Raw genomic sequence first — 72,089 nt, forward strand, 5'->3', positions numbered from 1 at the left:
ATTGATGCATTTCTGCACATTTAGCCATCCTTAGACTCCAGAGAGCCAAATACCCCTATTAAAAATGGGGTACAGAGCTAAACAAAGAATTATCACCTGAAGAATTTTGAATGGCTGAGAAGCACCTTAAGAAATGTTCAGCATCATTAGTCATTAGGGAAATGCAAATCAAAACAACCCTGAGATTTCACCTCACACCAGTCAGAAAGGCTGAGATTAAAATCTCAGGAGACAGCAGGTGTTGGTAAGGATGTAGAGGAAAGAGGAAGACTCTTCCACTGCTGGTGGGAATGCAAGCTGGTTCAACCACTCTGGAAATCAGTCGGGCGGTTCCTCAGAAAACTGGTCATGAAACTTCTGAAGGACCCTGTTATACCACTCCTGGGCTTATACCCAGAGAATTCCCCAGCATGCAATAAGGACAGATGCACCACTATGTTCATAGCAGCCTTATTTATAATATCCAGAAGTTGGAAAGTACCCAAATGTCCCTCAATGGATGAATGGATACAGAAAAGGTGGTATATTTACACAATGGAATACTACTCAGCAATTAAAAACAATGAATTCATGAAATTCTTAGGCAAATGTTTGTAACTGGAAAATATCATCCTAAGTGAGGTAACCCAATCACAAAAGAATACACATGGAATGCAGTCACTGATAAGTGGATATTAATTAGCCCAGAAGTTCTGAATACTCAAGACACAATTAACATATCAAATGATTCCCAAGAAGAAGGAAGGAGAGGGCCCTGGTTCTGGAAAGACTTGATCCAGCATTGTAGGGGAGTACCAGGACAGAGAAATGGGAGGGGGGTGATTGGGGAATGGGCGGAGGGAAGAGGGCTTATGGGACTTATGGAGAGGGGGGACACAGGAAAGGGGAAATCATTTGGAAAGCAAACTAAGAATATAGAAAATAAAAAATGCAGCATATACACTTAGGGGAGAGTCTTGATTCTTTAATATTTAAAGACTCACAACTCTATTAAAAAAGGTAGCTTATAAAAATAAAAACAAGTGGTATATTGTGGAAGGCAGGTTTCTTCTCAGTCATTGTGCTGTTTTGGAAGTTCATAGAATATAGTTTGGAGACTTGATTCCCTGTGCATTTGAAAAGATCTTAAGCTACATGAACTAAAGATATAACACCTTTCTAGAAGACAAATCTGCTTCAGGTCAAATATACTATTTACAATGATGAAAAGCTCAAAGTAATATGTATTTACTTACATTAGTCAAATATTGTGCACTTTTGCTCATAAATATTGCTAAAAAAAACAGACATCTTAGTGACACCCTTGCTAAGGGAGAGAAAATCTCATGCAGGAGGAGACAGAAGAAAAGTGAGAGGCTAGATGATAAGGAGGGGTGTAGGAGAGTGCTGTTTCCTGGATTATGTCATGGTAATTGCACTCATGACCTCATCACAGACATTCCAACTTGTGTCAGATCTAAGGAAGGTCAAGACAGATATATTTCCAGAAGGAGCTTCCAAGACCTTACTCATAACTGAGAGGTTATTGGAGTTTCCATGTGATGGAGGAAGGGAAATCATTCTTCTTTGGAGGCGTAGCCACTTGTAGTTTGCCCATGTTTCAGTAAATAGGCCCACGGTCATGTGCATGTGGATAACATAAGTTTCATTTAGTGGATAATATTTTTAAAAGATACAAATTTGGCAGGTTGTGTGTGGGCATCTAGGGAGAAAGGAGTGGAGAAATGTGAGATTGATATGATCATATTACACTGTATTCATGTGTGAAGTTCTCATAGATTAAACTAAAATGAATAAATATGCACAATGTGAATTCCACAGTATGCAAGATGGAAGAGTTTTACTGTTTTTAAGATGCATGGATAGCCATGAAGTTATGCACTCCTTATTGTTCTGTGAATTAGGAGTTTTAACCTCCTACTCTTTATCTAATTTGTGGATTAAATAGGCTAGTCAATCATCTCTGAAAGAAATAAGGTTTCATCTTCAAAAATTAGCATAATGAAATCCATCTTATAGCTACTATGAAGAAAATCAGTAACAGTTCTCTGAAGTACGTGTGGGCTTGCCTTTCTCACAGTCAAGTAGATTGCTACTTTCATCAATTACTAGGTACTGAAACGTAAGTTTAATTCCTATTAACATAAGCCCAGTGAAATATGTGCATGACTTTGTGCATGACTATGAGCCAAACACTTGACAGAAAATGAAGAGAATGAGACATTATTTTAGTTTGTGGATTCTGACGATTTGTGTGAAGGTCTGTCAGGGTGAGTCACCTCAGTATAGAAAATGGTTAGTCAGAAAGGAGTGAAGAGATTCTCCCTGACCATTGACTTATCTTCTTTTAGCTTGCATTTAATTGGCTTCCTGCTTCTTTCCTTATTCCTTCACAGTTGCTGTGGACATAACTCACATTCAGAGTGGGTCCTCTGTGGATTAATGCCCTCCCAGACACACTCTGATATGTGCCACAATATTCTAGGAGGTGAATGGAAAGTCCACTGAAGGAGAGAGTGAAGCTTAACCATCACAATAGCCTCCAGAAAAATTGACTTTCTTTTTCAATATGTTATAAAATTATAAACAAATTATAAAAAATTATAAAATTATATAGAAAATGATGTTAAAACTAACAATATTGAGTACAAATATTTTAGAAAGAGAAGTAAGGATAAAAATGTGCAAGCTATAACATGTTTTAAGACAAAAATTACAGGAGATAGTGATGTTGATGTGTTATATAATTGTGTGTGTAGCATGTATGTGTGTGTGTGTGTGTGTGTATGTATGTGTGTGTGTGTGTGTGTGTGTAAGATAGCAGTGAATGAATGCAGGACTTCCTGAATGAAAGGCAATTTCGCCTCGGAAAGAATATCTATTCCATATTTTATCCATATTTTGAATAACCTTGCAGGGTTTTTTTTGCACCATATTGGAACTGCTGAGGTACCCAAGCTTGAAGACAGAGCAACTACCACAGTCTTAGCATCCCCAGTGACAGACAGTTCTGGGGGATTGCTGTTCATACTTTTGAGGCACTTTGCCTCACTATGAAGTTATCAGCCTCTTAGATGCGAGACAATTATTGTTACTATCTTAAAGTAAGCTGATTTAATAAGCATTATAATATAAAAATATGAGGAAGAAAATTAGTAAAATTATATGAATTGTCTTCTATTTCCTTCTTTTATCCCGAAAATGGTATTTGTTCATTAGAATTATCTCCCTCTGTCTTCTGAGTTCAAAACCATTGCTATGAGCAATGGTACATTTGCCCCAAATGTTTGTATTATCTTTATGATCATGGTTGTTATTACTGTTGTCAATATCTGTTTTTCAAAGTCCTCTAAAAAAGAAAACACCTAAGTGAAAGGTAGATAAGTATATGATTTTTGCATATATAAACTGACACATAAGCCATTAAAAATGATACTTAGTAAAACAAAATACAATAGTTAAAACCATTAAGGTAAAGATAATCCTGGACTGAACCTGGAGAGAAATCTTTTGAAGGGTTCATAATTTAGTACTATAAAAGAGGGTAACTATAAAAACCAGTTAGTAAAAAGCCTATTTTGATGCTGTCACTTTAAATCCATTTTGACAATAGTAAAAAAATAAAAACTCCTGTTTGTTAAGAACGCCTATTACTTCAGTATCCGTGTAAATTGAATGTTGCCAGATTTAAAAGGAAAAAAAAAGCAGAAGTGTTTCAAGAAGTGAATAATTTGCATTCTTACATTTCAGGGAAAGCTGGTTTAAGCAAAATATTAATGTGACAAGTCTCTATGAGCTTGGAGGAAGAGGAGCATATTAATGCACCGATCTTGTTTCACTGAGGGAATATGACACTCTGGACAGCTCAGGAGATTGTCTGCATCATGCAGAAGAAATGAAAGGCACTCACTGAAGCCGCCCTACGCTGCTCATGATGCTCCGTCCTAGCAGACATTAATGAGTCACTATCTATTTTCACATGCTTGTCATAACCTTTGTGTCACCATTTCAGTGAAGAGAGAATAAAAGGCATGGAACTTCAGGGAGAGAAAGTTAAAACAGGCCTGTCAAGGGCTGGCAGCCCAATGTGATCTGCCTTGTGCTCTACCCACTACTCCCAGAGAGGTCCTGTCAATCCCACTTGGCCAAAGTTCTCAAACCCAGTACCTAATTTACAAAATGTCTGAACACAATCAAGTTGTCACCAGCCCATCTTGAGGTATTCAGTGTTTCAGGTAATGATACTAATTTAGGGAGCCAAATCTAAGTCACTGTGTTTTCATTGGGTGCTATGAAAGAAGATTTTGTTTCTGTCCTTTAAGGTGGTAAATATAATACATCTTCAAAATTATTTCCAAATTCATATGACACTTATAGTCACATCTCTTCCTAGGATTTATACATCCAGGTGAAACTTTGTGATATTCTGGTGGTAATTATGGATTGACCTAGACATTTCAATCAAGATTAATGATGAATAAAAGTTACTAAATATGGAAAAGTATGTGAATTCTGAGCATGATGCTTTATTTGGTCATGAGGATAATTCAGGTGAATAAATTTTGCTAGGAATGCCATTGAAAAATCTCCCCCCCCCCTCTCTCTCTCTCTCTCTCTCTCTCTTTTCTCTCTCTTTCTCTCTCTTGTCAAAGGGTAACATGCAGAGATAACAGAGATTTTTCTCCAAAAAGATAAAGAAAACAAGAGAATATGTCATATATGTTGCACTGTTAATATCACGTGGATTTGTCTTTGCAGATCTGCAGATACAGCTAAACTACAATCCATGTGACTGAAGCCATTCTCAAGCAGATATATAACCTTTACAATTTTAAATAAAATTTTATTCAGAGTGCAGAAGAAAAGAAAAGATAAATTTTCCAACACTAGTGTTGTGTCTGCCTTTCTGCACTTGAGTACTGTAGAGCTCTGAACAGAAAAAGACACAACCATTAAATCTTGTTAGTTCAGCAGTTTTAAAATATGTCTGTAATTTGTAAGGTAAAGTATCCTATATTCAAGTATTTTCCTCCGAAAAGGAAAATATGTAATTAGTTTTGGGGTTAAAAAGGACTCTACTCTCCTTAATCCCTACATATAGCCTTTTTCTATAACTCCAAAGATTATTTCCTGTCCTTAATTTGACACACAATAACCTATTCAAACTATGTGTGAATATATTTTAATATGCATATGTGTACACATTCATATAGGTGTCTGTTCTTGTGTATTTGTACTTCATTTGAGTTTTTAGAAAAAGCAAAACATCCTGAAGAAGTTGAAGAAACAAACTGTGGCCCTTAATTGAATCTCTTCTGTTTAATTCCCAGCTAAGATGATCAGTGGTCCCCACAGAGATCTGTGAATCAGACACTCTTCTAATTCTTCACTCTTCCTCTTATTTCTTCCCATCTGCCTGCTTGAAGCAAACTTTATCAACCACAAGAAAGAGAAACTGTAGAGAGGAAGTGGTGTCCATTTATGTCTTTGCCAAAGGACATCTCTGCGGTTGTTGCTTAATTCCTATTGATGAGAAATTCATCTCATACAAAAAATAAAGGCAAGCAGAGATAGGTTAGTTCCCAAAAATATTTCCACAAAGAATAAAACCTGTGTCTTACAACTGACAGAGAGATAACGGTGGTATACTTTCACAGTATTCAGCCAATGAATACGAGTTCATAAGAGATTGATACACAGATGTATATTGGCTAAGTCATAAGTTAATAAGTTTAGTATGTCCATATTGTTTCAATGTATACATATGATAGAATGACCAAATTAGTTTACCTCACATTCTATTCACATTTCCAGTTAGAACACATAAACACTATTATTTTTAACAACTTTTCAATGGTCAACACAAAATAACAATATTACCTCTTGAACTTAATCCTTGTAGCTAACTGAAGCCTTTTGTCCCTTTGATATACTTACCCCTGGCTTCCAACATCCACTGTTCTCTGATGTCTACAATTTGTCATTTCAACTCCTGAGATCTCCAGTTCCTATGGTGTGGCATTTCTCCATATGTCTTACTCATTTATCTAATACAACATCTCCCAGCCCAGGTGTATTCTCCTTGCCACAAAAAACGCAGGCTTTCATTTTATTAATGAATAGCATCCCATTGTATGTGTACATATTTTCTTCTTTCTCTCTCCAGATCAGTTGAAGGTTATTAGTCATGTTGCCATGAACATTTGGGGTCAATAAGGGATTCAAACTGCTGACTTTATTTCCTTTTGTTTTATATCCTATCAATATCACAATATGTCTAAAATAATCATGGATACAGAGGTTTGAGCTTTGGCCCTGCTGTCTGTGGCCTTTGGTGAAGCAGTATCTCGTGGCTAGAACATGTCGTAAAGGAAAGAATTTACTTCATGACATCCAGAATGTAAAAGAGAGAAACAAGAGTAGACAAGTTCCAATATTCTTGTCAAGGTCAGACTTCTTCCACTAGGCTAAAGTTCCTAAAAATCCACTTTTCCAGTAATGTCATTAGTTGGAAATAAGATTTGAATTGGTAAGCTTTTAGGGAACATTCAAGATCCAAACTACAGCAATCGTATGGCAGTGGTGCTGAACTGCAATAGCTACATTGTTAATTTGCAAAGGCTCCTTATATATACAGTTTCATTATACATACACATTTGTTTTATTATACATACAATATTATATGCATACATATAAAGCCTTAAAATATACAAATACATGTATATATATATATACATATTACAAATACTTACAAATATCACTTATCATTCCTTTCCTATAATTAAACAACTTTTACTACTATTATATATGTTTTTGATGTGGTATATAAATTAGAACTTTAACTTTATGTCTAAATTCTGTTTATATTAATCTGTACCTTCAGCTTCTAGGTCCATAAGAAGAAAACATAATTCCTTATTTAACTCAGAAATATCAATATCTCTAGAGATGGGTATAGACTTTGCAGATAAACTGCCTGTCATAGAACCAAGTATACTAAGAATGGGCTGAGGTACTTCATTATGATTTGACAAATAATGGCATAATACAGCAAAGGCCATCCAGAAAGAATTAAGCACCTGCTTTAATGCATGTATAGTAATGCAATGTTTGGATTATAAGTCGAATTAAGTCTCAGGTATCTAAAACCCACATATACTTTAGTAATGAAGTAAGAGATGAGGAAGATGGCTTCAAATGAGGGAAAGGGGAGCATCCCACAGTCTTCACTCTGACCCATAATTGTTTCTGTCTGAAAGAATTACAGGGATGGAAATAGAAAGGAACCCAAGGAAAAGAAGGTCCAGCAACAGGCTCAAAATGAGATACAGCACAAAGGAAGGTCCCAGGGTCTGACACTATTACTGAGGTTATGAAGCACTCACAAAAATGGACCTAGAATGACAGCCCTCTGGAAGACCCAGTGAGTGATCGAGTGATTGAAAGAGTCAGATGCAGATGTTTGTACTTAATCAGTAGACAGAAGCAGCTGACCCCTGCAGTTGAATTGGGGATGGCTGAATGAAGCTGAAGGTAACCCTGTAGAAAGACCAGCAGTCTCAATTAATCTGGACTCCCAGGTATCTCTCAAATATTGGACCACCAGTGTACACCAGCTGATATGAGCACACATGTAATAGAGGAGTACCAGGTCTGTTCATTCAGAGATGATGCATCTAACCCTCAAGAGACAGGAGCCTCCAGGGAGTTTAGAGGTCAGGTGGAGGGGGTTAGGGACATCCACATGGAGGCAGGGAGAGGGGAGGAGGTATAGAAAGTGGGTGGACAGGGTTTGGCAGGATGGGGAATAAAATATGGAGTGTATAAAAATAATTAATAAAAAAAGAGATGAACTTTAAGACATGAGTAAAGACAATGTTTTCCAAGGACTTGCTGTCCTTGTTAAGCACTAGGAACTCTTTAAATTGGTTGTACAAAACTGTTGAAAGGTTATCAGTGAAGATGTAATAAGTACTATTTGTAAGACATCTTTCTCAAAATAGATCAAGGAGTCCTGAGAGAAAGGCTGAATCTGGACTACAGAGAATAGGCAAAGGCTCTGTCTTCAATTCAGATGCTCTCTGACAAAAACTGCAGTGGAAATATAGCATGCTTTGCAGAATAAACAAGATTTGAATCAATAAAATTCTATAAATAAATAGCCTATACTTGTCATGGAAATAATATCAAAGCATATAAAGGAAGAAAGAAGAAAGGAAAGAAGGGAGAGAAGAAAGGAGGGAGGTAGGGAGGTAGGGAAGGAACAAGAAAGCAAGGAAAAGTAGGAAGAAGATAAAGTAAGGGTGAAGTTACATTTCTAACTATTATACTGGTGTATTTTGTCACAATTTCATGAAACTTAAAACACCAGGGGAGGATCTTGTCACTGTACTGGTAAAGGGCCTTATGAGAGCATCAGTTTACATTGTCTCAGAAAACATCAAAGATGAATGGCATAAGAAGTCTGGAGAAGTTTTAGATGGAGAAAGAAACTCAGACTCCCTGCAGTGTCTGGTATTTGACCTATAAGAGTAAATTACTTAGGGAGACTATTAGTGAAAAACAAGTAAAACTTAAGACAAGTTATTGAACACACAGCTAAAATGAATTTTTTTCTTTCCCTTTCCTTATCTTCTAAACTAACAGAATAATGAATCTTTCCATTTTTTTGATCATCATTGTAAGATCTAAAAGCAGGTCTGAATATCAGTGGTCTAAGCTCACCAACGAGAAGATACAAAGTGGCAGATTGAAAAGGCTACAATGTCCAGAGAGTTCAGATGATGTTTGAAATTCATTCCTGTAAGTAAAGGACATTATTATCTCATGGTCCAAAAGGAAGGATTCTATAACATATCAAGTCTGCTCCAGAGCATTTAAGTATCAAAGAGAAGGCCATAAGTCACAAGGTTGTAAGGAAATTCCTTAAAGACATTCATCAAAAAAAAGTAATACTCATGTCTCATTTTGACATTTCCCACAAAGAACAAGAACATAAAAGCCTGAATCATATAAAGACACAAAATTTGCATATCTTTAACAGACTATTCAAAGATAGAAAATGTCCTTGAAATATTGAAGCTCCTTTAAAATCCATTGCATACAAATAGTAGCATCTCATATAAAACTTGAGAACTTATCTCTCTGTTTATCTCTGTCTTTCTGTCTCTGCTTGTCTCTCTCTGTCTCTTTTTCTGTCCCTTTCTTTTTGTGTTTCTTTACATATCTCTATCTCTATGTCTCTCTGTGTCTCTGTCTGTGTCTCTCTTTCAGCTCTCTCCCAATTTCCTGCCACAAATATTAGAGATTAAGTCCAATTATACTCTTTTGCATGCAGTCTGTAACACAAATCTTCATTTTATCATTATGATATTTGAGACTAAATATTACAGTGTAACCCAGACTGTCTTCAACCTTTCAATCCTCCTGCCTCATCTTTCATAGATCAATGACATTCCTATACCCCACACCCATTTGAACAAAGTTTCTAAAAAGTTGGTGGCTATATTAGCCTTTAATTTTCATTAAATTTACAAATGAAATTGGATTCATTTTCTTGGCACATGATTTCACTATAATCACTAATATAATCAGATGTAATCACTAACATCTAAACAAATGTCCCTTACTTGATTTCAAACTGCTCATGGGAGCTTATAGTCTTTAAAGTCTACCTTTGACGCTCTCACATTAGCTGTCATGGACTTTTTAAGTATTCTAGAAACTTTTGTTATGATTTCACACTCAATATCTAACTCTCCATATCTGATAAGTAGTCTTACAAAGTTATAAGCAACTTGTGACAAGTGTCTGCAGTGAATGCGAACACAAGCAAAATTAGCTTTCACTTCTCAGAGTCATTAAATAGTAGATGTGAACAATATAAATTACTTCTTGTCATCTTTTTACATCAGAGCAGTTGAGAGATCCATTTGTAAAGTGAAGAGAAGTACTAAGATGTGACCTCTTTATGTTCAGTTTGAAGGTTTGTTCAATTTCATGTTCACATTTCTGCATTTCCTAGTGGTCTTTCATTCCGAAGTGGCATTCCTTTGATAGTAAGTCACCTTATATCTTATTTCTCCAGGCTATGATTTCTGTTTTCACTGCTTCTTTTTGAAAAATTAAAATTTGTCTTTAACATTATTAAGTAGAAATATCTATATATGTATGTGTGTATATGTATGTATAGATAGAGAGAAAGATAATTGATAGATGGTAGATAATTGATGGATGATAGATGATAGATAGATAGATAGATAGATAGATAGATAGATAGATAGATGTATAGCCTGACCAAAGCAAAACAAAGCAAAAAATCCCAAATACGTTAGCTGTGAAAACTGACAGGCATTTGTACTTCTGATGACTACAAAAGGTAGCAGAGTATCTATCATTAACAAACCTATTTTACTATAAAATATGACTCTATTAGTTTTGGGCTCCAGCCAAGTCTCTTCTCATAGTTTAAAAATGAGTTACAGTGAGAAGATTCGACTTAAATCACATGGTGATCTGTATTATGGACACTGAAAACCCCTTTATATAGTCATTGACAGTAAGAATCTGATTTATAATCCTACAGCAGTGAAACTCAGACTGAAATATTTCAAATGACTTAGCCCTTGTGCCAGAGTTGTTCTTTGGGCAAAGATACCATTCACATAGTAAATTCTATAGCAAGTATTGTGCCTATTCTGTCTGTACATCTGAATACTCAGACACTAGAATGTCTCTAGCTATGTGTTTTCATAGAAAGAATTTCAGACATATACTTAGAATCAAGACAATTACCTTGTCAGAACCATACTGAAATTTGTGGGTGTCCCTGGTTCCATAATGATCACAGGTTCTTCATATTTCATATTGCTTTGTTGTTATTATTAAAAGTAGACCTAGATTATAGACTTATGGCTACCTCGCCATCCTTATAACCTTAAATATTCTTAGAAAAGTTAATTCTAATAAACATAGAGAAATATACTACTTCATATTTTTGAAGCTCCATGTTAGTATGTTTATGTCAAAGAGAGCATGTCTACAAAAAAAATAAACATTTGCATACAAATGCACAAACAAAACAAACAATATCTATTCAGTATCATGAATCAACTTTACAAACAAATATTTGACACAATCCATGACATCATAGACCTTGAATTCAGAAAAATCTATCACACATATGGCAATTGCCTAATAGCTGCCTCTTGGGAAGGAGGCAGAGAAGATGTGGGAATGAAGAAGAGATTATCTGATAAGCCAAGACTTAATATTTGCCTATGCAAACATGTCAATAACAATGAGAAAAAGTGAGTGTTGAGATATGAAATAGATCCATTCTTGCTCAGAGTAGCATCTCACAGAAATAAAGTATTATCAATGTCCTATTGTTTTGTTTTGTTTTGTTTTTTTTTATTTCAGGTGAAACACCATGACCAAAGCAACATAGATAGGAAAGGGTTTATCTGGATAATTCTTGCAAATTACTCTTCTTTGTTGAAGGAAGTCAGGACAGGGCAGGAACTTGGAGGCAGGAACTGATGATGCAGAGACCATGGGGAAGTGCTTCTTACTGCCTTGCTTCTCCGTTAAGTTCAGACTACTTCCTTATAGAAATCAACACCACCAACCCAGGATGGCCCCATCCCAACTGAATGGGCCCTATCCCATTAATTATTATGTAATAAATTTTTTACAGGCTTACCTGCAAGATTACCTTATCAAAGAAATTTCTTAATCCGGGCTTCTTCCACTCAGGCAGTTTTAGCTTGTGCCCAGCTGACATAAGACTCCCCAGCATGGACTTAGAACCACAGTAATAGCAAAGCCTTCCCCATGGTATAAACTGAGCTCAGAGATATGGCAAAGCTTTCTTCTGGTCTTTTGATTTTATATGTGTATTCAAGTACAAAGGTTTATGAACAATTGATCAGTGTGTTCAAAACTACCAACTGAAGCTTCTTCCTGGATGTTGACATCCTGAGACTTCTTGCCCTCATAGATATGCTCCAGAGACTAGCTAATCCTCTATCCCCAGTGTTGTACATAATAAAGGTGCTGAGTCTCTGTTGTGGCATATTTGGTGCCACCCCACGAGAGTGCATGCAACTACCTGATCCCAGTTTTTCTGTATGTGTACTGTATTTTTATCCTTTATCTCCTCATTGTTATGCTCAGATCAATTCTAAAGCCCTGCAGGATATGGCTGACATAGATAACCATCTCTACAGAATGGTATATATATATATATATATATATATATATATATATATATATATATATATACCAATGGTATATATATATATATATACCTATGCATTTACATATACATGTACATAATATGCATGCATATACACATACACATATATATTCTTAAAATATATGTTCATTGATGCTCACATTTTATACATTCATGAACAACTAAATTTTACTTATTAATAAAATCATTGTATTTTTAAAAATTATTTTTAGGTAGAATGTTTTAGGTATATAGTTATGATTTCCTTACAAAATGTTTAGAAGATGATTTCTTCATCATTGTCCAACAACAAAGACTACTGTGGTTAAAAAGAGCTTAAATGATTACACACCAATTTAATATATCTTTTAAATTATTAAAACTGTTTCTATTCTTTGTTAAAATTAACACAATAATAGTTAATACTTGAATTAACCTCTTAACACTACTGTCTAAAACTATTGTAATTATTTACCTAAACTAAAACTCATGTAACATATTTGTTCCAAATGACTAAAACATATAAAATTGCTTATAATACTACTTCATCAAACTGAAATATTGAGCCTATATCACTGTAGTTCTGTTTTCATGTGTACATAATGACAATTTTAATGAAGAAATAAAAACTAGGCTAGCCACCCTTTATACTATTCTTACCAAGGAAATTGTAGATTTTAATTAACTTAGAAGAAAGGCACTAATTACTGCTGGACCCAAGTGTCTTTACAAGGACCAAGGCCGCTTTTGTTTTCCTTCTTTTTAAATAACAAAGGAAGCTCCCTTGCCAAAATTTCATGAAATCAATAAATTTTACTCAGACAAATGAGTCTAACATGAAAGAACACTTAATATAGAAGATAATTTTTAGACGAAACATCTTTCTGGAGTTTTCAAGAAGATAGTTTCCTACATTGAAAGCTTGAATACTCTCATAGTTATGAAGAACCAGAGCTGAACCCAGAGTCAGTTCTCAGTGGAAGCCCAGAGATCTGTCTACACTGCCCCAGGGGCAGAACCTGACACTGCATACATCAAATAAGAGACACAGAGAAACAATTTTAACATTTTTCCAGATCAGTATCCAAGACCTCAAGCAATACTACAGAGCAATAGTGTTAAAAACTGCATGGTATTGGCACAGTGACAGGCAAGTGGACCAATGGAATAGAGTTGAAGACCCAGAAATGAATCCACACACCTATGGTCACTTGATCTTCAACAAAGGAGCAGAAAACATCCAGTGGGGAAAGATAGCCTTTTTAACAAATGGTGCTGATTCAACTGGAGGTCAGCATGCAAAAGAATGCGAATTGATCCATTCTTATCTCCTTGTACTAAACTCAACTACAAGTGGATCAAGGACCTCTACATAAAGCCAGACACACTGAAACTAATAGAAAAGAAATTGGGGAAAATCCTTGAGGACATGGGTACAGGGGAAAAGTTCCTGAACAGAACTCCAATATCTTATGCTCTAAGATCAAGAATTGACATATGGGACCTCATAAAATTACAAAGTTTCTGTAAGGCAAAGGACACTGTTAAAAGGACAAAACGGCAACCATCAAATTGGGAAAGAATATTCATCAACCCTACATCTGATAGAGTGCTAATATCCAATATATACAAAGAACTCAAGAAGTTAGACTCCAGGGAAACAAATAACCCTATTAAAAATGGGGTACAGATCTAAACAAAGAATTTTCACATGAAGAAATTCGGATGGCCAAGAAGCACCTTGAGAAATGCTCAACACCATTAGTCATTAGGGAAAGGCAAATCAAAACAACCCTGAGATTTCACCTCACACCAGTCAGAATGGCTAAGGTTAAAAACTCAGGAGACAGCAGGTGTTGGTGAGGATGTAGAGAAAGAGAAAGAGGAACACTCCTCCACTGCTCGTCGTGTTGCAAGATGGTACAACCACTTTGGAAATCAGTCTGGCGGTTCCTCAGAAAACTGGACATGACACTTCTGGAGGACCCTGCTAAACCTCTCCTGGGTATATATCCAAAGGATTCCCCGTCATACAATAAAGACACATGCTCCATTTTGTTCATAGGAGCCTTATTTATAATAGCCAGAAGCTGGAAAGAACCCAGATGTCCCTCATTGTAGGAATAGATACAGAAAATGTGGTATATTTACACAATGGAATACTACTCAACAATTAAAAGCAATGAATTCATGAAATTTTTAGGCAAATGGTTGGATCTGGAAAATATCATCCTATGTGAGGTAACCCAATCACAAAAGAATACACATGGAATGCATCACTGATAAGTGGATATTAATTAGCCCAGAAGGTCTGAATACCCAAGTCACAATTAGCATAAGAAATGACTCCCTTAAAGAAGTAAGGAGAGGGTCCCTATCCTGGAAAGGCTTGATCTAGCATTGGAGGGGAGTACCAGGACAAAGAAAAAGGAGCGAGGTGATTGGAGAATGGGTGGAGAAAAGAAGGTTTATGGGACATATGGGAAGGGGGGAACTGAGAAAGGGGGAATCATTTGGAATGTAAACAAAGAATCTAGAAAATAAAAATATATAATAAAAAACATTTTCCCAGATGCAGATATTTTCATGTAACATCATGCAAAAGCCTGCTTTTATTGCATAATAAGAACTCAGATACCTATCAGATAAAGTCTAACCAGTATCAACCCAATTAAATTATTTCTCAAAATGGGAGGAGATAAATTAATGATTATATTAACCTGTATTTCACATAGAAAATCTCCAGTACAGTAAGGTACATTAAGGTTCTTCTGGCAACTCAAAAATGTATTTTCTAGTGACCTTACAATTGCTGCAGCAGGGTTTGAAAGGCATCAGCATAATTAATTAATAAGAAAGTGTGCATCAAATGCTTGAATCAATGTGGGAACTTGGCCTTGACTCCTGCACAATCAGTTGATTAAGGGCAAATATTAATTTTTCAAATAGATTCAGTGATTCACTGTTTATTAAGGAAAAATACATAATCCAAATATTTCTACTGGAGATAGTTTTAATACAATTGATTAGGATTATGGCTTCCCCTACTTCACCTCCTTCCAGATCCTCCCAATTGTCTACCTACTCAAGTGCATTCCATTTCTTTTCCATAAAGATTAAAAATATATGAAAAATAATAAAATAAATTTAGATTGTGAAAAATAAATTTAGATTAAAAAAGCAGATAAACCAGAATAGGGTAAAATAAGCAATAGGCAGAAGAGAAAGAGTCAAAGGCTCTAGAAATACACATAGATCCAGAGACTCACATTCATACCCAGAGAAATCCTATTATAAAAAAACACAACGGGCCTATTTGTTTGTTTGTTTTGTTTTGATTGATTTATTGGTTTTACTTAAAGCAATATAATATAACCTCCAAAAATACCTTTGAATTCATTTTGAGATAGCAGTCAACTACTGCAAGTCACTGAGCCTAGTTTTAAGAGTTGTTTATATATTCAGTGAGACTCCATGGGGAAAATTAATTTTTCATTAGCAAGTACTTATAAATTAGAGATAGCTTCTGTGTTAGAGATAAGGAATTGTGTCTACTTACTCTCTAATTTCTGGTACTACAATCAGGCCCAGACCCATACAATCTCTATGCATGCTGGCACAGTCTCTGAGTTTATATGTGTATTGGTCATGCTGTATTTAGAAGACCTTGTTCTAGTGGTATCCCCCATACCTTCTGGTGCTCACATTCCTTTTGTCCCTCATCTGCAGAGACTCCTGAGCTCTAAGAAGAGGGATTTGATGTATATCCCATTTGGGATTTACTGGGTCAAGGTCTCTCCCTCTCTGCACATCGTCTACTTCCAGGTCTTTATTTATTTCCATAGATTACAGGAACACAATTCTTCAGTGATGGCTGACCAAGACATTGATCTATAGTTATAGCAGAATGTATTAGGAGTCATTTACCATATTTCCTTAGTAGAAGAATGTTTTAGGTTTTCTTCAAGGCCTCTGTCCTGTCTACAGAGTTTCTTGGATATGGAGCAGTGTTATATATAAGTTCCTCTGCATGGTGTAGACATGAAATTCAATTAGATATTGATTGATTAGTCCTACAAACTTTTACCACTTTTTCCCTAGCACATCTTAAGTCAAATAATACTCTAAACTTTGCAGCTGGTTAGGTGTTTACCTGTCCCCTTTGGTAGCATGTGAAGTACTTTCCATACAATGAATACTTGTCAATAGGCATAATTGTTCTAAGTAGACACTAAACCAACTTCTTATTGTCCAATAAATTGTATAGGTATTATCTTAAGCAATAGGGTTTTGCCACTCAGGTTGACAGAGAACAGCCAATAGCCTTAGCAAGAGCCTATCTGTTGTCTGTGAGTTCAAGATTGCAACTTGATCAGCAGCAATCCATTCTCAGAACTGGAGGTTTCATTTGGAGATGAGAAATATCTAGTTGGGGCTCTATTTCTGCATTATTTTATGACTTTATTTATTCACCTGCATGTGTATATGTGTGTATGTGTGTGTGTGTGTGTATTTCTGTGTCTCTGTGTGTGTATGTGTGTGTGTAGGAAGTTACTGTTATATTAGATTTCTATGTGACCCCTCAAATGACCTTTACTTTTACCTGTTCTTCCCCCATATACCTTTCTTTTTTTTATTCGATATATTTTTTATTTATATTTCAAATGATTTCCCCTTTTCTAGCCCCACACTCCCTGAAAGTCCCGTAAGCCCCCTTCTCTCCCCTGTCCTACAACTCACCCCTTCCCAATTCCCCGTTCTGGTTTTGCAGAATACTGCTTCAGCGAGTCTTTCCAGAACAAGGGGCCACTCCTCCTTTCTTCTTGTACCTCATTTGATGTGTGGATTATGTTTTGGGAATTCCAGTTTTCTAGGTTAATATCCACTTATTAGTGAGTGCATACTATGATTCACCTTTTGAGTCTGGGTTATCTCACTTAGTATGATGTTCTCTAGCTCCATCCATTTGCCTAAGAATTTCATAAATTCATTGTTTCTAATGGCTGAATAGTACTCCATTGTGTAGATATACCACAATTTTTGCATCCACCTTCTGTTGAGGGATACCTGGGTTCTTTCCAGCATACGGCAATTATAAATAGGGCTGCTATGAACATAGTAGAGCATGTATCCTTATTACATGGTAGGGAATCCTCTGGTATATGCCCAGGAGTGGTATAGCAGGATCTTCTGGAAGTGAGGTGCCCAGTTTTCTGAGGAACCGCCAGACTGATTTCCAGAGTGGTTGTACCAATATGCAGCCCCACCAGCAGTGGAGGATTGTTCCTCTTTCTCCACACCCTCTCCAACGCCTGCTGTCTCCTGAATTTTTAATCTTAGCCATTCTGACTGGTGTAAGGTGAAATCTTGTTGGAACAGGGTTGTTTTGACTTGCATTTCCCTAATGACTAATGAAGTTGAGTATTTTTTAAGATGCTTCTCTGCCATCCGAAGTTCTTCAGGTGAGAATTCTTTGTTTAACTCTGTACCCCATTTTTAATAGGGTTGTATGGTTTTCTGGAGTCTAATTTCTTGAGTTCTTTATATATATTGGATATTAGCCCTCTATCTGATGTAGGATTGGTGAAGATCTTTTCCCAATTTGTTGGTTGCCGATTTGTCCTCTTGATGGTGTCCTTTGCCTTACAGAAACTTTGTAATTTTATGAGGTCCCATTTGTCAATTCTTGATCTTAGAGCATACGCTATTGATGTTCTGTTCAGAAACTTTCTCCCTGTACCGATGTCCTCAAGGGTCTTCCCCAGTTTCTTTTCTATTAGCTTCAGAGTGTCTGGCTTTATGTGGAGGTCCTTGATCCATTTGGATTTGAGCTTAGTACAAGGAGACAAGGATGGATCAATTCACATTCTTCTGCATGCTGACCTCCAGTTGAACCCACACCATTTGTTGAAAAGGCTATCTTTTTTCCATTGGATGTTTTCAGCCTCTTTGTCGAGGATCAAGTGGCCATAGGTGTGTGGGTTCATTTCTGTATCTTCAATCCTGTTCCATTGATCCTCCTGCCTGTCACTGTACCAATACCATGCAGTTTTTAACACTATTGCTCGGTAGTATTGCTTGAGGTCATGGATACTGATTCCCCCAGACTTTCTTTTGTTGTTGAGAATAGTTTTAGCTCTCCTGGTTTTTTTGTTATTCAAGATGAATTTGATAATTGCTCTTTCTAACTCTGTGAAGAATTGAGTTGGGTTGATTTTCTCAAAGAACCAGCCCCTGGTTTTGTTGATTCATTGTATGGTTCTCTTTGTTTCTACTTGATTGATTTCAGCCCTGAGTTTGATGATTTCCTGCCTTCTACTCCTCCTGGGTGAAATAGCTTCTTTTTGTTCCAGGGCTTTCAGGTGTGTCATTAAGCCGGTAATGTATGCTCTCTCCATTTTCTTTTTGGAGGCACTCAGGGCTATGAGTTTTCCTCTTAGCACTGCTTTCATTGTGTCCCATAGATTTGGGTACGTTGTGTCTTCATTTTCATTGTGTTCTAAAAAGTCTTTAATTTCTTTCTTTATTTCTTCCTTGACCAAGGTATCATTGAGTAGAATATTGTTCAGTTTCCACGTGTATGTGGGTTTTCTCTTGTTTTTGTTGCTATTGAAGACCACTTTTAATCCATAGTGATCTGATAGGAGGCATGGGATTAGTTTGATCTTATATTTGTTGAGGTCTGTCTTGTGACCAATTATATGGTCGATTTTGGAGAAGGTACCATGAGGTGCTGAGAAAAAGGTATATTCTTTTGCTTTAGGATAGAATGTTCTATATATATATATGTTAAATCTAATTGGTCCAAAGCTTCAATTAGTTTCATTGTGTCCCTGTTTAGTTTCTGTTTTCCTTATAGGTCCATTGAGGAAAGTGCAGTGTTGAAGTCACCCACAATTATTGTGTTAGGTGCAATGTGTGCTTTGAGCTTTAATAAAGTTTCTTTTATGAGAGAGGGTGCCCTTGCATTTGGAGCATAGATGTTCAGGATTGAGAGTTCTTCTTGTTGTATTTTTCCTTTGACCAGAAAGAAGAAGTGTCCCTCAGAGTCTCTTTTGATGACTTTGGGTTGAAAGTCAATTTTATCTGGTGTTAAAATGGCTACTCCAGCTTGTTTCCTGAGTCCATTTGCTTGTAAAATTGTCTTCCAGCCTTTTACTCTAAGGTAGTGTTTGTCTTTGACCCTGAGGTGTGTTTCCTGGAAGCAGCAAAATGTAAGGTCCTGTTTATGTATCCAGTCAGTTAGTCTATGTCTTTTTATTGGGTCATTGAGTCCATTGATGTTAAGAGATATTAAAGAATAGTGATTGTTACTTCCTGTCACTTTTGACTTTATTTTTTAAATTTGATTGGTTAACTTCTTTTGGGTTTGATGAAAGGTTACTATCTTGCTTTTTCCAGGGTGAAGTTTCCCTCCTTGTATTGCTGTTTTCCTCCTATTATCCTTTGTAGGGCTGGGTTTGTGGATAGATATTGGGTAACTTGGTTTTGTCATGGAATATCTTAGTTTCTCCATGTATGGTGATTGAGAGTTTTGCTGGATATAGTAGTTTTGGCTGGCATTTGTGTTCTCTTAGAGTCTGCATGAGATCTGCCCAGGATCTTCTAGCCTTCATAGTCTCAGGTGAAAAGTCTGCGGTGATTCTGATAGGTCTTCCTTTCTATGTTACTTGGCCTTTTCCTCTTACTGCCTTTAATATTCTTTCTTTGTTTAGTACATTTGGTGTTTTGATTATTATGTGACGGGAAGTATTTCTGTTCTGGTCCAGTCTGTTTGGAGTTCTGTAGGCTTCTTGTATATTCATGGACATCTCTCTCTTTAGGTTAGGGAAGTTTTCTTCCATAATTTTATTCAAGATATTTGCTGGCCCTTTAAGTTGTAAATCTTCACTCTCATCTATGCCTATAATCCTTAGGTTTGGTCTTCTCATTGTGTCCTGGATTTCCTGGATATTTTGGGTTACAAGCTTTTTGCATTTTGCATTTTCTTTAACTGTTGAGTCCATGGTTTCTATGGTATCTTTAGCATCTGAGATTCTTTCTTCTATCTCTTGTATTCTGTTGTTGGTATTTGCATCTATGTCCCCTGATTTCTTCCCAAGGCTTTCTATCTCCAAAGTTGTCTTTCTTTGAGTTTTCTTAGTTGTTTCTACTTCTGATTTTAGATCCTGGATGGTTTTGCTTAGCTCCTTCACTTGCTTGTTTGTGCTTTCCTGTAATTCTTTAAGAGCTTTTTGTGTTTCCTCTTTCATGACCTCAGCCTGTTGACCAAAGTTCTCCTGTATTTCTTTAAGTTTTTTTTGTGTTTCCTCATCATTGGCTTTTGTATTCTCCTGGATTTCTTTCAATGATTTTTGTGTTTCCCTTGCAAGGGCTTCTATCTTTTGATCCATTTTCTCCTGAATTTCTTTAAGTATGTCCTTCATGTGTTCCTGTACCAGCATCATGACCAGTGATTTTAAATCCACATCTCATTTTACTGGTGTGATGGGGTATCCAGGACATGCTGGTGAAGGAGAATTGGGTTCAGATGTGGCCATATTGCCTTGATTTCTGTTAGTGACGTTCCTGCGTTTGCGTTTTGCCATCTAGTTCTCACTGGTGTTAGTTGGTCTTGTCAATGCTGGACTCACCAGTATAAGCTGCCCCTTCCCAGGTGGCCTCTGGTGCACAGCTTACCTCCTGCACTGCCTGGATCCCAAAGCAGACACCTGAAGGCTCCCGCTGGGGCCTGCTGGATTCACTGGAGCACACCAACTTCTCCCTGCTGGCCGCCCAGAAGCCCCTCTTGCCTCTTGTAGGACCTGGAGATGTGGTGTTTCTGCCCAGGCTGATCTGGATCTGGAAGCAGAGAGATAGGAGGGCTCCCGCCAGAGGCCTCAGGACTGGAACCTAAGCTCCATGCCACAGGAGCAAGCTGTGCTGTGAGCTCCCAGACTGGCTCTGGGTGCACACCAGGTCTCCTGCACTTCCTTGAGAACCGAGTGCTGTGGCCCAGGCTGTTCAGATCCCAAAGCAGGCACCTGAAGGCTCCTGCTGGGGCCTGCTGGATTCAAAGGAGCACACCCCAGAGACCTCAGCACTGGAACCTAAGCTCTGTGCCACAGGAGCAAGCTGTGCTATGAGCTCCCAGACTCCCCATATACCTTTCCTTACCTCCTTCTCCCTTTCCCTCCCTACTTGATCTTTTCATTACAGTCCCATGCCCATCCATCAGTAACTATTTATTGTATTTCCTTTTCCTAGGATGATCCAACCTTCCTCTTTGTCTCTTATTTTATACATAGCTGTTTTGGTTCTCTGGATTATAACTTGGTTACTCTTGACTTAACAGATAATGTCCACATATAAGTGAATACATACCAGATTTGTTTTTTGAGTGTGATTTACTCCCCTCAGGTTGAATTTTTTCACTTCATATATTTATTCTATATGGCAATTATCTAGTCTCCTCCTAATTTCTGGATATTGTGAATAGAGCAGTAATGAACATGGCAAAGCACGTGATTCTGTAGTTAAGATGTCAAGTTTATTGGGAAAATGTCAAGAGTGATATAGCTGGATGTTGAGGTTGCTAAATTCCAAGCTTCCTGAGAAACTACCACATTCATTTTCATAATGGTTGAATAAGTTTCTACTCTCATAAGAAAGTGACACTTTTCCCCCTTGGTTTCCATCCTTGCCATTATTTGTATTATGTATCTTGACCATTCTGACTGATGTAAGATGGAATCTCAAAATAGGTTTAATTTTCATTTCACTAACAACTAAGGAAGCACACCATTTCTATAAGGATTTCTCAGCCAGTTTTGGTTCCTCTTTTTGTATGCTATTTAGATCTGTATCCCACTTTAAAATTGTGTGACGTGTTTTCTTGATGTCCAGGTTTCTTTCAGTTCTTTACATATTTTGGATACTAGATCTCTATCAGATGTATAATTTGTAAAAATCTTTTTTCCCATTTTTTTTCAGCCTGTTACTCTGTCCAAATGATGGCCTTCTTTCCCATGAAGCTTTTCAGTTTCATTAGGTTCCATGAAGTCTACTTTCTTAGATATTACAATGGCAACAGCAGCTTGTTTCTTAGGTCCATTTGCTTGAAATATCTTTTCCTATCCCTTTACCCCAAAATCTTGAAGTTATGCTCTGTTTCTTTGATGCATAAGGATTGATTCCACTTTTACATCCATTCTGTTGGTACATGTCTTTTTACTGAGGAAATGACACCATTGATGCTGAAAGTTATTAATGAGAAGTGTTTCTTGATTCTCACTATATTGGTGTGTGTGTGTGTTTTATCTTTTTATATTGCTTATTAATTATCTGAGATTATTTATTCTTGATTATTTTCTCTACCTCTTCAGGTTAACATTTTCCTTCTAGTGCCTTTGGTAGAGTTAGATTTATAGATAGATACTTCATAAATTTGTTTTCATCAATGAATATATTTCTTTACCCTCTCCCTTTATTGTGATTGAAAACTTTACAGGTTATAGTAGTTGAGGCTTACATCTGTGGTCTCACAGAGATGTACAGCATCAGTCTGGATCATTCTGTCTTTTAGAGTCTCTATTGAGAAGACAAGTGTTATTCTAATAGGTCTGACTTTGTATGTTAGTCTTTTACCCTTGCAGGTTTTAATATTCTTCTGAAGCACTTAGTGATTTGATCATCATGTATTATAGAAAATTTCTTTTCTGATCTAATGTGTTTGGTGTTCTGCATTCTTCTTTTACTATGATAAGTACCTTCTTCAGGTTAGGATTTTTTTTTCTTCTGTGATTTTGTTGAAAATATTTTTTGTGCCATTAATATGAGATTCTTCTCCTTCCTCTATGTGTATTATACTAATATTTGATCTTCTCATCATGGTCCAGATATCCTGAGCATTGTTGGCCTGGAATTTTCCTATAAATAACATTTTTCAAGCCTCCACAGGACCAAGGGGCTCCCCTCCAATGATGCCAGATAAGGCAATCCTCTGCTACACATCCAGCTGGAGCTATGGGTAACCCTGTGTACTCTTTGGTTGGTGGTTTAGTCCCTGAAGGTCTGGGGGTTCTGGTTGGTTGATATTGTTGTTCTTCCAATGAGACTGCAAACCCCTCAGCTCCTATAATCTTTGCCCTAGCTTCCCCATTGGCATCCCCATGCTCAGTCCAATGTTTGGCTGTGTACAACCTCATTGGTATTGGTCTGGATCTAGCAAAGCCTCTCAGAAGACAACGATACCAGGTTACTGTCTGCAAGCACATTTTGGCTTTAGCAATAGTGTCTGGGTTTGGTGATAGCAGATGGGATGGAACCCTAGGTAGGGTGGTCTCTGGATGGCCTTTCAATCAGTTGAGGCTTGATTATCCAGGAAATTGGAACTCTAGACCACTGAGGCAAGAGTGGGTGAGCAGGTTTGGTGCACCCTCATAGAGCCAGGGGGAGGAAAGAGGGAGTAGGGGGCTTGTGTAGGGGAAACTTGGAAGGGTGATAACATTTTAAATGTAAATAAATAGAATAACCAATAAAAATTGAAAAAAAGTAAAAAAAAATTCATAACTGAGATATAACATTTTCTATCTTGCCTTCATTAATGGATCCCTAAGCACAGTCATAATAGCTATTTTTAAGTTATTTTCTTGTGCTTTAATTATATTGCATTCATTAGAGCTGGGTTGTTAGATTCTCATGAAGATGTATTGTCCTGGAAGTTTGATTGTGTTTTTATCCTGGTCTCTGGATATCTGGGTTTGGAAACATTATAATTCTAAGTGCTCATTCCTGCTTTTGTCTTCATTAGGAGGATTTTTCCACTCTTTGTTTTAAGTGTTACCCTCTCTGGGTCTTAAGAGTATGTGGTGGTTGCTTGGTAGGGAGTGCTTCTGAACCCTTGCCAGGTGTAGCCACTGGTGGTCCTGATTAAAACTTTTTCTATGTATTGATAACTGAGAAGGCTTGTGGTTAAACTAGAATTGTGAGGAGATTAAAATGTTCACAGGAGGGAGAAGGCAGGCTCTGCTACAAGAATCTATCAAGAACACAGGGAATGGAGAATTAAAGGGAAGATAGGGTCTGCTACAGAAATGAGGACAACCAATATTAGCCAAGCAGATAAAAAACAATAAAAAATAAAGATTATGGAATTAGAACTAGCAGACAGAAATAAAAATATAGATGACCTACATGGTTCCTCAGCTTGTATGACCTAGTAGGTTACTAGGAAAACAGTCCTTCTGATGTTGTCATCTGAGACTAAGAAATGGGATGAGTAAGGACATCTGTAGGAGAAGATTTACTTAGTCCTCTGGTGACAGGAACAGAAATGAAGGAGAGACCAGAGCAGATTGTCTGCTACAAATCTGGACATAAGACTAGGAATTGCAATTGAAGGGTAGAAAGAGGAGGGAAATGTGTCTACCTGTTTTCTTGACCAATGTAGTTTCTAGGGATCATTGCCTTGGGTGAAGTGTGAGATAAAGGGATGGGGTAATGTAAAAGTTTATAAGAGATGATCTCCATTCCAAATATTATTTTTATAGCTACAAAGTAACAGAAATCATACCAGAGTTGATAACAGGTTGATTCCAAGTCTCAGCCTACTCTAGACCTATTCTCTAGTTGCTAAGTCATGATTTGCAAGGTAAGTCAACATTATTTTCTTTTATCCCATGGAAAGATTGCAGATTTAGTTCACATTATACAATATCTTAAGTTTTCTGGAATACCACAAAATAGCATCTCCTTAGATTAGAAGCCATGCAAATATGCATTAAGAATATAAAAAAGTGAAATTGAGGAAATATCAGTTGTAAGAGTTATCACTGGAACCTGAATTCAACCTCCAGAACCTCAAATGCTAAAAAGGGGCATGGGTTTATGTCTTTGCTTAATTCTAAGAGCACTTAGAATTATAATGTTTCCAAACCCAGATATCCAGAGACCAGGATAAAATCACAATCAAACTTCCAGAACAATACATCTTCATGAGAATCCAACAACCCTGCTCTAATGAATGCAATATAATTAAAGCACAAGAAAATAACTTAAAAATTTTGTTTTGCCCTGGAGTGGTAAAGAAAGGCAGATCTATCAAATTCAATTGATAGTTGACCTAGTGGAATTTGTGAGGATCATCTGTTACCCTAACTCAAAAAATAAGGCAGATGGCATCCTGAAGAATATGAGGAATATCACCCATAATTAACCTTTGACCATCATGCATGCACCTACACATAAATATTTAGGAATTTACACACACACACACACACACACACACACACACACGCCAGTCTTAACCAGTAAAACTTACATGTCTACTTTTAAATTTTTTCTACATGATTCTACATGGCCTGCCCATCTTAAATGGCAGCTCCAATAAATATTTGCTAAATAGTTATCACTTCTTTGCTACTGATCTCCAAGAGATTAGAGAAGAAATGGATCATGGTATTGAGGACTCATATCTATTTTTTGAAAGAATTTTGCACCCCATGTTTCTCAAATAAATGCCACAAATCTTGTTCAGATACCTTTTAACTTTGTCTTACTTTTCAAGCAGAAAGGTGCAAGTGTCGACAGTACATATAATTCCATTTGATTTGAGTGATCTTCAGTACATCTTTATAGACACTCTCAGTTAATTCTCTTCAAATTCCCAACATTCCCTTTGGGAGACTGACTAATACAGAATTTAACATGTAGCAACAGTCTTGAAATTGTGGAGTATGACATCTGGGTTATTTTCCTCTAGCAATATCAAGTGATAAGTCTATTGTGTTCTCTCCTGTATTACACTATCAACAGTAAAAAAAAAAAAAAAAAAAAAAAAAAAAAAAAAAAAAAATCCTCAGTATTTTCAAGTCCATAGATAACTGGCATAAATCTCAAATCCAATCTCTCAAACTTGCAAATAAGTAAAAAGTGAATGATACTGTTCAATAAATTTGTGGTAATACTTTCTGACAAGCTGACAACACCAATATTTCATAGTATTTGTGTGAATTCTGTGAGACATCAGGAAACAAGTATAAGCACAGTGGAAAAATCAACATAGATACATGAGTTCTAGATTTCAATAGCATCAAACACAGAAAAGATTCATGTTCTAAAGGCACTTACAGTATCTGAAAATCACTGTTTACTCATTGAATTAGGAATTTTATAATGAGAAATAGCAATTTAAATGCTATCATGCTGATAATATGATCACATGTATTTCTTTTAACTATGCTCTCTCTCTCTCTCCCTCTCTCCCTCTCTCTCTCTCTCTCTCTCTCTCTCTCTCTCTCTCTCTTTCTATGTGTAGCCTAAACTGTTTGAATATTATATAGTAAATAGTCATATTAGGTAATAATTTTTGAAAAGTGATGTTATTGGCTTTCAAACTATTTCTTAATCTTAATATATATTTATACATATATATTCACATTTACACAATTCTATACGCCAAAATTCCTAAAACCAAAGTGGTTTTGAAGTGGTTTGTGTACAAGTCTTGCACAAAATTTAGTCTGCATAGCTCTAAACTACAGTTCAATGTTTGATGTTTCTCACACTTTGTAATTATCCAAATTCCATAACACATGTCTTTCTTACAAAAGGAAGAAAATTCTGACTCTGATATCAATTTGTCAAAATTGTACTCCTCCTCACACTGCAGACCAAATATAAGAGAAAACAATTTTGTGTTTAATATAGTTTTAAGAAAACTTAAAACTAAAACGACTTACTGTGTCATCTAATTGGATTGTAAGCAATAGCATTCAAACTGAACCATACAAAATCATCAAAAATAGTAGCTTTGATTTGCTTTTCTATTTTAAAACACTATAATACCAGAGAGAAATTAGAAATTGTGTGTCATCTAGTCTAAAAGAAGCAACTGATGGAAGCAAGAGCTTCATCTGTTAAAAAAAAATCCTCTTTGTTTTTATTTATTCTAAAAGAATATATTGTTATATGTTCTTTGGATTTATTTTTATTACATTCATATAAGCGTTGGCCTACTTGTGAGTATGTGTACTATTTGTGTGCCTTATGCCTGCGGTGTTCAGAAGAGAGCATAGCAGTCCCTAGATTTTTTTTTGTCTGTTCTTCTTGAGGCAGTGGCTGGAGGAAGAGCATTGGTGGAGGGAAAGACTTGGTATTAGGAGATTTTGGAGTAAGACTTTGTCTTATGAGATATTTAATGTTAATATATAATAAAAAGTTTACTCATCTAAATCTAAGTTACTATGCTATTGTAGATGACCATCCTGCTCTGTTCCTCTGAGGCCAGAGATTGCAGTCTCAGGCACTTAGTATCTCATTCTAAACCAGCAGGAGAGAAAGGGTTAATTGCAAGAGCCTTTTCCCTATTGTCCAGATGCCTCTTGCTTGCTGGGCTGGGGGAAGTTTGAAGCAATAAACTGCTATTGAACTAGGAGAAGAAAATAACACTTGCAAAAGGAAAAACTTTTACATAAGCAAATATGCAAAATCTCACATAAGTTCATATACAGATTCATAATGCTGACTTATACATATCCATTCAACCAGTTGGACCCAACTTGCATACACTCTCACAATTGCATACTTATACACACACAGGAATACATTCTCACAATTACACACACACACACACACACACACACACACATCCCTCCATACTTATATAGGTATAGAGCAAAAGACCAAGCACCAGGGCTGGAAGAACTCACTCATTCTGGATGAAAAATGAGCTCCAATATTTACTGCATAGAGAAAGAAAAAGCTTCCACCCTTTTAATACTAAATGAATTAACCCCATGTTATAAGAAAAAAAGCTTTGTTCCTTTTAATAAAACTAAGCCTACCTTGTCCTCTTACTATGGGACCTGTTCTGTTTCCTGGGAAGAAGTCACCCTGCTCCTGCCCTCTGCAGTGTCTTCTTCTTTCCTCTGTTCCACTGCATTCTGCACACTGCTCTCTTAGATTTTCTTTTGTTACCTATAGTTTCTAAGTTATTCCACTCTGCATTCTCCTTCTAAGCTTGTTCTCTCTCCTCATGCTCTGAAGTCACAACACGATGCTCTTACTCTCAACGCCTTTTCTCTGAAAGCTGCGCCTATGCATCTAAGTTCTTCTTGAGTTCAATTCTGTTTAAAAGGTCTTCTGTCTAAAGACCTCTCCTCAGTTCAGTTCCCTCTCGCAGTTCAGATCTCACCACCATTCCTCTCACCACAGTACTGACTATTCTCTTTGTCTTCAGCCCTTAAACATCTTTCAGAATACATGATAACATGTTACGAAGTTCATCAAAAGTTCACACAAAAAATCAAATCATAAATTGAAATAGAAGTTTACAACAGAGAAAGCTTGCATGCATACCATTAGGAGTAATTATCTTGCTAAGCATCTATCACCTACCTTTGCTCCACTTGTTCACCAAAGGTTTAAAAACTATAACTAAATTGTAAGTGAAGTTTTGTATAGATAAATCCAGTCAATATTTTCTCTTCTGTCTGAGCACCTATAATAAATAGTTCCCTTTTTATAACCTTTGGTTAATTGTTTTACAGCCTCTTGGAATGTGCTCTGAGTAGGAGAAAGTCTGGTTATAATCTAAGAGCAGTTAACTGGTGACACTTGGGAGACTGGCAGAGTTCTCATTGCAGCTTTTGCTATCAGAAAAAGAACCTAATAGCAGTCCCACTATAAAAGAGCTTAATAATCACAGATATAATTTTAGACATTCTTATAGGATCATCATTAAAACTTCAGTCATCTATTTGTCTACATAGCACCACTATAAGACAGTGGATCTACAGAGATCTGCTCCAAAGATGTATGCTATTACTTATTAATAAATATGTTTAATAATAACAGAAAAAGCATATTAATAGCAATAATATTTTCTAAAATGAATCCCTTATATCTTTGCTTACAAAGGGTGAACTTGTTGCAGATTATATAACGATCAGCTTATAGTTATAAGATGATCACCTGATAGTTATTAGCTTGTCCCATTATGGTTCCTGACATAAAACTACTTTAAAAATTCTAATAACAAGTTCGAGGTTGTCACATACACTTCCGGGATCCCACAATCCTGTTATCTTGCATTCACTAAATTTTCTTAAACAATTTATATAACTCAAAAAAACTCTATTCATATTTACTTGATAATTGAAAATGGTTATAATAAAGCGTGCAGGTAAAGTGTCAGATGAAAGGCTGCACATCCCAAAAGAGTCTCAATTATAGTCTTAGTATTCACTCAACAAACTCTTTTTGATGCTCCCTAGATCCCACAGTGCAGGCAACTTTATGAAGCTTTCTTCAATTAGACATGATCAATCATTAACTCCACTTTTATCTATTGTTTGCTCCATAGATGTAAGTAGACTTGGTCTTTCTGGTAATAAATCCTTGTCAGAGGCGAATCAGGATTCATCTATTAAGAACAGAAGCCATATTTCTCAGTAAACTGCTAGAAATATAGAAAGGCCATGTGCAAAAGAACCACAATCAAATATAGTGTGAAAGATTCTCTCAGCACTCTTGTCCTCAAAGGTGCTATGTCATAGGAACTGACACAGAGGCAAAATACTGCAGCATAAATTTGCCTAGTACGTTTATTAAACACATTCAAGTGGTTTTAGAAGTTTTATGGACAGAATTGTAGAAAGAAAAAAAAACATAATGATGTCTTGTTATTTCTCAAGTCCAAAAGACTAAAGTTAATAGGTTATTTTCCAAAATTTAAATACAAATACTTTAATAAGTAAAGACAGGCAGAAAAATAGTGCTATACTACCACCCCCAAACAGATCAAACAAGAAAGGGAATGGGAGATACCATACTGGTAAAGAGCTTGTCAGACAAGAGTCATCATTACAGTTTGGATTGCTGGGAACCGCATAAAACCCAGGAGGATGTGACACTCTGGCTTTAATACTGGTAGCAAATCTGCTTATGTTAATGTTTTCTTTTTTTTCTTTTTTCTTTTATTTACTATATTCTTTGTTTGCATTCCAAATACCCCTTTCCTGGTTCCCCGCTCCCCATATTTCCCATAAGCCTTCTTCTCTCCACCCATTCTCCAATCACCCCCTCCCTTTTCTCTATCCCGGTACTCGCCTACAATGCTGGATCAAGCCTTTCCAGGATCAGGCCCTCTCCTTCTTCTTCATGGGAATCATTTGTGTCTTAGTCAGGGTTTCTAACCCTGCACAAACATCATGACCAAGGATCAAGTTGGGGAGGAAAGGGTTTATTCAGCTTACACTTCTGCATTGGTATTCATCACAAAAGGAAGTCAGGACTGGAAATCAAGCAGGTCAGGAAGCAGGAGCTGATGCAGACGCCATGGAGAGATGTTCCTTACTGACTTGCTTCCCCTGTCTTACTCAGCCTGCTCTCTTATAGAACCCAAGAGCACCAGCTCAAAGGTGGAACCACCCACAAGGGGTACTCCTCCCTTGATCACTAATTGAGAAAATGCCCCACAGCTGAATCTCATGGAGGCACTTCCCCAACTGAAACTCCTTTCTCTGTGATAACTCCAACCTGTGTCAAGTTGACACACAAAACCAGCCAGTACAATTTGATATGCTAACTGTGTCTTGGGTATTCTGAGCTTCTGAGATAATTAATACCCACTTATTCGTGATTGCATTCCATGTGTATTCTTTTGTGATTGAGTTACCTCACTTAGGATGATATTTTCCAGTTCTAGCCATTTGCCTAAGAATTTCATGAATTCATTGTTTTTAATTTCTGAGTAGTATTCCATTGTGTAAATATACCACATTTTCTGTATCCATTCCGTCATTGAGGGACATCTGGGTTCTTTCCAGCTTCTGGCTATTATAAATAAGGCTGCTATGAACATAGTGGAGCACTTGTCCATATTGCATGCTGGGGAATCCTCTGGGTATATGCCCAGGAATGCTTATACCCAGGTTCTCCGGAAGTGCCATGCCCAGTTTTCTTAGGAACCACCAGTCTGATTTCCATAGTGGTTGTACCATCTTACAATCCCACCAACAGTGAAGGAGTGTTCCTCTTTCTCCACATCCTTGCCAATACCTGCTGTCTCCTGAGTTTTTAACCTTAGCCATTCTGACTGGTGTGAGGAGAAATCTCAGGGTTGTTTTGATTTGCATTTCCCTAATGACTAATGATGTTGAGCATTTCTCAAGGTGCTTCTTGGCCATTTCTTCAAGTGAAATTCTTTGGTTAGCTTTGTACCCCATTTCTTAATAGGGTTATTTGGTTCTCTGGGTGCTAACTTCTTGAGTTCTTTGTATATATTGGATATTAGCCCTCTGTCAAATGTAGGGTTGGTGAAGATCTATTGCCAATTTGTTTGTTGTCATTTTGTCCTTTGGACTGATGGTGTCCTTTGCCTTACAGAAGCTTTGTAATTTTATAAGGTCCCATTTGTCAATTCTTGATCTTAGAGCATAAGCTATAGGTGTTCTGTTCAGGAACTTTACCCCTGTGCCCATGTCCTCAAGGGTCTTCCCTACTATATTTTCTATTAGTTTCAGTGTGTCTGGTTTTATGTGGAGGTCTTTGGTCCACTTGGAGTTTAGTTTAGTACAGGGAGATAAGAATGGATCAATTCACATTCTTCTGCATGCTGACCTCAAATTGAACCAGCACCATTTGTTGAAAAGGCTATTTTTCCACTGAATATTTTCCATTCCTTTGTCGAAGATCAAATGACCATAAGTGTGTGGGTTAATTTCTGAGTCTTCAATCCTATTGCATTGATCCACTTGCCTGTCATTGTACCAATACCATGCAGTTTTTAACACTATTGCTCTGTAGTATTGCTTGAGGTCTGGGATACTGATTCTACCAGAAGTTCTTTTATTGTTGAGAATAGTTTTAGCTATCCTGTGATTTTTGTTATTCCAGATAAATTTGAGAATTGTTTTTTCCAATTCAACATTTTCTTAACAATAAAGCCTTCAACTGTAATAATATAGAGTTAAGTCATAGTATTATTAGTACTTTGGAGTTTGCCACCCCAGATACAGAAAAAAAATTAAGTCTTTGTCCAACTAGGAATTTTTTAGTCTTATTGATTTTTTAACAAAATCTTGCTATATCACAAACTGACCTCAAGTTTTTTATCTTCCTGCATCTAGTCCTTGTATAATATGATCATTAGAATGTGAAACTAGGCTAGCTCCTCTTCTTTTCATCAGAATTTGAACTGTATTAGGGAATCTGAAAGTTTTCAAAATAATGTAAGTTAATCATTTAACTAGGATTTTAACAAGGTAATATTAAGGCACTATTCTCTCTTTAGCCAAATAGAGCACTGTACTACTTACGGAATAACAGACTAAAACTGGGCACAAGTAAAACCTACATCTCCTTGCACTATATTCAAAAATTAGAAAAATGACTCAAAGTATTACTGTGCTACAAATGTAACTTACTACCTGAATAAGTAGAGGGATGATGCAGAATTTCTTTTATTTTGTTTTTGTTTAGTTACATATATATGTAAGTCACATTAGAGAAAATTTTTACTTTAAAAAAATGTCCTCAGCATGCTGCAAGTTGTAACCTTTGGAGTAGTGTCCTTATGGATTCCTCATCTTGGTATAAAAGTCACTTTTGGGTCAGCTGTTACTCTCCAGTTTCTCTAATGTTAAAGAATGAGTTAAATCCCAAAGATTTATGTCTCCTTAGAAGCATGTTGTTTTAGAATCTAAGATGACATTTTTATATTTCGGTTTTGCTTTTGAAGGAAAAAGCCCATTAAAATTTTAAAAATGTAATTGGATTCTCTAGAAGTTTTTGAATAGTTACAGAATTCTAAAACCATCTTTTCAATGAGACAAAGCAAGGTTATTTTGAAGCTGCTGGAGATGAAGGGTAAAGAGTACACATTTAAGAACTCTGCCTCCCGCCAGTCAGTTACACAGTTACAAGAGTCTCTCCGCCATCTTGGAACTCGGGCACCAGAGAGATCAGACTGAGGTACACAAATATAACCCAAGGCCAACATCGCGGGGGTCTAAGCCCGATGGGCGTTGGCCTGCACCCAGGCTCTGGGCTGTTCGGGGGGGGGGGGGGGCATCAGTGTGCGAACCAGGCCAGGAGGTTGATTGCCCGGCCAGCGCATACTCTGCCATTTTGACTACAGGACGCCAGAGAGTCCTAGCAGGCAAAGTCAGCTAAAAGTCATAGCCCGAGGCTAACATAGCAGGTGGTCTAAGATGGACAGGCCTTGGACTGACCCCAGGCCCTGGGCTGCTCCATTGGCCATCTGTGAGCCAACCCAGCCAGGAGGTTGTTAGTCCAGCAGACTCTCCCAGCACTTTCAGGGAGTGCATGCATGCTGCCATCCTGGCCACCTGACAGAATCAATTAACACTCAAAGCCCAAGGGGAACTTTGCTTGGGCCTTAGCCTGCCAGGCTTTTGCCTAGACTCAGGGCTTCAGCAGCTAGGCTAGCCTTGTGTGCACCAACCTGGTTGGGAGATAGGCTGCCCAGCAGAGTGACCAGCACTCAGAAAATGTGCCATAGCAGCATAGACCATCAGCACTCACTGAAGGAGCGAACGGGCACCCCCTGGTTCACATAGGCAACCTGGGGCAAGGTATGCTAGGGCTGCAGAGACACCCAAGAGGAGGGCAGCACATTAACAATCAGTAACAGGGGAAACCCAGCCATCCAGTGTTGCAGAAATAGCCATATAGCCTCAGAGGAGGCACAAATACCAGCCAGAGACAAGACCAACTAACGCCAGAAATAACAAGATGGCAAAGGGCAAACACAGGAACGCTACTAACAGAAACCTAGGCAATATAACAGCATCTAAACCAAGCTCTCCAACATCAGCAAGCCCTGATTATGCAAAAACACCAGAAAAACAAGATTTAGATTTAAAATCACTGTTCATGATGCTGCTAGAAGAACACAAAAAGGACATAAATGAATCTCTTAAAGAAATACAGGGGAACATGAATAAGCTAGAAACCTGATTAATGGAAACACAAAAATCACTTAAAGAAATTCAGGAGAATAAGGCTCAAGAGATAGAATCCAATAAAGAAGAAACACACACAAAAAAAATAAAAAATAAAAAATTAAAGAAATGCAGGAGAAAGTGAGTCAAACAGCAGAAGTCATGAAAGAGGAAACACAAAAGTCTCTTAAAGAATTACAGGAAAACACAAACAAGCAAGTGAAGGAGCTAAGCAAAACCATCCAGGATCTAAAATCAGAAGTAGAAACAACTAAGAAATCACAAAGGGAGACAACTTTGGAGATAGAAAACCTTGAGAAGAAATCAGGGGCCATAGATGCAAATATCAACAACAGAATACAAGAGATGGAAGAAAGAATCTCAGATGCTGAAGATACCATAGAAACCATTGACTCAACAGTCAAAGAAAAGGCAAAATGCAAAAAGCTTGTATTCCAGAACATCCAGGAAATCCAGGACACAATGAGAAGACCAAACCTAAAAATTATAGGTATAGATGAGAGTGAAGATTTACAACTGAAAGGGCCAGCAAACATCTTCAACAAAATTATGGAAGAAAACTTTCCCAACTTAAAGAGAGAGATGCCCTTGAATATACAACAAGCCTACAGAACTCCAAACAGACTGGACCTGAGCAGAAATACCTCTTGTCACATAATAATCAAAACCCCAAATGTACTAAACAAAGAAAAAATATTAAAGGCAGTAATAGAGAAAGGCCAAGTAACATATAAAGGAAGACCTATCAGAATCACACCAGACTTCTCACCAGAGACCATGAAAGCTAGAAGATCCTGGGCAGATTTCATGCAGGCTCTAAGAGAACACAAATGTCAGCCAAGACTACTATATCCAGCAAAACTCTCAATCACAATAGATGGAGAAACCAAGATATTCCATGACAAAACCAAATTTACACAATATCTTTCTATAAACCCAGCTCTACAAAGAATAATAGGAGGAAAACTCCAATCCAAGGAGGGAAACGAAACCCTGGAACAAGTAAGATATTCATTCATTCATCAAACCCAAAAGAAGATAACCACTCAAATATAAAAATAACATCGAAAATGACAGGAAGTAATAATCATTACTCCTTAATATCTCTTTTTTTATTCGATATATTTTTATTTACATTTCAAATGATTTCCCCTTTTCTAGCCCCCCACTCCCCGAAAGTCCCATAAGCCCCCTTCTCTCCCCCTGTCCTCCCACCCATCCCTTCCCACTTCCCTGTTCTGGTTTTGCCGAATACTGCTTCACTGAGTCTTTCCAGAACAAGGGGCCACTCCTCCTTTCTTCTTGTACCTCATTTGATGTGTGGATTATGTTTTGGGTATTCCAGTTTTCTAGGCTAATATCCACTTATTAGTGAGTGCATACCATGGTTCACCTTTTGATCTTAACGTCAATGGACTCAACTCCCCAATAAAAAGACAGACTAACAGACTGGATAAGGAAACAAGACCCTACATTTTGCTGCATATAGGAAACACACCTCATTGTCAAAGACAAAAACCACCTTAGAGTAAAAGGCTGGAAGACAATTTTATAAGCCAATGGTCTCAGGAAACGAGCCGTAGTAGCCATTCTAATATTAGATAAAATTGATTTTCAACCTAAAATCATCAAAAGAGATACAGAAGGGCACTTCTTGTTGGTCAAAGTAAAAATCCACCAAGAAGAACTTTCAATTCTGAACATCTATGCGCCAACTGCAAGGGCACCCTCATTCGTAAAAGAAACTTTACTAAAGCTCAAAGTACACATTTCACTGAACAAAATTATTGTGGGTGACTTCAACACTCCACTCTCCTCAATGGACCGATCAGGAAAACAGAAACTAAACAGGGAAACAATAAAACTAATTGAAGCTTTGGACCAATTGGACTTGACTGACATGTATAGAGCATTCCACCCTAAAATAAAAGAATATACCTTTTTCTCAGCACCTCATGGTACCTTCTCCAAAATCGACCATATAATTGGTCACAAGACAATCCTCAACAAATATAAAAAGATCGAACTAATTCCATGCCTCCTATCAGATCAGTATGGAGTAAGAGTGGTCTTCAATGGCAACAAAAACGACAGAAGGCCCACATACACATGGAGGCTGAACAATAATCTACTCAATGACACCTTGGCCAAAGAAGAAATAAAGAAAGAAATCAGAGACTTTTTAGAATTTAATGAAAATGAAGACACAACATACCCAAATCTTTGGGATACAATGAAAGCAGTGCTAAGAGGAAAACTCACAGCCCTGAATGCCTCCAAAAAGAAAATGGAGAGGACATACATTAGCAGCTTAAGGACACACCTGAAAGCCCTGGAACAAAAAGAAGCCAATTCACCCAGGAGGAGTAGAAGACAGGAAATCATCAAACTCAGGGCTGAAATCAGTCAAGTGGAAACAAAAAGAACCATACCAAGAATCAATGAATCCAGAAGCTGGTTTTTTGAGAAAATCAACAAGATAGATAGACCCTTAGCCAGACTGACCAAAGGGCAGAGAGAAAGTATCCAAATTAACAAAATTAAAAATGAAAAGGGGATATAACAATAGAAAGTGAGGAAATTTATAAAATCATCAGATCCTACTACAAAAGCCTTTACACAACACAACTGGAGAATCTGGAGGAAATGGACAATTTCCTAGACAGATACCAAATACCAAAATTAAATCAGGAGCAAATAGATCATCTAAACAGTCCCATAACCCCTAAAGATATAGAAGGGGTCATAGAAAGCCTTCCAACCAAAAAAAGCCCTGGACCAGATGGCTCAGTGCAGAATTCTATCAGATCTTCAAAGAAGACCTAACATCAATACTCTACAAACTATTCCACAAAATAGAAACAGTAGGAACACTACCCAACTCCTTCTATGAAGCCACAATTACGCTGATAACAAAACCACACAAAAATCCAACAAAGAAAGAGAACTTCAGACCAATTTCCCTTATGAACATCCATGCAAAAATGCTCAATACAATTCTTGCCAACCAAATCCAAGAACACATAAAAACGATCATCCACCATGATCAAGTAGGCTTTATCCCAGGGATGCAGGGTTGGTTCAATATACGGAAATCCATCAATGTAATCCACTACATAAACAAACTCAAAGAAAAAAACCACATGGTCATTTCATTGGATGCTGAAAAAGCATTTGACAAAATTCAGCATCCTTTCATGCTTAAAGTGTTGGAAAGAACAGGAATTCAAGGCCCATACCTAAACATAGTAAAAGCAATATATACAGCAAACCGGTAGCCAACATCAAACTTAATGGAGAGAAACTTGAAGCAATCCCACTAAAATCAGGGACTAGACAGGGCTGCCCACTTTCTCCTTATCTTTTGAATATTGTACTTGAGGTACTAGCTCAGGCAATCAGACAATATAAGGAGGTCAAAGGGATACAAATTGGAAAGGAAGAAGTCAAACTATCATTATTTGCAGATGATATGATAGTCTACCTAAGTGACCCAAAAAACTCCACTAGAGAACTCCTACAGTTGATAAACAACTTCAGCAAAGTGGCAGGTTATAAAATCAACTCAAGCAAATCGATAGCCTTCCTTTACTCAAAGGATAAACAGGCTGAGAAAGAAATTAGGGAAATGACACCCTTCACTATAGCCACAAACAGTATAAAGTACCTTGGGGTGACTCTTACCAAACATGTGAAAGATCTATATGACAAGAACTTCAAGACTCTGAAGAAGGAAATAGAGGTAGACCTCAAAAAATGGAAAAACCTCCCATGCTCATGAATCGGTAGAATCAATATAGTTAAAATGGCCATTTTGCCAAAAGCAATATACAGATTCAACGCAATACCCTTCAAAATCCCAACTCAATTCTTCATAGAGTTAGAAAGAGCAATTCTCAAATTTATCTGGAATAACAAAAAACACAGGATAGCTAAAACTATTCTCAACAACAAAAGAAATTCTGGGGGAATCAGTATCCCTGACCTCAAGCAATATTACTGAGCAATAGTGTTACAAATTGCATGGTATTGGTACAGTGTCAGGCAGGAGGATCAATGGAACAGGATTGAAGATCCAGAAATGAACCCACACACCTATGGCCACTTGATCCTGGACAAAGGGGCTGAAAACATCCAATGGAAAAAAGATAGCCTTTTCAACAAATGGTGCTGGTTCAATTGGAGGTCAGCATGCAGAAGAATGCGAATTGATCCATCCTTGTCTCCTCATACTAAGCTCAACTCCAAATGGATCAAGGTCCTCCATATAAAACCAGAAACTCTGAAGCTAATAGAAAAGAAACTGGGGAAGACCCTTGAGGACATCGGTACAGGGGGAAATTTCCTGAACAGTACACCAATAGCTTATGCTCTAATATCAAGAATAGACAAACGAGACCTCATAAAATTACAAAGTTTCTGTAAAGCAAAGGACACCATCAAAAGGACAAATCAGCAACCAACAAATTGGGAAAAGATCTTCACCAACCCTACATCAGATAGAGCGCTAATATCCAATATATACAAAGAACTCAAGAATGTAGACCCCAGAAAACCAAATAACCCTATTAAAAATGGGGTACAGAGTTAAACAAAGAATTCTCACCTGAAGAACTTCGGATGGCGGAGATACATCTTAAAAAATGCTCAGCTTCACTAGTCATCAGGGAAATGCAAATCAAAACAACCCTGAGATTTCACCTTACACCAGTCAGAATGGCTAAGATTAAAAACTCAGGAGACAGCAGATGTTGGCGAGGATGTGAAGAAAGAGGAACACTCCTCCACTGCTGGTGGGGTTGCAAATTAGTACAACCACTCTGGAAATCAGTCTGGCAGTCCCTCAGAAAACTGGGCATGTCACTTCTGAACGATCCTGCTATACCACTCATGGGCATATACCCAGAGGATTCCCCACCATGTAATAAGGATACATGTTCCACTATGTTCATAGCAGCCCTATTTATAATAGCCAGAAGCTGGAAAGAACACAGGTATCCCTCAACAGAAGAATAGATGCAAAAAATGTGGTATATCTACACAATGGAGTACTATTCAGCCATTAGAAACAATGAATTCATGAAATTCTTAGGCAAATGGATGGAGCTGGAGAACATCATACTAAGTGAGGTAACCCAGTCTCAAAAGATCAATCATGGTATGCACTCACTAATAAGTGGATATTAGCTTGGAAAACTGGAATATGCAAAACATAATCCACACTTCAAATGATGTACAAGAAGAATGGAGGAGTGGGCCCTTGATCTGGAAAGACCCAGTGTAGCAGTATAAGACAAAACCAGAACAGGGAAGTGGGAAGGGATGGGTGGGAGAACAGAGGGAGGGAAGGGGGCTTATGTGACTTTCGGGGAGTGGGGAACCAGAAAAGGGGAAATCATTTGAAATGTAAATAAAAAAATATATTGAATAAAATTAAAAAAAAAGAGTACACAGTTGGCATGTAAATCATGGGACAAATATCACAGCAAGAAAATTTAGTTAAAGGTGCTTGAGATGGTTGGAGGTTTATATTTCTGCAATTCCCACACTTAAAAGATGGAGACAGGAAGACTACACATTTATCCAGCCTTACCTACATAGGACCACATTATAAAAGAAAGAAACAAACAAACAAACAAAAGCAAACAAAGAAATGAAGAAAGAAACAAAGAACCAAAGAAAGAAGAAACAAAGAAAGAGAGTGAAAAGAAAAGGCACCCAAAATGTATAGATAGCAACAAATAATCAAACTCAAGACTGAAATCAATAAAACAGATGAGCAACAACAAATATCAATACTCTCCATCCCTCAAAAATATCAGTGAAACAATGAATTAGTTCTACAAGTGTATAAATGAGATAGACACACCCTTATCCCAAATAACTAAAGAGTGGAGAGATGATATTAAAATTATCAAAACAAAAGTTAAAAATGGCACATAACTACATACACTGACAAAATATAGAGAATCATAAGAAAATACTTTAAAAAACTGCACTCCACCATATTTGGAAATTAAAAAGTAATGGATATTTCTTCTCCATATATGCCACTTATCAAATTAAATCAAGGCCAGAGAAGCAATTTAAACAAGCCTATAACAGAAACATTCATTAATTCTCCAAGACAAAAAACAAAAGCAAAAACAAACAGAACAGAAGAGAACAAGCAAAAACCCAAGGACAGATGACATTAGTATAGAATTTGACCAACTTACAAAAAAGTGTTAAGGCCAAACCTCAAATCACTCCTCAAAATAGAAACAGAAGGAAAATTGCTCAATTTATTTTAGGATACAACAATTACCATCAAATCCAAACCAAATAAAGACATAGGCTCCACAACCCTGCCAAAAATTACAAACCATTATCCCTTATGAACATAGATTCAAATCTACTCAATAAAACTTTTCCAAACCTAATCCAAGAACACATTCAAATGATCATCAAACATGATGAAGTAAACTTCATCTCTGTGATGCAGAGATGGTTTAACATATGTCAAATGATAAATGTAATCAACCATATAAATGAACTGAAAGGAAAAAAACCAAGATCATCTCATTAGGTGCAGAAAAGACTTTTGGCAAAATCCAACATCCTTCCTTGATAAAAGTGCTGGAAATAAATTAGGGATAAAAAGGACATATGTCAACATAATAAAAGCAGTTAACAGCAAGCCAATAGTCAACATCAGCTTAAATCCAGCAAAACTCAAATCAATTCAACTAAATGAGAAACAGGAAAAGAATATCCTTTCCCTCCACACCTCCTCAATATAGTACTTGAAATCTTTGCTAAAAAAAATAAGACTATAGGAGTTGACTGGAAATGAAGAAGTCAGAGTATCTTTATTGGTAGATGATATAATAAACATAAGTAATCTTAAAAGTTCCACCATGAAACATCTACATCTGATAAATACTTTCAGCAAAATAGCTGAATACGAAATACTGGTTTAGCACATAAAACCAGTAGTATTCCTATATACAAATGGCAAAAGGACAAGAAAGAAATCAGAGAAACAACACCACTGACAAAGCTTCAAATAATATAAAATATGTTGGGGTAACTTGTTATGACCAAGCAAGTGAAATACCTTTATGATAAAAACTTAAAGAAGCTGAAGAAGATGAGAAAATCTCCCATACTCAAGGACTGATAGAGTTAATATAGGAAAATTGCCCATGGTGGAAAAACAAAAACTGTGAACATTTTTTCATGTTCAGGAAACACAAAAAGTCAAGAAATCTAAGACAATCCCAACAACAAAAGATTTGTCAGAGGTTTTCCTATCTCTGATTTCACTATCTCTGCTTTCATAGTTTTACTATCTCTTGTTTTCCTATCTCTGATTTCATAGTTTTACTGCCAAGCTATGGCAATTAAAGCAGCAAGATATTAGAGAAAAAGGAAAAAGAGAGAAATAAAAAACAGCTATGTTGATCCTTGGGAATAAATTAATAAAAAATTCACACTCTTAAGGATATCTGATTTGTTGTATAAAGAATCCAAAGTATACAGGCTGGAAAACACAATAAAAAATAAAAAACAAACAAACAAACAACAAAACCCACAGGACCTTCAGGAAATGCTTCCTTCTAGTCAAACTCCATGGCTACATGTAGAAGAATCAAAATAGATGCAAACTTATCTCCTTGCATAAAACCAAACTGCAAAAGCATCAAAAACCTCAACTTAAAACCAGATACACTGAACAGGAATACAAAACAGAGAATTGCCTTGAACTCACTAGTTCTGGAAAAGACTTTCCAAACAGAAGAATGTTAACTACAAGCAATAATAGCAATTAATAAATGGGACTTCATCAACTTAAAAATGTCTGCATGGCAAAAATTCTATTCTATCATTTGTATAAAACAGCACACTGATGAATGTTTTGTTGAGGGATATTTGATCATGATGAGAACCCGAGATAGTGTTATCTACTGAGGAAAAAAAAACTGCTTTTCATTGTGGTGTGGCTGAGCCTTAGTGCACACTCTTAATCCCTCTGGCTGGAGTATAAATAGGCTCTTATACACAGCTTTAATCCCAGACAATGAAGGCAAAATTAGTTTGTGAAAGGAAGCGCCTGTGTTTGAAAGTAATGTGTAATTGAGTGGCAGATAAAATGACAAATCAGAGAAAGATTTGACAGAATAGGATCTGCCCAACTCTCAGGAGAAGAGAAAAAAAGAGAAGCTATTTAAGGAGTACAAAGAGAGAAAAGGAGGGAAGGGGGTAATTTTACAGGGAGCATTGTACAGAGACAGGTTGCAGACAGAGAACAAGCTAGACACAGGTGAAGACAGAATGAGCCAGATAATGAGAAGGAAGGAGCTAGAAGATTAGAAAAGAGTGCTAGTGTTACTTTGAAAACAATGAAACAGTTCAGGAGAAACTGAGAGTAACCAGATCAAATCTGTCATCCAGGAGAGGCATTTGAGCCAGAACAGCTGAGTTGGACCAGCCAGAGCTAGGAAGGGGTGAGTTTCTTCAGCAGTAGCTTTCAGAGTCTCAAACATTCTAGGCCTAGATTAGATAGTATGGAGCCTAGAAGTTGCTAGCACTAGGCCTAGGTTAGCAGACAGAGGCAGCAAGCCTAGGAGATAGCAATTACAGCAGGAGAATAAAAAAAAATACATTTACAATTTTTAGCAACCACATATCCAATGGAGAGTTAATATTCTAAATATATAAAGAATTCAAAAAGGTAGATATCAATAAAACATGTAACTGAATTGAAAATGAAGTACAGATCTAGATAAAATAGTCTCAAATTTAGAAATGATTAGCATCTTTAATTATTAGGACAATACAAATCAAAACCACTTTTATATTTCATCTTTCACACAATCACAAAGGCTTAGATCAAAAACCCAAGTGACAGCTCCTACTGGCAAGGAACCCAAGTGGCAGCTCCTGCTGGCAAGGATATGGAGTAAGGGGAACACTCACCCATTGCTGGTCGAAGTATAAACCTATACTGCAGCTATGGAAATCAATGTAGCAATTCTTTGAGAAGATATAAGTTAATCTTCCTTAAGATCCAGCTGTATTATATATATATATTTTTTTAATTTATTTTCTTCTTATATATTGCATCACTACTGAAGTTTCCCCTCCTTTTGCTCCCCCCAGTCTCTTTCCCTAACTTCCCTTTTCTCCCAGATCCACGTCCTGCCTCCTCTCAGAAAAGAGCAGGCCTTCAAGGGATATCAGCTCTAAGACCATGTATATTTTCCCACATCAAGGTCAGAAGATGAATATCAGGAGGAGGAAAAGAGTGCCAATGGCAGGAAAAAGAATCAGAGACAGCACCTCTACGCACTGTTAAAAATCTCACACTGGGATTAAAGGCATGTGCCACCAGCACTTGGGAGGCAGAGGCAGGCAGATTTCTGAGTTCAAGGCCAGCCTGGTCTACAAAGTGAGTTCCAGGACAGCCAGAGCTACACAGAGAAACCCTGTCTCGAAAAACCAAAAAAAGGGAAAAAAAGGAAAAAAAAAGAAATCCCATATTAACACCAAATTATATAACCACAACATATATAAAGGGGACCTACGTGAGACCCACATGGGCTCTCTGATCTCTGTGAGTCTACTTGAGGCTCTGTCAGTTGATTCTGTGGGTTGTATTCTTGTGGTGTCCTTGATAGTGCTCATTCCTCTGAGCCTTACTCCACCTCCTGCACAGGACTCTCCACATTCTACCTAATGTTTGGGTATGGGACTCTGTATCTGCTTCCATCAGGTGCTGGTTGAAATCCCTCTGATGAAAATTTTTCTAGGCTCTAGTCCCAGCACATTTTAGACGTGCCAAACTATAGGCCAATGGTTTATCCCAAACATTCCACTGGAGTTTGTGCCTGGTTACAGAGGATGGCCCACATTACTGGTGACACAATCTTAGATTCCATGGATTTTTCCATTGCACTAGGAAATGACCCCCAATTCCAGTCCTCTCTCCCTGAATTCTCTCCTTCAAATTGCCCCCTACCCGATCCTTCCTGTTCCCATCCTCAAAGGCCCCAGCCCACCCATGAAATCTGTTTTATTTCTCTTTCCCATGAAGATCCTTGTGTTCCTGTTTAAGCCCCACTTGTTACTTAGTTTCTCTGGGTCTAAATTGTTACATGATCATCCTTTGCTTTACAACTAACAACTATTTATAAGTGAGTTCAGATCATTTTGGTTTTCTGGGTATTTGGTTTCATTGTTGCTGTTGTCATTGTTGTTTTCCAAACAGGATGATGTTTTATTTTTCTTTACTTCAATCAATTTGCCAACAAATTTCATGATGTGTTTTGTTAATAGTTGAGTAATATTTTATTGTGTAAGTGTACTATATTTTTAAAATCTGTTCACCACATGAAGGACAGCTCTACTATAAAAAATAGTAATAAAAACTTCATTTTATTAATATAAAAACATACATTATGATCAATGAAATTGAAGACTCATATGTAAATTATCCACAGATTAACCTGATATTTGATAAAGAAGCTAAAAATATACAGGGAAAAAAGGAAAACATCATCAACAAATGGTGCTAGTCTGAATGGATATTGGTATGTAGAAGAATACAAATAGAACTGTATTATTACTCTGCACAAAATTCAAGTACAGGTTGGTCAAAGACTTCAACATAAAACCAGACACACTGAATCTGATGAAAAATAAGGTAGGGAATAGCCTTGAGCACATTGGCATGGGAGATGACTTCCTGGTCAAACACCAATAGTGAAGGCAATAAGATCAGGAATAAATGGCACCTCGTGAAACTGAAAAGCTTCTGTAAGCCAGTTATATGATTCTGACGCATATACCCAAAGGATGCTTCATCTTACCACAGAGACACATGTATAACAATAATAGCATTCATAATAGCCAGGAATTGGAAATAACCAGATTAATATCTAGGAGTGAAATAGTTGTGTCATATGACAAGTTCTAGTTCTACTTTTTTGAAAAATTTCCAAGCTAATTTCTACAAAATTTATATGAATTTGCATCCCTGACAATAATTAAAGTAAGTATCTTATTCTTTAATATGTGTTCTCATACATATTAATAATAACCATTATAACAGGGGTGAGGTGGTATTCCAAAGTAGTTGTAATTTGCATTTCCCTTTTGGCTAAGGATACGAATGACTTTATGTTCACCAAAAGATTCCTGGAAAGTGGATATTATACTTTTCTTTGAGCTGTTGAACAACTATGAAGTGATGAATTTTAAGAAAATGTAGATATAATTCATGTAGATATTTTTAGACATACAAACTCATTCTCCTTAATAAATTTCTGGTGAGTGTGTACTAGGCCAGTTTTATATAGATAAAAAATGATTTTCTCTTTGGATCTGTAGGTCAGTGGTAGGTTACTTGCCTCCCATGATGCTCTAGATTCAATCCCTATATTACTGAAAGAAAGATAGAAAAAAAGGAATGAATCAAAGAAAAGAATGAAAAGATGGTAACAAAAGGGAAGACAAGGGCAGAAGGAAAAAAGGAAGAGGGGGATGAAAATTGATTTTAGCATTGCTAAACAATTTTGATATTTGTATGGAACTTAAATATTCCCTTGAACTCATTGAAACACATATTCTATTTCCCTTATTTGTTAATGAATTAAACAAAAAAGTGATATTCAATTTGTGGTAGATTGAATATGCTTGGCCCAGGGACTGGAAATATTAGTAGCTATGACCTTGTTGCAGTGAGTGTGACCTTGTTGGAGGAAGTGCGTCACTGTAGGGATAGTCTTTGAGATCTTCTTTCTAGCTGCCTGAAAGACAGGCAACCTTAGCAACCTTAAGGTTGAGATGTAGAATTGGTAAAGATCTTTTCCCAACCTGTTGGTTGCCTTTTTCTCCTATTGACAGTGTCCATTTCCTTACAGAAGCTTTGTAATTTTATGAGTTCCCATTTCTCAATTCTTGTTCTTAGAGCATAAGCCATTGGTGTTCTATTCAGGAAATATTCCCCTGTGCCCTCTTCCCCACTTTCCCCTCTATAAGTTTCAGCATATCTGATTTCTTGTGTAGGTCCTTGATCCACTTGGACTTGAGCTTGAGCTTTGTAGAAGGAGATAAGAATGGGTTGATTTGCATTTTTCTACATGCTGACAGCCAGTTGAACCAGCACCAATTTTTAAAAATGCTGTCTTTTTTTCCACTGAATGGTTTCAGCGTCTTTGTCAAATATCAAGTGACCCTAGGTGTGGGTCCATTTCTGGGTCTTCAATTCAATTCCATTGATCTTTCTGCCTGTCTCTGTACCAATACCATAGAGGTGTTTTTTTTTTTTTTTTTTTTTTTTTTTTTTTATCACTATTGCTCTGTAATAGAGCTTGAGGGCAGGGATGGTGATTCCACAGAAGTTCTTTTATTGTTAATAATAGTTTATGATAGCCTGGGTTTTTTGTTATTCCAAATGAATTTGCAAATTGCTCTTTCTAACTCTATGAAGAATTGATTTGGAATTTTGATAGGGATTGCATTGAATCTGTAGATTGATTTTGGGAAGATGGTCATTTTTACTAAATTATTCTTGCCAAGTCATGAGCATGGGAGATCTTTGCATCTTCTGGGATCTTTGATTTCTTTCTTTAGCGGCTTGAAGTTCTTGTCATACAATATTTTCACTTGTTTGGTTAGAGTCACACCAAGGTATTTTATATTATTTGTGACTATCATAAAAGGTGTCATTTCTCTAATTTCTTAGCCTGTTTATCTATAGGAAGGCTAATGATTTTTTTTAAGTTAATCTTATATCCAACCACTTTGCTGAAGATCTTCATCAGGTTTAGACATTCTCTGGTGGGATTGTTGGGGTCACTTAAGCATATGATTATATCATCTGCAAATGGTGATATTTTGACTTCCTTTCCAATTTGTATCCCTTTGACATAGTTTTGTTGTCTAATTTCTCTAGGTAGAACTTCAAGTACTCTATTTTATAGACAGGGAGAGTGTTGACAGTCATCTCTATTTCCTGATTTTAGTGGGATTGCTTCAAGTGGCTCTCCATTTAGTTGTATGTTAGCTACTGGTTTGCTGCATATTGCTTTTACTATGTTTAGGTAAGAGCCTTGAATTCCTGATCTTTCCAAGACTTTTAACATGAAGGGATGCTGAATTTTGTCAAATGCTTCCTCAGCATCAAATGAAATGATCATGTGTTTTTTTTTTCTTTGAGCTTGTTTATGTAGTAGATTAAATTGATGGATTTCCATACATTGAACCATCCCTGAATCCATGGGATAAAGCCTACTTGATCATGGTGAATGATCATTTTGATGTGTTCTTGGATTTGGTTGGCAAGAATTTTATTGGGTACTTTTGCATCCATATTCATGAGAGAAATTTGTCTGATATTCTCTTTCTTTGTTTGGTCTTTGTGTGGTTTAGGGATAAGTATAATTGTGGCTTCACAGAATGAGTTGGGTACTGCTCCTTCTGTTTCTATTTTGAGGAAAAGTTTGAAAAGTATTGTGATTAGATCTTCTTTGAAGGTCTGAGAGAATTCTCAACTAAACTCATTTGGTCCTGGGAATTCTTTGGTTGGGAGACTATTAATGATGACTTCTATCTCTTTTTGGGTCATGGGACTGTTTAGAGGGTTTATCTGATCCTGTTTATTTGTTTGGGTTTTTTTTTAATTGAATATTATCTTCATTTACATTGCCAATGGTAAAACCTTTCCCGATATCCCCCATCTCCTAAGACCCCCCAACCCCTCCCCTTCCTATTTCCCCCTGCCTCCACATATATACCTCTCCACCCAACATACTCCCTCCCCCACCTCAGTTTCCGTTTGTTTGGACCTCTGTTGAGCCTTTACCTGACCAAGGACAATTCCTCCCACTGATGTCCAACAAAGCCTCCCTCTGCCACATTTTTGGCTGGAACCATGTCTGCCCCTTGGCTGATGGATCAGTCTCTGGGAGTCTTGGGGAGTCTGGGTGGCCGAAATCATTGTTCTTCCCATGAAGCTGTAAACCCCTTCAGCTCCTCTGGACCATCCTCCAGATCCTCTATATTTGTAAGGCTCTGGCAGGGCCCCTCTGGAGACAACCATGGCATGCTCCTTTTGGAGACTTCTTGTCATTCTATAGTAGTGTCAGCTTTTGTTGACTGTTTATAGGATGAATCCCCAGGTAGGGCAGTCTCTGGGTGGCCTTTACTTCAGTCTCTGCTCCACACATTGTCTCACATTTTGCTCCCGTGACTATTTTGCTCCCTTTTATTAGAGGAACTGAAGCACCTCACTTAAGTCCTCCTTTTTCTTAAGCTTGTAGCCAAAAGATGGAAAGAACCCAGATGTCCCTCAACAGAGAAATGGATACAGAAACTATGGTATATATACACAATGGAGTACTATTCAGCTATTAAAAACAATGAATTCATGAAATTCTTAGGCAAATGGATGGAACTGGAAAGTGTCATCCTGAGCGAAGCAACCCAATCACAAAAGAATACACGTGGTATGCACTCACTAATACGCAGATGTTATCCCAAAAGCTCAAAATAAACAAGTTACAATTCACCAAGCTCAAGAAGGAGGACTTAACTGATCCTGTTTTAACTTTGGCACCTGATATGTATCTAGAAAATTGTCCATTTCATCCAGATTTTCCAATGTTGTTGATTAAAAGCTTTTGTAGAAAGATCTGATGATTTTTGAATGTCCACAGTTTCCATTTTTATGTCCCCCTTTTCATTTCTGATTTTATTAATTTTGACAATGTCTCTGTTCTCTCTGGTTAGTCTGGCTAAGTGTTTCTTTATCTTGTTGATTTTCTCAAAGAACCAGCTCCTAGTCTTGTTGATCTTTTGTATAGTTCTTTTTGTTTCTATTGGGTTGATTTTAGCCCTGAGTTTGATTATTTCCTGCCATCTACTGCTCTTAGGTATATTTGTGTCTTTTTGTTCTAGAGCTTTCAGGTGTGCCATAAAGCTACTAGTGTAAGCTCTCTCCAGTTTCTTTTTGGAGGCACTTAGAACTATAATTTTTCCATTTAAGATGTTTTCATTGTGTCCCATAAGTTTTGGTATGATGTGTTTACATTTTCATTAAATTCTAAAAGGTCTTTAATTTCTTTCTTTATTTCTGCCTTGACCAAGTTATCATTTAATAGAGAATTTTCAACTTCCACATGCATTTGTGTTTCCCCTATTTTTGTTGAAGAACAGTCATATTTTTGTGGTGATCTGATTAGGTGCATGGGATTATTTCAATCTTCATGTTTTGAGATGAAGTATATGCTCAGTTTTGGACAAAGTACCATGAGGTGCTCAGAAGAATATATATATATATATTACATTGGAATGAAATGTTCTATAAATATGTGTTACATCCATTTGGTTCATAATTTCTGTTAGTTTCACTTTGTCTCTGTTTATTTTCTGTTTCCCTAATCTGTTCATTGCCGAGATGGGGTGTTGAAGTCTCCAACTATTATTGTCTATGGTACAATGTGTGCTTTGAGTTTTAGTAAAATTTCGTTAATTATTGTGGGTTCCCTTGCATTTGGAGCATAGATGTACAGAATTGAGAGTTCTTGGTAGATTTTTCCTTTGAACAGTTTGTCTATTCTTACTTATCTTTTTTGATAACTTTAGGCTGAAAATAGTTTTTTTTTCTTTTTTTCTCTTTTTTCTTTTCTTTCTTTATATATATATATATATATATATATATATATATATATATTTCTATATTCTTTGTTTACACTCCAAAAGCTTTCCCCTTTCCCAGTTCCCCCCTCCCCATATGTCCCGTAAGTCCTCTTCTCTCCATCCATTCTCCTATCTTTCCCCATCCCTTTTCTCTGTCCTGCTACTCCCCTACAATGCTGGATCAAGCCTTTCCAGGATTAGGGCCCTCTTCTTCCTTCTTCATGGGAATCATTTGATATGCTAATAGTATCTTCAGTATTCAGAGCTTCAGAGCTAATTAACATCCACTTATCAATGATTAACTTCCATATGTATTCTTTTGTGATTGAGTAACCTCTCTTAGGATATTTTCCAGTTCCAAACATTTGCCTGAAAAATTCATGAATTCATTGCTTTTAATTGCTGAATAGTAGTGCATTGTGTATATATACCACATTTTCTGTATCCATTCCTCCATTGAGGGATATCTGGGTTCTTTCCAGCTTCTGGCTATTATAAATAAGGCTTCTATGAACATAGTGGAGCATGTGTCCTTATTGCATGCTGGGGAATCCTCTGGGTATATACCCAGGAGAGGTATAGCAGGGTCCTCCGGAAGTGCCATGCCCAGTTTTCTTAGGAAGCACCAGACTGATTTCCATAGTGGTTGTACCATCTTACAATCCCACCAACAGTGAAGGAGTGTTCCTCTTTCTCCATATCCTTGCCAACACCTGCTGTCTCCTGAGTTTTTAACCTTATCCACTCTGACTGGTGTGAGGTGAAATCTCAGGGTTGTTTTGATTTGCATTTCCCTAGTGGCTAATGATGTTGAGCATTTCTTAAGGTGGTTCTACACCATGCGAATTCCTTCAAGTGAAAATTCTTTGTTTAGGTCTGTACCCCATTTTTAATAGGGTTATTTGGTTCCCTGGGGTCTAACTTCTTGAGTTCTTTGTATATATTAGATATTAGCCCTCTATCAGATGTAGGATTGGTAAAGATCTTTTCCCAATTTGTTGGTTGCCATTTTGTCCTTTTGACAGTGTCCTTTGCATTACAGAAACTTTGTAATTTTATGAGATCCCATTTGTCAATTCTTGATCTTAGAGCATAAGCTATTGGTGTTCTGTTCAGGAACTTTTCCCCTGTGCCTATGTCCTCAATGGTTTTCCCCAGTTTCTTTTCTATTAGTTTCAGTGTGTCTTGTTTTATGTGGAGGTCCTTGATCCACTTGGAGTTGAGCTTAGTACAAGGAGATAAGTATGGATCAATTCGCATTCTCCTGCATGCTGACCTCCAGTTGAACCAGCACCATTTGCTGAAAAGGCTATCTTTTTTCCACTGGATGTTTTCTGCTCCTTTGTCGAAGATCAAGTGACCATAGGTGTGTGGATTCATTTTTGGGTGTTCAATTCTATTCCATTGGTCCACTTTCCTATCACTGTGCCAATACCACGCAGCTTTCAACACTATTGATCTGTAGTATTGCTTGAGGTCTGGGATACTAATTCCCCCAGAAGTTCTTTTACTGTGAAGAATAGTTTTAGCTATCCTGGGTTTTTTGTTATTCCAGATAAATATGAGAATTGCTTTTTCTAACTCTGTGAAGAACTGAGTTGGGATTTTGATGGGGATTGCATTGAATCTGTATATTGCTTTTGGCAAGATGGCCATTTTAACTATATTAATCCTGCCAATCCATGAGCATGGAAGACTTTTCCATTTTCTGAAGTCTTCTTCAATTTCCTTCTTCAGTGACCTGAATTTCTTGTCTTATAGGTCTTTCACTTGTTGGGTTAGAGTCACACCAAGATACTTTATATTGTTTGTGGCTATTGTGAAGGGTGTAATTTCCCTAACTTCTTTCTCAGCCTGCTTATCCTTTGAGTATAGGAAGGCAACTGATATGCTTGAGTTGATTTTATAACCTGCCACTTTGCTGAAGTTGTTTATCAGCTGTAACAGTTCTCTGGTGGAGTTTTTTAGGGTCACTTAAGTATACTCTCATGTCATCTGCAAATAGTGATAATTTTACTTCTTCCTTTCCAATTTGTATCCCTTTGAACTCCGTATATTGTCTAATTGCTCTAGTTAGAACTTCAAGTACTATATTGAAAAGATATGGAGAGAGAGGGCAGCCTTGTCTAGTCCCTGATTTTAGTGGGATTGCTTCAAGTTTCTCTCCATTTAGTTTGATATTGGCTACCGGTTTGCTGTATATTGCTTTAACTATGTTTAGGTATGGGCCTTGAATTCCTATTCTTTTCAATACTTTTAGCATGAAAGGATGCTGAATTTTGTCAAATGCTTTTTTCAGCATCTAATGAAATGATCATATGTTTTTTTTTCTTTGAGTTTGTTTATGTAGTGGATTGCATTGATGGATTTCCTTATATTGAACTATCCCTGCATCCCTGGGATGAAGCCCACTTGATCGTGGTGGATGATCGTTTTGATGTGTTCTTGGATTCAGTTGGCAAGAATTTTATTGAGTATTTTTGCATCGATATTCAAAAGGGAAATTGGCCTGAAGTTCTCTTTCTTTGTTGGATCTTTGTGTGGTTTTGGTATCAGTGTAATTGTGGCTTCTTAGAACGAGTTGGGTAGTGCTCCTTCTGTTTCTATTTTGTGGAACAGTTTGAAGAGTATTGGTGTTAGGTCTTCTTTGAAGGTCTGATAGAATTCTGCACTAAAGCTATCTGGTCCCGTGCTTTTTATGGTTTGGAGACTTTCTATGCCCCCTTTTATTTCTTTAGGGGTTATGGGCCTGTTTAGATGACCTATTTGATCCTGATTTAATTTTGGTGTTTGGTATCTGTCTAGGAAATTGTCCATTTCCTCCAGATTCTCCAGTTGTGTTGAATATAGGCTTTGGTAGTAAGATCTGATGATTTTTTGAATTTCCTCAGTTTCTGTTGTTACATCTCCCTTTTCATTTCTAATTTTGCTAATCTGGATACTGTCTCTGTGCCCTTTGTTTAGTCTGGCTAAGGGTTTATCTATCTTGTTGATTTTCTCAAAGAACCAGCTCCTGGTTTTGTTGATTCTTTGTATGGTTCTCTTTGTTTCTACTTGATTGATTTCAGCCCTCAGTTTGATGATTTCCTGCCTTCTACTTCTCCTGGGTGAAATTGCTTCTTTTTGTTCCAGGACTTTCAGGTGTGTCAGTAACCTGCTAGTGTATGCTCTCTCCATTTTCTTTTTGGAGGCACTCAGGGCTATGAGTTTTCCTCTTAGCACTGCTTTCATTGTGTCCCATAGATTTGGGTATGTTGTGTCTTCATTTTCATTAAATTCTAAAAAGTCTTTGATTTCTTTCTTTATTTCTTCTTTGAACAAGGTATCATTGAGTAGAGTATTGTTCAGTTTCCACATGGCTCCAGCTCCATACATAGAAGAGGATTGCCTTGTGTCAATGGGAGGAGAGGTCCTTGGTCATATGAAGGTTAGATAGATTCCCCAGTGTAGGGGTTTTGAGTGCAGAGAGGTAGAATTGGGTGAGTGTGTGGAGGCACACCCTCATAGAAACATTGTTGTGAGCATGGGATAAAGGGTTTCAGGAGGGAGGGGAAAACCAGGAAATGGGATAACATTTAAAATGTAAATAAAGACAATTTAAAAAAAAAAGGTTTAGATATAGAACTCCCAGCTCCTCCTGCTCCATGCCTGCCTGAATGCTGTCATGATCCCTCATTGATGATAATGGACTGCAACCCAGCCCCAGTTAAGTGTTGTTTTTGGTCCTGACATCTGTTCACAGAAGTAAAACCCTAACTAAGACATACCTCAGAAAAAGAAAATGTCCTAAACCAAAATATTTTAAATGTCACAGAATTATGAATAAATACTTTATAGAGAAAAACAGCTTTTAGTCTGTTAGTTTTCTATGTATTAGAAGTCACTTTTTAAAAAAATGAATGATTTTGTTAGGTTTTTATTTTTAATGTAATCTTTTGAATGGAAACTTCCTATTCTGGAAAGTATTGTGAAGTTCATTAGGTGGCCAAAACTCATAAGAAACATGACAGACTAAGAGGTTCATAAATCCTAAAGATTCCAAGGCTAGAGAAGCATTAAGCAATTTCATCTGAGAGAAGAGTTCGATATATCTGCCTGCAGTTGTGCAGAAAACTCCAGGGAAGTCGCTTTCATCAGCCATCTCCACACTGTGGTGCTTTCCTTTATATATGTGCCTTTTGAGTCACCAGTCTTCATCAAAAGAACCCCAGCCCACAGGTCCACCAGCAGGATCTGGACAGAAGTATTTCTTTAGTTTCTTATTCTCTTTTCCACGTGTATGACTAGAAATCAAGTCACCAGAAAAAGTCATACAGCAAGCATTTCCTATATTTGTTTATAAGAAGTCTAAATTGCTTCACTTAATTTGAATTTCTTGGCTTAGAAATGGTGCTTTTAATATGTGTGTATGTTGATTAAGATTTGACACACCAATGTAGTTTCTACAAGATTGACATAGCAGCTTTCACTGCTGATTTTAATGAGAGCTTTGGATTAGATGTGTCAGAAGTATCTTTTAATATAAAAAAAAAAGGAATTGATTGTCCTTGAATGGGCTTTGTTAAAATACCTAAAAATTTGATTTCTGAAGAGTTATCTGAAGACATATAATTTAATAAGTATACTTATAAGACAAAGTAGAACAAAAGAATAGAAAATTGCTTTCTTGTTACTGACTGTTGTATGTTATATTTTTGGGGGGCTTGTTAGAAAGACCTGTGTCTTTCTATCAAATATTTCTGCATAGTGGCTTTCCTTTAGAAGATACATTTTATTTTCAATTTTCTATAAAATTAATATCATGGCCCCAGATCTTTGGTGAGTGAGTTCTTAAAAAATTAGAACCCTGTACCCCATTTTTAATAGGGTTATTTGGTTTTCTGGGATCTAACTTCTTGAGTTCTTTGTATATATTGGATATTAGCCCTCTATGTGATGTAGTGTTGGTGAAGATCTTTTCCCAATTTGGTGGTTGCCGATTTGTCCTTTTGATGGTGTCCTTTGCTTTACAGAAACTTTGTAATTTTATGAGGTCCCATTTGTCAATTCTTGTTCTTAGAGCATACGCTATTGGTGTTCTGTTCAGAAACTTTCTCCCTGTACCGATGTCCTCAAGGGTCTTCCCCAGTTTCTTTTCTATTAGGTTCAGAGTGTCTGGCTTTATGTGGAGGTCCTTGATCCATTTGGATTTGAGCTTAGTACAAGAAGACAAGGATGGATCAATTCGCATTCTTCTGCATGCTGACCTCCAGTTGAACCATCACCATTTGTTGAAAAGACTATCTTTTTTCCATTGGATGTTTTCAGCCCCTTTGTCGAGGATCAAGTGGCTATAAGTGTGTGGGTTCATTTATGGATCTTCAATCCTGTTCCACTGATCCTCCAGCCTGCCACTGTACAAATACCATGCAGTTTTTAACACTATTGCTCGGTAATATTGCTTGAGGTCAGGGATACTGATTCCCCCAGAAGTTCTTTTGTTGTTGAGAATAGTTTTAGCTATCCTGGGTTTTTTGCTAATCCAGATGAATTTGAGAATTGCTCTTTCTAACTCTATGAAGAACTGAGTTGGGATTTTGATGGGTATTGCATTGAATCTGTATATTGCTTTTGGCAAAATGGCCATTTTAACTATAAGAATTCTCACCTGAAGAACTTGACAGTGTCCTTTGCCTTATAGAAACTTTGTAATTTGATCTGGTCTCATTTGTCAGTTCTTGATCTTAGAGCATAAGCTATTGGTGTTCTGTTCAGATAATTTTCCCTTTGCCCATGTCTTCAAGGGTCTTCCCCATTCATAAAATACAAAGACAAGGAAAATAAGACAGTAATATTTATGTGATTGTTTTTCTCATTCTACTTGCTAATTAGTTGAAGTGCAAAACAATATACTAGAAAAATTAATCAGGAAGTTTGGTAGATAATCTTCTTGAGTTTATTTCATAAAGATTTAATTATCAAGTTAAATATGAGATTTTTGTCAGTTGAAATGTATTCCATCTTGAAAGAGTATGAAACTTTAGAATAAAATCTCTTATAGATAAATGCCTTCAACATTCTTCAAAACAGTTTTAAATCATTGATTATTTAACAGTTCTATATCCTGATGCAATGCATGTTTATTGTTTTTGTGTCCATTCTCTCCCCCCTCGTTCCTACCACTCTCTTATTTCATGTTGAATATATTTCAACATGTCACTTCCTTCATACAAGACATCTTTTATGAATTTGATTAAAATTCCTTGCCTGAGTGTGAGCAGATCAATTAGTGAAGCAAGATCAACTTATTAGTGTCTACAACACTCAAGAAAATGCTACCATTTCTTCCAAGGACAGGTTAACTTCCAGTAATCCCTCAGGAAGGGACATTTTCACTCTGTTGGTTTCAGATTTGATGTTTTTCTCATAATTTTCTTTTGGCTTTTTTCTTTTAATTACACCTTAATGCTAGCATATGATGTAGTAAGCTTCATTGTTCTATTTTTGTCATTTCCATTATTATACTTTGTTCTAATTTGTTTCCTGTTCTTCATTGTCCTTCTCTATGTCTTCTGCTCTAATTTTATCTGGCACATTTCTTTTCAAAGTTCTTTTGGGAGGGTTGGAGGGGGTGTTCCTGGTATTGTCTCTTTGTCTCAGCCTTATCACTTCCTTACTTTTGATGATCCTTTCTAGTTTCATAACACACACATACACACATATACACACATGCGCGCACATACACACACCACTAGGACTTCTTTATAGCCATTTTTATTTCTGATTTATTTATGATAGCTAGAAAAAAAATGAGTCTAGCTATACCTAATAGTTGAGTAGGTAATAAAATATAGAATATATGGAATTTTACTTCTCTGTAAAGAATGATAAAATCATGAGCATGAGAGAGGGTTCAGTGAAGAAAGATATTTACAGCCAAGCCTGAGAATCTGAGTTCAAATTCAAGCACCCACATGTTGGAAGGAAGGAATTGAATAACTACAACAGAAAGTTGATTTCTGTCCTCCAGTGTACATGGTGGCAGTTCTTCTTCCACACTCTTAAGTAAAGTAAATAAATTTAATATTTTTTGAAAAGACCATAACATTCAAAGAGAAACGAATGGAACTGGGACACATGTTAAGAAAAATAATTCATATTCAGAATGAAAATTATTATCTGTTTTCTCTTATATTTGGAACATATATTTAAAAGTTTGTGCATGTGTGCACATCTGTGTGTATGTGTGCATGTGTGTGTGTGTGTGTGTGTGTGTGTGTATAGGCTATAAAACCAACACTACTGAAGATCTACAATACTATTTTCCCATCCAATGCTTCTGATGTATTCTGCCATCTCATTTTTATTTCATTTGTCACCATCAGAGTCTCATCTTAAAAAAAATAATTAAATCTATTCAGACATAGGAATTCTTTAAACTTTAACAAGAACCATAATGTTTAGTTTAATTGTTTGAGTTTACAAAGTAATGCGTGTATATAGAGTGAATTCACACAAACTAAATTAACTTCTTTGATTCAACTCACTTACCGGAATTCTAAGTAGGAGAACCATGAAAGTAGAATAAGCAGACTTGACTAGAGCATTAAATGTGCTTCCAGATTGACTTGTGCATGGAAAAGCATTTAACAATGTCTCTGCCTCCTATTTTCTGGGAGACTTCAAAATCTTGCTGGTAATTAAAATAGCTTGCTATAGATGTAGGGGATCAGGACACTAGAAAGCTACAGTGCTTGAAGTTAGAAGTTACTTGTACAGGGGAACATAGAACTTCCTCATGTTCCAAGATAGATCATATTTATATTTATATTGTCTATTTAATATATTTTTTAGCTTATAAACATTTTACTTATTTTTCAGCTAAGAAATATGGGAATACTATTATTAGCATTTGTGGGATTGTGCTAGTTTGGTTTTTATTTTTACTTTTTTGAGAACTCCATTTATAGCTATGAAATTCTTCCTAATAAAGTAATACCAAATATAAATACTTATGTTTTTCTTATTTTTTCTTAAAAAGACCCCCAAAATTGCAGAAACACATGTAATATAGGAACATGAATTATGAAAACTGAGTCCAATACCAAACTTTTATTCTATAGCATAGGAGGAAAGCAGGTGCTTCTGCATTGCCCTAATTGTCTCAGACTTTGCCCTGGGTCATTGTTTTGATTTTCTTTACATGATTCTGTGGCAAACTATTATAATAAATGTAGTGAACAGGAAAAAAGATTCTACTAGCTCACAGTTTGAGCTATACTCCATTATGATGGGACTGTCAAGACAAGCAGGATCTTGAAGCAGCTGCTCACATTGAACTCATGACCAGAAAACAGAGGAATCAATATACTACATGTATTCTAGCACTAAGCCAGATTTTGTTTATACATACACTCTGAAACTCCTGACAAAAGGATTGGTTATCACTTATAGTGTAATCAACGCGTCTTGATCAATACAATCAAGAAAATCCATGATAGGGATGGCCATAGCTCCATATCATAGGGCAGTCTAGACTTCCATCAAGTCGCTAACTAACATTAACTACTACATGCAGTAATTCCCCAAAATGTAAATTTCTAAGAACTGTGTAACTGCTAAAGTTTTTGTTGAATACCTAAAATAAACTTAAAATATGGACAGTTGGAGAGGGGAGGGAAGGAGGGATCTGGGTAGGAAAGAGGACAGGGAAGTGAAGAAGAGAATATGATCAGGTATTGGGGCAGGGAACAGGACTGAAGCCCTGAGGGTGAGCAGAAAGAAAGGAAACAGGCAACTTCAGGGGGTAGGAGGTGAGGGAACCCTCCAGAATGTACCAGAAACCTGGGAGGTGAGAGACTGTTAGAACTCAAAGGGAGGGGCCTTAGATGAAATGCTCTACAGTGGGGAGAGGGAACATGCAGAGCCTACCTCTAGTAGAAAGTCAAGGCATCAACTGAGGGATGGGTTGCCATCCCACAATCAAAAACTCTGACCCATAATTGTTTTGTCTGGAAGAATTGCAGGGACAAAAATGAAGAAGAGTCTGAGGAAAAAGAGGTACAGTGACAGGCCCAAATTGGGATCCAGCTCAACGGGAAGCCCCAAGGCTTGACACTAATGCTGAGGCTATGGTGTGCTCACAAAAAGGCACCTATCATGATTGTTCTTGAAAAGACCCAACAAGCAGCTGAAAGAGTCAGATGCAGATACTTACACCCAACTAATGGAGAGAAACTGCTGACCCCTGTGTTTGAATTAAGGAAAAGTTGGAAGAAGCTGAGAAGAACAACACTGTAGAATGGCCAACACTCACAACTAACCTGGACACCCAATACCTTTCAGCCACTGGGCCACCAACCAGGCAATATAAACTAACTGATATGAGGCATCCAATAAATGTACATCAGAGGACTGATGAGGCTAGACTCAGTCAAAGAAGATGCACCTAACCCTGAAGAGACTGGAGGCACCAGGGAGTGGGGAGGTCTGGTGGGATGGGAAGTATGGACATCCTTTTGAAGATGGGGGGCAGGAGGAAGGAGTTATGGGATGTGGCACAGTCATAGGGTAGACCAGGAGGGAGATAAAATCTGGGACTGTAAAAAATATTAAATAAATAAATAAATAATTAAATAAACCCTCCAAAAGGGACCCTTAGATCCGTTCAATGATTGACTGAGAGCATCTGCCTCTGTATTTGTAAGGCTCTGGAAGGGCCTCTCAGGAGACAGCTGTATCAGGCTCCTTTCAGCAAGCCTTTCATGGCATTCACAATAGTGTCAGAGTTTCATGACTGGGTATGGGATGAATCTCCAGGTAGGATAGTCTCTGGATGGCCTTTCCTTCCGTCTCTGCTCTACATTGTCTCCATATCTGTTCCCATGAGGACTGAAGGAGTTGAAGGGGTTTGCAACTCCATAGGAAGAACAGCAATATCAACAAATGAGACCCCTAAGAGCTCCCAGGGACAAAGCCACCAACAAAGGGGTAAACATGACTCTAGCTGCACATTTAGCAGAGGATTGTCTTGTTAGGCATCAATGGTAGGAGAGGTCCTTGGTCCTATGAAGACTCAATAGGCGCCCCAGTGTAGGGGAATCAAGGGCGGGAAGGCAGCAGTGGCTGGAAGGGTGGAAGAACACCCTCTTAGAAGCAGGGGTAGGTGGGGTAAGAGATAGTGGGTTTCAGGGATGGGGGAAACCAGGAAAGGGTATAATATGTGAAATGTAAGTAAAGAAAATATCCAATAAAAAATAAGAAACACAATGTCCACATTGGATAACTAAATAAAAACATATTTTTATAGCAAATGTTATTATTTTATTCCTGTCATTTTTAAATGTGGATACTTGCAGTAGTCTCTGCCTTTATCATTCACCCATGTCCACTCTTCACATTTCTTTTTTTATTCAATATATTCTTTATTTACATTTCAAGTGATTTTCCCTTTCCTGAATCCCCCATCCCGAAAGTCCCATAAGCCCTCTTTCCTCCCCCTGTTCCCTAATCCACCCCTTCCCACTTCCTTGTCCTGGTATTCCCCTACACTGCTGCACTGAGCTTTTCCAGGATGGGGGGGGCACTCCTTCCTTCTTCTTGGCCATCATTTGATTTATGAATTGTTTCTTGGGTATTCCAAGCTTTTAGGCTAATATCCAGTTATCAGTGAGTGCATAACATGAGTGTTCTTTTGAGACTGGGTTACCTCACTTAGGATGATGTTCTCCAGTTGCATCTATTTGTCTAAGAATTTCATGAATTTGTTGTTTCTAATAGCTGAATAGCACTCCATTGTTTATATATACATTTTCTGTATCCATTCCTACATTGAGGGACATCTGGGTTTTTTTTTTCCAGTATGCACTCACTAATAAGTGGATATTAACCTAGAAAACTGGAATACCCAAAACATAATCCACACATCAAATGAGGTACAAGAAGAAAGGAGAAGTGACCCCTGGTTCTGGAAAGACTCAGTGAAACAGTATTCGGCAAAACCAGAACGGGGAAGTGGGAAGGGGTGGGTGGGAGGACAGGGGAAGAAAAGGGGGCTTACGGGACTTTCGGGGAGTGGGGGGGCTAGAAAAGGGAAATCATTTGAAATGTAAATAAATTATATCGAATAAATAAAATAAAATAAATAGGACTGCTATGAACATAGTGGAGCATGTATCTTTACTACATGCTGGAGAATCTTCTAGGTATATGCCCAGGAGTCGTGTAGCAGGGTCCTCTGGAGTATCATTCCCAGTTTTCTGAGGAATCGCCAGACTGACTTCCATAGTGGTAGTATTGAATGGCTGAGAAGCACCTAAAGAAATGTTCAACATCCTTCATCATCAGGGAAATGCAAATCAAAACAACCCTGAGATTTTCACCTCACACCAGTCAGAATGGCTAAGATCAAAAAGTCAGGAGAAAACAGGTGCTGGCGAAGATGTGGAGAAAGAAGAACACTCTTCATGTTTCTTATACCATTCCTGGTGATGGTATAATTCAGGCTTATTCTCAAGCAAGAATGTATATATTCTCAGTTATCCACATTGAATTTCTCATTAAAAACTCTTTGAATTTCCTCTGTTTGCAGAAGCAATAGACCTACACTTTTATTATTTCTGTTAGGTTGTACCCAAGATCAAGCACATATATATGCACATACACACACATTAACAAAAGACAAATACATTTCTCAGAGATAGGAATACTGGTGCCCATAAGAAATAAAACATCACTTTCCACTTTTTATTATTTGTCTATGTCTATGTATGTATGTATATATGTATATACATATATAATATCCTTTGAATATTGTGATGTTTTTATATTTTAAATATACACAAACACAGTGATCTATATTACATCTCCAGACTTATCCTTTCTCATAAATGCAAACTTTTACCTTTAGGTTTTCAAGATCTTGTCTGCCCTACCCCTACCAACAGCTAATGTTTTACTCTCTGCTTCAATGTTTTTTAATTTAAAATGTATTTCATACATATACAAATAGTGTACAAATGTTTTTCATCTAATAACTACTTATAACAGAGACATCTAATTTCCTCTCAATTTCTTGCATCATTTCAATTTATTGACATAATTTCCTATGGTATGCCAGGAGTATGAAATGAGACAGAGTGAACAGCCGTGGTATTTTTATTATTATTATTTTAGTAACCCATAGGTATACAGGTAGAATTTTTTGTCCATTACAAAAGTATTCAAGGAATTTGAATGGAACTTCTATCTATATATCTGCATATCTATCTAGATATCTACTTATGTATCTATGTTATCTATCTATCTGTATCTGTATATCTCTATATCTATCTATATCTACTTATACCTAGCTATATTGATATCTATCAGATATATATGTGTCTAGATAGATAGATGGATGATGGATGGATACATAGGTACATAGATAGATAGATAGATAGATAGATAGATAGATAGATAGATAGACCTACAGACAGTCAGATATTCAAGGTGGATAAAGTAGATGGTCTAGTGAGGGGAGGAATGAAAAAGTATTTGTGACAAGAAGAGAAATTATGCCCCACTAACTTTTGAACATCTAATGATTCTGACATGCTCTTCATAGGACTAAAAGGACTTCTTACTTCATGAAGAAAGATTCATTGCCAGAATACTGCTTTTAACAGTAGCAGTGAGTATGTTGGAAGATGATGAAGCTATAGAGAATATAGTTGGAGCCATTTACAGTCAGATCCTATACTATACCAGTAATCTAGACATTACTCGAGTTAGCTAAACAGTAAGGTAACAAGTGTCAACAAGTCTACAATGTAATGGAGTAAGAAGACTAGAAACAAATTGAATATGCTCAATAATTAAATTAATATGAACCCAAACACAGAAAAGAGACCTGGAGCAATATTAAAGATTTAAAGGTAGTGTTTGGTCAGTGATGGTGCCTCCAAGTATACTGGAACACAATGAAGATAGCTCAGGAATTGAAGAGCATAAAGTGCCTCCTACTTTCAGCATGTTGAACTGGGGATGTGCCATCTCGCACTATTTTGGTAATAACTAGAAACAGAAGAGGCCCATTTATTATGTAGAGGAAGTTATGATTTTAAAGATACTTTGAGTTTTATTTATTAGCTGTGTGATAGTTTGATATATTTCAGCTATTATTTACCAGGTCTCTTTGTCTCTTTCTCTGTCTCTCTGTCTCTATTTCTCTGTCTCTCTCTGTCTCTCTGTCTCTCTCTGTCTCTGTCTCTGTCTCTCTCTCTCTCTCTCTGTGTGTGTGTGTGTGTGTGTGTGTGTGTGTTTGAAAAGAATACTGTGTAAAGCTATAGAAAATCTGTTCCCAAAAGATACAGGTATTGAAAACAAAACTCAGTACCAGAGATGCAATATCTTGTTATAAGTCACAGAAAATGCCAACATAATGCAGATTCATCCCAATCTTTATGGTTGTGTAGTATAATTAGTAGATGACATTCTTGTGCTAAAGATGCCATATACAACTTGGTTGCAAGATTTAGAGAAGTCATATTGAAATTGAGCTGGAAGTTTAATTCATGTAAACTAGCTTAACTAGATTTCATAGTGCACAAAATTTCTTTGAGCACTACTGAGGAATAAAAAGCATCAGTACATTCCATAACAATTAATGAAAGATGAAGCCATAGATTTGATGGTGAATAATTGTTTATATATTGAAGAGTTTGGGGGATAGAAAAGAAAGAAATTATATAATTTCTTATATAATATTATAATTATATTAAAATCTCAAAAATTAAAAAGTAAAAATATATTCAATATAAAATGAGGTCTTAATGGTCATTTAAAGATGAAAAAATCTACCACAAAGTAGAGAGAGTGAGAGAAGAAGACTAGGAGCCTTTCGAAACCCCAAATGTCAACCCCAGTGATGCTCTTCCTTGAACAGAGCCAAGCTTCCCTACGTTTCCTAAGCACTTTCACCAACTAAGGACCAAAATACTCAAAAAATTATAAGCAACGAGGTCTATTTTCACTTAAATTGCATCATTACTGTGGAATGGGCAGAAAGAATGTAAGAGCTGAAAACTGTGGTCAAGGGCTGGGAGACATCTTTTGGGCAAGATACAGCCATTGTCATCATGTCCTCACAAGAGTTTTGTATATCAACACTGGACATTCACTAGGTAGGTAGGCAATTCACTGTGCATGATAGGTACTGGACAACCTACCCTTCAGTGCAGAAATATGTGCCACAGGTAGATTTGTGGAAGGCTATTAGTTCTAGAATGAAAGGCATGCATCAATATGTAAAACTATTTTTAAGTAACAAATTTAGTTAACTGAACAGTTTCTTTAGATTCAGAACTATCTGCTATTAAACAGTTATTCCCCAAATTCTCATTATCATTTTTGCATAAATGAAGGAATGCAGTTATGACTGAAAGAAGAAACTGACTTAATGATTTTTAGGATGGTTCCAGCTCTGCAGGACTTTGATTCAATTTAACCTTTAGATATTAATTCCTCAGCATGATATGATAGCTATTTCTGAAAATCGGTATAACTACATGAAAGGAAGCATGTGGATATTCAAGATGCTTTTACTGCCAATAGTTCAGCCTGTGCTTTAATTTACCTCCAAATACTCCCTGGTGGAATACTCAAAACTTTGCGGGCATTCATAAAGTATGAAATTACACAAAAAACACACTTGGTCTATATCAGTACTAAAATTTGTTTCCTAAAACTAGTAACTTTCATAATTGATTCATGAGAGAACTTTCTAGAAAAAAAAGAAAAAGAAAAATGTCCTTCAGACTGTTCTTGAAACAAGGAACAGAAAAGATTTAATTGAAATGGACTCCTCCATTAATTTCATATTTTTTGAAGATGTCTATTGAAGATACATTGTTGACTTATGACATTGATGTCTTAGGTCAGTCTGACATATTATGAACAGTCCAAAGAAACTTGTCTTTGATGCTGTTCAATCAGACTCAGAGGCAAACATTGAGAAGGCCTTAGAGGAGTAAACTTCAAATAGTATGCATAAGTTATAGATGTTATTATTTTAACTCTTGTCTGCAAAGCCAAGTCCGTTCTTGAAGAATGATTGTCAAATTCTGATTAAAAGTCAAGTGGGCTTAGTTTTATGTTCCCATATAATGTTATATAACAACAGCACTGCAAATATGATATATGTAAGATACTGTCATGAGTGCTTTATGATTGTTCTAGATGTAGAATACTAATACAAATAATCTCTATTTTAAAACATACAGATAGTGCCATTGACAAAGACAGCATGTATCTTTGTATTTTAACTGGTCTCTAAGACAATTCTGTAAAATTTATAAATTCGCATCTATTTACTTGGTTAAAATATTTATTAGAGTATTGTGTCAAACAACAATTTTTTTAGCTTTATATGTGTGTGAGGTAGATGGAGAATTTTCTTATGGAATGACTGATTAAAGAATAATTACAACGATGTTTGGGGAAAGGGCACTTTAAGGTATATAGAGATAAATTACTAAAATATGCATATCTAAAAGAAATCCCAAAGTGGGTCAAACATGTTTTACTTACAGAGAAACTTCTGTTTCAATAAAAATATGCATATATAAATTTAATGAATAAGAAGACTATAAATGGAAATAAAAATTTCTAAGGCTGTACTACTCTGTGTTACTTTTTTAATATTTTTATTCTCTATATTCTTTGTTTACATTCCAAATGATTTCCCCTTTCAAGACCCCCCTCCCCATATGTCCCATAAACCTTCTTCTCTCCATCCATTCTCTGATCACCTCCCTCTTTTTTCTATGTCCTTATATTACCCTCCAATGCTAGATCAATCCTTTCCAGGATAAGGACCCTCTCCATACTTCTTCATGGGAGTCATTTGTTATACGATTTGTGCCTTGGGTATTCAGGGCTTCTGGGCTAATTAATATCCACTTATCAGAGATTGCATCCCATGTGTATTCTTCTGTGATTGAGTTACCTCATTTAGGATGATATTTTCCAGATCAAACCATTTGCCTAAAAATTTTGTGAATTCATTGTTTCTAATTGCTGAGTAGTATTCCATTGTGTAAATATACCACATTTTCTGTATCCATTCCTCCTTTGAGGGGCATCTAGGTTCTTTCCAGCTTCTGGCTATTATAAACAAGGCTGCTATGAACACAATGGAGCATGTGTCTTTATTGCATGCCGAGGAACCCTTTGGGTATATGCCCAGGAGAGGTATAGCAGGGTCCTCCGGAAGTGTCATGTCCAGTTTTCTGAGGAACCTCCAGACTGATCTCCACAGTGAACCTAATCTCTGTGGTGCTGACCCACTGGAGCAAGCTGTGTGCTCCCAGTCTGCCTCTGGGTGTACACCAGGCCTCTTGCACTTCTTGGAGACCGAGTGCTGTGGCCCAGGTTGTTCAGATCCTGAAGCAGACACCTGAAGGCTCTCTCCGGGGCCTGCTCTCTCTCAGTTCCTTTACTGTACCTCTGTAAATTCCTTTGATAACAGGATGACACAGAAAGCGCCTTGTGCTCTTTTGCTCTCTTTCTCTCTTTCTCTCTCTCTCTTTCTCTGTCTCTCTCTCTCCTACTTTGTGCTTCTTAACTTTGTATTTATTTTTGACTATTTAGAAAAATAGACATTTACTAATTAATTACAGATGTTATTATACATGGTATTATGGATATAAGTATGTATACTAAGTGCATATATGGTGCCCTCAGAATCCAGGGAAAAGTATTAGACCTAGCAGATCTGACATTGGAAGATGGAGAGTTATCATATATATGAAAGTTAATGAACTAAGTCCTTTGCAAAAGCAGCAAGTGATTTTAAACTGAGACATCTCTCTAGCACTAACACCATGATTCTAAATTAAAAAAGAATTTCATTGAAAATTTCAAACAATTTTGTGAATATAATACACTGAAAGAATTTATTAAATGGGACTTTCGGGGAGTGGGGAGCCAGGAAATGGGGAAATCATTTGAAATGTAAATAAAAAATATATCGAATTAAAAAATGTCAAAAACCCCACAAAAATATTTTTAAATAAAGTTTAAAAATAAGTTTTAATTATTTTAAAAATAGAAATAATCATAAATATTGAGAAAACATTGCTATATTTTGGAGACCATGGTAATAGAAAGAGATGGGAAATGATATAGCTCTATTATCTATGTATGAAATTCTCTACAAAATAAAATTAATAAAGAGAATACATTCACCTGATACCTTACATTGTCTAAACTTACTTTGTTGCTCTGTTTGCAAACAAGGAAAATGATAAAAAATAACCTAATTAATTTTAATGAAGAATGAACAAGCATGAAGATAAATTGCAACCCTCCTTAACAGAAATCAGAATCATGGTGTCTGATTCCTTTTGTTCAGGGCAATGGTCAAGCTTTATCTTAGTCAACAGGAAGAAAATTCAGTCCAAGAAAATCAGATCCAACCCTTTTGGTGAAATATAATTAAAACGAAATCTTGCATCCTACTCATACCTTCTATGTGGGATATAAAAGAGAGAAAGCTCTTATTACCGAATGAACATTACATCAGAATGTAATGAGCATCACAAGCTACTCTGTCAGCGATTGTAAATGCTAAAAGAAATCCAATGTTTCATGTAGCCAAAAAGACTTAATGCAGGTATCCATGTTTGCATGTTAAAGAACTATTTCTTAGGCAAGTTTAAAAACTGTATTTGGGACACATGCATTCTTATCATTGCTTGGCTATTAGAATGACCACTTGAGTTAGATAATAGTTAAATGGGAGGAAAATATAGTGACTTCCAGGAAAGTTAGGTTCATAGTTATACTGTCTTTTTTTGGTTTTTTTTTTTTTTTTTTTTTTTTTGGATTTGCCTTTTTCAAGACAGGGTTTCTCTGTATAGCCCTGGATGTCCTGGAATTCACTCTGTAGACAAGGCTGGCCTCGAACTCAGAAATCCACCTCCCTCTGCCTCCCAGAGTGCTGGGATTATAGGCGTGTGCCACCACCCGGCTATACTGTCTTTTATGATGTTCATGTTTCTACAAACAAACAAACAAAACTGTTTCCAAATTCTCAAGGGGAAAGAATTTTACTTAGGAAAAAAAACCATAAGGCTATATTTTGATCTTCTTTTTTCTCTACCAGGTCCTCTCAGATCCTTCAAACCTCCCTATTCACATAGCTTCACCTTTTTCTTTCCTCCTCAAACCAAACAAACCAAGAAGAAATAAATCACACACACACACACACACACGTAGAGACAGAAAGACAGAGAGAGAGAGAGAGAGAGAGAGAGAGAGAGAGAGAGAGAGTCTGTTTAAGTTGGCAAACTACTCCTAAATTTGTGACCCTCTATACCCAAATTAATTTCATTGGGTAAAACAGATCTCTCCCCCTTCCCGTGTATTAGTTGCAAACAGCTTCTACTTTGGATTGGGATTGTGTTCATTCCTTCTTCTCTGTGGTGGAATTTCTTATATCACAAACTTGTGCAGATTTTGTGAACTATCACATTCTCTATGTATTCACATTTATATCAGAACTACTATGTCTGAAAGATGCAATTTCCTTAGAATCAGTCACTATATCTGGCTCTTAAAATCTTTCTGCCACCTCTTCCATATAGGTTCATGATATTTAGCAGGAAAGACTTCATAAAGTCTCCCCATTCATGGCAGCATGCCTTCAAGTCTCTCTCTTCTGCATATTGTACAGGAGAATGTCTCTGTGCTAATTACCATATACTGAAAGAAGCTTCTTTCAGTACATCAGACATGAGTGCTATACTTACCTATAGATATAGCAATATGTAATTGGGAGTCATTCTATGGCTATGTTCCTTAAAAAAAAAAAAAAAAAAAAAAAAAAAGAATAACACCAAAGTTTCCCCTAGGGTTAATGCCCTATCAAGTTCTTGGCGGGTTAAGCACTGTCAGGTTTTGGCTCCATCTCATTCCCACAGTAAGTGTGTAACTATTGTATCACTGTGTCTCTCAGTAGGTTACTGTTGTAGGTCACAGTATTTGAAGCTGCATGATGATTGATGATTACTTTCCTCCTCTGCTTAACGCTCAAAAAAAATTCCAGACACAAGAAACTAATAATGCCCCAATTACATATCTTATACTTCTTAGTAAAACCCTTATTGCTGTGAATGTGTTAAATATTGTTGAGGGGTTTATCAAAGAGTTCACACAGACCTCCTCTTCCAAACATCCCAGGCTGTTGCCAAGCCTATTGATTACCCTTCATAACCTAAAGGTAAAGCTTCATCTGTAGCTGAAAAGGTACTTATATTATTACCATTAGAGTTGGTGCCCAACTAGAACCTTCATTCCTATTTCCTGAAGCATCACTGTGTTGGAAAGTCAACTCTCATATGCCCATTTTTTCTACAAAATGGTTTAAGCACATTTTAAATGTATATCTATACATTTTCTATGATAAAATACTCTGAGACAATAGAAGGGGAAAGTTTGATATTTTTAATGGAGAAAATCAAGCCTCTTATATTTTATCTTTACAATAAACAACTGAGAATTATCTAAAAATCTATCATTGAGAAGAACTATTGATATTGAATACAAAGCAGAAGTTCACAATGATATTTTGTGTTCCCTTCATTGCTGAATGTATATAAATTTGAATTTATTTTATATGTGATTATACAGTTACTTTAAACAGTACTAGAGTTGAATTATGTTTACCATATATTTAAAAGCAAAGTGAAAGATCATTTGTATATTATGGATTTTTCATGACTATACTTACCTATAGATATGTTAAAGACTTGTCTGAAGGAGTTATTAATAGAAAAAAGAACATATTTTAAAACTCCCATTTCCTGAGACCTAAACTGCTAAGATTTCTGCATTTTTTGAGTATATTAGTTATTTTTCAGGGATCTTAGAGTAAGTTTCCAGTATTTTCCACCATATTGCTGCCATGTTCACGTGGCTAAATAAAAAAGGTGAATGAAAACTTGCAAATGTTCATCAAGAAAGATCTATGTATAAATACATATAAAGCCTCTCAAATATATTGATGAGGTATTTATTCTCATCTGAGAGATAAACCCCCAATGTTTATTATTTAATAGACTTCCCATAGGTGATATTAGGATTAGTTCTCCCTTCTTTTTGCAGTTGTTCTCAACCTTCCTAGTTCTGTGACCCTTTAATAGAGTTCTTCCACAACTATAAAATTATTTTTTATGATTCAAAATGGAAATATCTGATATGCAGGTATTTTGCCTGTGATCTTTTTGAAAGGGTTTTTAAACTCAGAGATTGACAACAGCTATCTAGAGGAATCATCAGCATTTCCCCATTTTAACCCATAGCCCTTTAGTAGAATATCAGTTCTAAAGTTTCTCTATTTGAGACACTCATATCCTAAAAGGAAAACACAAGTTAGACTTCATTAAACATAAATTATTGAGTAGAATCAAATCTTTGTATTTACTGCAGGAATTTCTCAAGACTTAGTTATACGTCTCCCATTTGTAGAATTTTCAGGGTCTAGAAGCTGAAACTCCAGTCCCAGTTTCTCTCCAAACCCTACCATTGTTCCCTGGGATTTGTAACTCACATTGAACCCAGAAGCTATTGCCACTTGCGGCAGATGCAAACTGCATAGCCTACTTTTAAGTTTTTGTATTTATTCGACATTACAACATATTACACTGATGCAGGTTGGATGCTTATATAAACATCAGTAAGAATATTAGTCATTCATTTGACAGGATAATGTGGAAAAGATGAAATAAACAAAACATATAAAGATGATTTCCGATGAAGGTTCATACCTCTGAGCCCAGTAATAAATCAGGCACCAGGGGGCTACTGCTGGCTGTAAAGCTAAACTTAAGTGCTAATAGGGGGTTTCTTAAAGTTCTATAGCTTGAAACACCCTATGTTCTCTGATTATTGGTGGTATAGTTTGTAACATTTTATTTATTCAACCCTGAACACTGGAAAATTAAAATAACTCTAATCGCTTAGGAAATTCTAGGCATGGCTTTTCATTTGTCACTATCAATTATTCAAAGAATAGTCTAAAAGGGCTTTTGGTATTCTTTTGGGGGGGTTATAGTAATTTAGGTAGCAAATGTGAATTGAATGATCTCCAGCTTTTTAATTATATTGTATAAAAATGAAGTACAAAACAGTCACATTGCCATCTACTGACAGCTTTTTATAAGAGACCCAACATTTCCCCATTAGTCTAAGGGTCTGTGCACTTAAAGGATCTATCACTTGACACGTGACAGTATTAAAAAAGGGAAGTGTGGCTTATCCCTTCCTCATCACATCTATTTTAAATAATCTCGACATTCAGAGAAGCCATTTCAAGCTATTCAATGTTTCACTTTTATATACTGCAATTAGACACATTTATTAATGACATTATTATATGGTATTTCATAGCTGGTAAAACTGTTTTCAGCTTTGACAACAGAGGGTATGTTAATAAATCTGCCCTGCATGTACAGCACACTGAGGCTTGCTAATAGGATTTTCATAATAACAGCGTTTTTCTCACAGTACTTTCTATAATACCAATCACTATATTCTGGCAGTTGTTATTACATTATATGAAAAATGGGATTTATGTTAAGGATATGCATTATACCCTTAAACACAAAAGTACAATTGTAGCTGCAGCACCTGTGTGTGAATGATTTCACTCTCATCTTCTCCTCTGGAACTTTTTTCTATCACCTTCCAGGGATAATATAAGTATACAGCACTGCTTTAAATAGATCAAGAATTCATATCAGTACTGCAAATGGACTTCTAGTTCTAAGGCACAGCATCCTGCTAACCATGACTGTGACCTGTAGAGGGTCTGGATTAAGACATCCCAGGGCCAAGAGTCATCAGCAAATGTATCCAGAACTAACATGTTTTTAGCTTACTGCCAGAGAACCAACCATCTTTTATATTTATCCTTTTGACATGTTGTAGGGCAAATTTTCTTGCAGTTAATATTTAGCTTGGCTGCGATCTTTCCACAAGAGAATGTTCATAAGTATTTATACCATTTTTCCTAGCCAGTCATGTGAAACACATATTTAAGTACATTAAAATAAGAAGTGAGGAAGCACATACAAAGTTTGTGACCAAAGTCTTAAGACTCACTTGCAGTATAATATACACACAAAGGGCTGGATACTAACTTTGTAAAATAATATTGGAGTAATCTGGATATGTGTACT

The sequence above is a fragment of the Apodemus sylvaticus genome, chromosome 4 (assembly GCF_947179515.1).
Source record: "Apodemus sylvaticus chromosome 4, mApoSyl1.1, whole genome shotgun sequence".
Taxonomy (NCBI): domain Eukaryota; kingdom Metazoa; phylum Chordata; class Mammalia; order Rodentia; family Muridae; genus Apodemus; species Apodemus sylvaticus.